This window comes from Silene latifolia, chromosome X, assembly GCF_048544455.1.
Source record: "Silene latifolia isolate original U9 population chromosome X, ASM4854445v1, whole genome shotgun sequence".
NCBI classification, from domain to species: domain Eukaryota; kingdom Viridiplantae; phylum Streptophyta; class Magnoliopsida; order Caryophyllales; family Caryophyllaceae; genus Silene; species Silene latifolia.
The window spans coordinates 12,549,074-12,621,162 of record NC_133537.1 but is presented as its reverse complement, the minus strand read 5'-3'; the positions used below and the strand labels follow the sequence as shown (position 1 = coordinate 12,621,162).

At 35.8% G+C, this 72,089-nt stretch overlaps 3 protein-coding genes and 2 non-coding genes across 5 annotated transcripts; 2 read left to right on the top strand and 3 right to left on the bottom strand.

Moving 5' to 3' along the window:
* Nucleotides 1–4,911: 4,911 nt before the first annotated feature.
* LOC141621223 (uncharacterized) lies at nt 4,912–8,615 on the bottom strand. The gene is made up of 3 exons (XM_074437878.1): nt 8,254–8,615; nt 5,250–6,173; nt 4,912–5,148 (listed from the first exon to the last, which is right to left on the bottom strand). The coding sequence occupies exons 2-3, from the start codon at nt 6,157–6,159 to the stop codon at nt 5,114–5,116; spliced, it is 945 nt and encodes a 314-aa protein (XP_074293979.1). The 5' UTR covers nt 6,160–6,173; nt 8,254–8,615; the 3' UTR covers nt 4,912–5,113.
* Nucleotides 8,616–32,630: 24,015 nt separating this feature from the next.
* On the top strand, nt 32,631–35,866 carry LOC141621222 (laccase-4-like). The gene is made up of 6 exons (XM_074437877.1): nt 32,631–32,870; nt 33,119–33,270; nt 33,519–33,763; nt 34,078–34,206; nt 34,297–35,223; nt 35,425–35,866. Exons 1-6 carry the CDS (start codon nt 32,772–32,774, stop codon nt 35,553–35,555), a joined length of 1,683 nt encoding a protein of 560 aa, XP_074293978.1. The 5' UTR covers nt 32,631–32,771; the 3' UTR covers nt 35,556–35,866.
* Nucleotides 35,867–42,081: 6,215 nt separating this feature from the next.
* LOC141622907 (transcription factor DIVARICATA-like) lies at nt 42,082–44,029 on the top strand. The gene is made up of 2 exons (XM_074438933.1): nt 42,082–42,836; nt 43,219–44,029. Exons 1-2 carry the CDS (start codon nt 42,388–42,390, stop codon nt 43,745–43,747), a joined length of 978 nt encoding a protein of 325 aa, XP_074295034.1. The 5' UTR covers nt 42,082–42,387; the 3' UTR covers nt 43,748–44,029.
* Nucleotides 44,030–45,872: 1,843 nt separating this feature from the next.
* TRNAP-UGG (transfer RNA proline (anticodon UGG)) lies at nt 45,873–45,944 on the bottom strand. Its single transcript has one exon. It is a non-coding gene; the product is annotated as a tRNA-Pro (tRNA).
* A 78-nt stretch (nt 45,945–46,022) lies between these two features.
* TRNAL-UAG (transfer RNA leucine (anticodon UAG)) lies at nt 46,023–46,102 on the bottom strand. The gene has a single exon. It is a non-coding gene; the product is annotated as a tRNA-Leu (tRNA).
* Nucleotides 46,103–72,089: the final 25,987 nt, after the last annotated feature.

Here is a 72,089-nt window from a genome sequence, read left to right as displayed (position 1 = left end):
TTCCTAGACCAAAAGATCGTTCAGTCATTGGAACTCGGTGGGTCTTCAGGAACAAATTAGATGATGCCAGAGTCATTGTCAAAAACAAAGCAAGATTGGTGGTCCAAGTGAAAGATCATAGATCCATATTAGACTCTCTAATAAAATAAATTTATCTCATAAATTGTTGTTAATGTGATCTATGTAACATGCATGCTAATATGAAAGCATAAAAACAAAGTATAAGGAAAAACAATTTCCTTACATTGAATATAAGGTAAAATGGGCACAAATTAGTTCTCCTTACTAATTTGTTCTTGAGCTAAAATAATGTGGATGATCCTCCTTGAAAAACCTTCAACTAGAAAGTCTCCTCCAAGTAGCACCCAAGAACTACCCAACAATATTAATAAGTATGAACTAGTAACTTATTAATATGTGCCCTTGATAATAATACTAGTAATATTACTAACTATTCTTAGTAATAATTGTATACTAGAGAAATGTTATAGAGAGATGGAAGAGGTTTTTGTTCACATGCAAAATGAATGAATTGTGTAAGAAAGATGGAGTGAACAAGTGAACAAATATATGGAGTGTAGAAATGGGAAAGGAAGTGGCGGGTGGAGTTGGCTCTAGTGGACAATTATTTGTTTTATAATTTTATCTTACATCACATGCAAAATGTAGTATAAGACATATATTATGGTAGTATACAAAATAAGGTAAAATGATTATATGAGTAATCATCCATTACACTTATTTTACACGGTCCACATGACCATATACGGGTCCATGTTGGTTTTTATATTTGTCGCACAAATCCGTGTAATTTTCATTTTAAACATCGTATCATGTTTAAATGCTTCCATAATAAATTCGTCCAATTCACTCCGTAAATATACGTGTACCACTACACATATTATTTACGTACTAATATTAATCACATTAATCAATTAGTACAATTTTAGTAAATTAACAGTTAATTAACTAAAACCCGTTTCCCAAAACTTATTATTTAATTATCGCATAATTAAATAATAACTGCCGCCCCTCGAGTTCGCAACTCGAAATCTCTCTAATAATAATCGACTAACCTCTTAGTCTATAAATCAAGGGACTAAATGAATTGTATCTTATACAATTAATTAGTTATCAATTGGGGTTCGTTCCTTTAGGTGTGACCGAAAGGGGTCAGTTGATCACCGCCGTCTCACGACAATAACGTCAAACTCTAGTCAGCCAACCGTTATCGATTTACGTTAATCAACTGACGAGGATCAAATAATTAAATATCTGATGATATTCTATTAATGAGATTTATTATGTTAACGCATTATTGTGGAGGACACTAACTCCAACAATCTCCCACTTGTCCGACACAAGGTGTGCGCTACCAATTCTCGTGTCCGTTTTAATCTCCCACTCAATGCAAGGTGTCTTTCAGGTCGCACTTGCACATGAACACATCGCGAGTGGTTTTCTCGATCGGGAGTGTGACTACCTGACCGGAAAAATCTCTCACAGATTACTTCCGAGCGTGGCCACGCATTTGTAATCATTAACTCCTCGAGTGGCCTTGAGATATAGTTACCCAACGTGGGTGGACAATTCTTGTATGCCCTATCTATCCTATTGCACAATACAGCTCACCATGACCTAGTAAATGCCCTTTTGGCCTCCTTTCACGGCACGACCTAGGACAAAAACCAAAGTCACTCGGAAACGCACTGCTCGGATAATAGTCTCGATCAAAAAGAATCGACTCATTAGAACATCTTAGAGATCCCCGCCATGACCAGGCGTCTATAAAAGAACTTAGGGACTCTCTAAATGGTCACTGTCCGGCAAAGTGTCACACACTCTGCCTATGTAATCGACCAGTCATCACATATGACCTTATGGTGTTGAACAACCATCAATCGACTCACAATCTAGTCACTCCGAGACGTCACCTCATTAAGTGACTAGGGACAAAATACAATGTTCATCTTATTCACTTGAATAGTGTTCAACATTGTCTCCACAACTTATTCAGATAAACAAGGTATTAAAATTTAGTCAGACTAAATAAAAATTCATAAAATAATTAATACGAAAACAATGAATGTGATTATCATATATATAATAAAAGATACACTATCCAATTATTGCATATCCATAATCTAAAGAAAATCTGGTACTCGTCTCAATCCCATAGAGACGACATGACCATCATGCTTGGCCTTTGATAAAGGCTTGGTTAAAGGATCAGCAATGTTGTCATCTGTCCCAACCTTACAAATGTCAATTTCATTCCTTTCCACATAATCTCTAATTACATGGTATTTCCTTTCAATGTGTCTAGATTTGTTACTAGACTTAGGCTCTTTGGCTTGAAAAATAGCTCCACTGTTATCACAATATAGAGTGATAGGATCTTTGGCGGAATGGACTACTCCTAGCCCCTCCATGAATTGCCTAATCCAAACACTTCCTTGGCGGCCTCGAGACGCTGCAAGGTACTCGGCCTCTTGTTGTAGAATCCGCAGTAACACTTTGCTTGAAGCTCTTCCAGCAAACAGCTCCTCCATTTAGCATAAACACGTAGCCGGATTGGGATTTCATGTCATCCCGATCGGTTTGGAAACTTGCGTCCGTGTAACCTCTTACACACAACTCAGTTTCTCCTCCAAACACTAAGAACGAATCCTTAGTTCTTCTCAAGTACTTAAGGATGTTCTTTACGGCTATCCAGTGACTCTCACCAAGCTTGGCTTGATACCGACTTGTCATGCTCAAGGCATACGCAACGTCGGGACGAGTGCAAATCATAGCATACATGGTAGACCCAACAGCGGAAGCATAAGGGACGGTCTTCATGTGTTCAATTTCCTTAGGGGTAGAGGGAGACTATGACTTGCTCAAAGTAATCCCTTGGCCCATAGGTAGAAATCCTCTCTTGGAGTCTTTCATATTGAACCGGTCAAGAACTTTGTCAATATAAGCTTCTTGACTCAATGCTAGTATCCTCTTGGACCTATCCCTATAGATCCGGATACCTAAGATTCGTTGTGCCTCTCCCAAGTCCTTCATTTGGAAGTGTTTCCCTAGCCACTCCTTAACGGAAGTGAGCGATGGAATGTCATTCCCAATGAGCAATATGTCATCCACATATAGGACAAGGAATACAACCTTACTCCCACTAAACTTCATGTATAAACACGGTTCTTCCACACTTCTAGTGAATCCGTATTGTTTAATGACATGATCAAAGCGATGATTCCAACTCCTAGATGCTTGCTTAAGACCATAAATGGACTTCTTGAGCTTACACACCTTCTTAGGGTTAGATGTATCCACAAAACCTTCGGGTTGTATCATGTACACCTCTTCTTATAGAATCCCATTCAAGAAGGCGGTTTTGACATCCATTTGCCATATCTCATAATCATGAAATGCGGCAACCGCTAAGATTATCCTAATGGACCTTAGCATAGCGACTGGAGCGAAGGTTTCGTCATAGTGTAAACCATGAACTTGAGTGAAACCTTTTGCCACCAATCTAGCTTTGTAAACATCCACATGTTTATCCACGCCGAGTTTAATTTTGTATATCCATTTACACTGAAGAGGTCGCACTCCCTCAGGTAAATCCACCAAGTCCCATACTTGGTTCTCGTACATGGAATCCATTTCGGACCGCATGGCTTCTAGCCAAAGCGAGGAGTCGGGACTAGACATGGCCGATTTGTAGGTAGTGGGTTCATTACTCTCAAGAAGTAACAAAACACCATCCTCTTCGATGTTACCAAGGTAGCAATCAGGTGGATTAGAAATCCTACTTGACTTTCTAGGAATAATTATCGTTTCAGAGGAAGAGGGAATGCTTTCCTCCACGTTCTCCTCTACCTCATTCTCGGTTTGTGGCTCTTGAACTTCTTCAAGTTTAAATTTTCTCCCACTCTGTCTCCTAGAAATAAATTCCTTTTCTAGGAAGACAGCATCACGAGCCACAAACACTTTGTTCTCGTTTTTATTGTAGAAGTAATATCCACGTGTTTCCCTTGGATATCCTACAAAAAGACATTTGTCAGACCTGGGTGCAAGCTTATTGTCAGACTTGATGTTAACGTACGCTTCGCAACCCCAAATACGCATGAATGACCAATGAGGGACTCTCCCTGTCCATATCTCATATGGAGTCTTATCGGCCGCTTTAGTCGGGCTTCGATTTAGTGAAAATACTGCAGACAAGAGTGCAAAACCCCAAAATGAACTAGGAAGCTCAGTTAGACTCATCATTGACCGAACCATATCAAGTAAAGTTCGGTTTCTCCTTTCGGCTACACCATTTAGTTGCGGTGTGCCAGGAGGAGTCCATTGTGATACTATACCACAATCTTTTAGGTGTGAATCAAATTCAATATTTAGATACTCACCACCACGGACAGACCGTAGAGTCTTTATCTTTTTATCCAATTGGTTCTCTACTTCTTTTTGAAACTCTTTGAACTTGTCAAAGGCTTCACTTTTGTTCTTTATTAAGTAGACATACCCATATCTACTTAAGTCATCAGTAAAAGTAATGAAGTAGTGAAAACCTCCTCTAGCGGTGATGGTTAATGGTCCACACACATCCGTGTGTATGAGAGCCAAAACCTCACTAGCTCGTGTCCCTTTTCCCGCAAAAGGTGCACGAGTCATCTTGCCTAAAAGGCAAGACTCGCATGTACCATAAGATTCGAAACCAAATGGTTTGAGCACTTTTGATGAAGCAAGTCTCTTAATGCGTCTTTCGTTTATGTGGCCTAAACGACAATGCCAAAGGTAGGATTCGTTTGGATCACCCTTTTTGAGCTTTTTAGTTTCCATATGATAAACGTCATTAACATCATTTAAAACATAAATGCCTCCAATTGAAATGGCCTTGCCATAAACCACATCATTTAAAGAAAAAGTACAACACTTGTCCTTAATCATAAAACAAAAGCCTTCCGCGTCTAACGCGGAAATGGAGATGATGTTCTTAGTTAAAGTTGGTACAAAATAACACTTATTTAAATACAACTCTAAACCACTAGCTAAAGTGAGCACATAGGTCCCTACGGCAACGGCGGCTACTCTAGCTCCATTGCCCATGCGGAGATCCACATCACCTTTTGCTAGTGCTTGCACGTCCCTTATACCCTGCAAATGGTTACAAAGGTGAGAGCCACATTCGGTATCAAGTACCCAAGTGGAAGTACAAGCATAATTAACGTCTATCACATAGAGAGAGGAAATCATACCAATAGGCGTCACACGCCCTTCCTTGAGATCCTCCAAGTATTTGGGACAACTCCTCCTATAATGCCCCTTCCCATTACAATGGAAACATTCGGCCTCGGAGAGCTTGACACTTTTTGCCTTGGGATTGCCATTCTCAACGGCCTTCCCCTTTCCCTTGTCAATTTTCTTTGACGATTTCTTGAATTGGGACTTTTCTTTTCCCTTTCCTTTCTTGACTCCAAGAGACATGTTCTTTAACTTCATGGTTAAAACATCTCCCTTTTCACTCCCACTAGCCTCCATATCCCTCTCCGCTTGGGTGAGGAGTGCATGAATTTCAGGGTAACTCTTATCCATGTCATTCATATTGTAGTTTACCCTAAAGTGGGCAAACTTGGTGGGGAGTGAGTGAAGGATTCGATCCACCACAAGAGTTTTAGGAATCTTACACCCTAGACGCTCTAGGATGTCAACATATTCGACCATTTTAAGGACATGGGGACCAACCTTTTGGCCCCTCTCAAGCTTAGCTTCAAAGAAGCGAGCCGCCGCATCGTATTGACGGACTTTAGGTGTTTGTGAAAACATAGTGATCATGCGAGTGAATATCTCGTAAGCATTTAAAGAAATGCATGAAAGCTTGAGCTTTGGCGATATTGACCATATCAACACATTCTTGATATCATTCAACATCCTCACATAGTCATCATAGGCGGTCCGCACCGCCGATGAAGCTCTTGCACCGGGCTCGATAGGAGGAGCATCGGTCAAGTAAGTGAGCACATTGTCGGACAACGCGGCACTTTTGATGTTGGATTCCCATTCAAGAAAGTTACTACCGTCATCTTTTAAAATACATTTGTCCATTACGGACCTTAGCCATGAATCTTTGCCTAGTGAAGTAGTCGATGGAGTTGATGAAGTTGCCATTGCGAATTAAAATGCTACAACAAAAAGGGAAAAATTAACATTCATTGTTTTAAAAATTACTTGTAAAAACATGTTTAGCAAGTTTTAGCATTTATATAATGACCTCCCACTAAATTATATAAATGATTCCAAGACCCAAATATTAAACAAAAATGAGCATCGCTTGGGCGAAACATCCCATAATTGCGTAAATTCGGTAAGTCACGTTGACTAATTCTACCTCTAGAACTCTTGGTCGACAAATTTCCTCAAATTCATCTACTAGCCCCGGAACACAAGACCGTCTTATATCCCGTTGAGTCCAACCAATTTTGGCGTGTGATAACCGCTTACCACCCTACTTACCCAAGGTAAAAAGAGAACACCCCGCTTGGGCGAGCGTGGCTCTAATGAACAAGAGATTCATAGGTGTTACTAATTGGTAAGGCTAATCTCAATTTTAGTTATGTGAGAGATCTTGTCAATTTAGTCATAAATTCCTTATAAGTGAATTAATTCGGTGAATGTAAATGACGTGAATTGACAACCGCAAAATAAAATAAAATAAAATGCATGTGAGTGGCGATTTTGGCATGCGCGAAAATAAAACAAGCAAACATGTAAGCATATGAATAAATCCTAGTATGGCCTCCTAGTTAATAAAAACTAGTCTATTACATTTCGGAAACCAACTCCTTGGTCCCTTGCCTCTTCATTCCATAAGTGGCTCTTCCTTGTGGGATTTGGAACACCTTCCAAAAATAGACTCCGTCTCGTTGTAATCCGTCTTTTGGAAACACCGGTAAAAAACTATTACAAATGAATTACATAGCTATTCCTATTATACATTAATTAATAAAATAAATAAAACTATTAATTAATTACAAACCGACGATACGAGATCGTATTTAATTACAAACAAATCGATATTCCCATTCATTTCGGGTAATAACGATTAAAAATTAACTAGGCCATACTAGGTACAAAAGATAAATACTTTAAATAAATGACAATCATTCATTCAAATTAAATAAATATGCTTAAAATGCTGTAAATATGATGCCAAAATCGCCCTACCTATCATTCATTGGTATCCATCTCGGTTTTTGTGGATTTAATCGATTTTTAACATGTAAAAATCAATAATTAACTCTTAAATCTCATTTAAGTCCAAACTAATTGTCCAAACTGTTTTGAACCTCAAAATTAGTCCTCACTAATTTTATGACAAATTATTAGTTTGATTTGGTGATAATTTGCTAATTTAATCGGTAAAATCATAATATTTAAGTAAAAATCCAAAATAATTGAAAAATTACCCAAAAAATTGAAACAAAAATTTTTAGTATTCTGGAACACTCCCAAGAACACCAAAAATTCAGAAAAATTGCCCAAAAATTCCGGATAAATTTTGTGAAGAAAAAGATCGATATTTATCGGTTTTTAACCACTAAAACCAATAAACATCAAAACAAAGTGAAAACACACATGCAAAATCACTTTTGACATTTAAATAATATTCTTAAATGTACATAAAATTATCATGGGCAGAATCAAAAATTTCGAAATTATGATTAATTAATTGGACTTTTATCGACTTTTTACTCAAAAAATCAATAAACATGCAAAAATTCGAACCAACCTTCAACCTTTTGCATACAATCAGTAGAAAACATGCATGAACTACCATAAAAAAGCCATGCACCGAATCAACATTTAGCTAATTTTAGTCAATTTTTCACTAAAATGCGACATTTTGACTCGGTTTTCTACCAAAAATCATTAAAATTAGCAAAATTACTTCACAAAGCACCAAAAAATTCCAAAAACCTTTTGAGATCAGTAGGTATGCATGTCCCAAAAATTTCGTGCCAAAACCTCTTCTAACACAATTTTTGAGTTTTTACTAATTATCTCATAATTCATAAAAAATGCTTAAAATCAACATGCAAATTACAAGCCTAAGCTCTGATACCACTTGAAAGATCATAGATCCATATTAGACTCTCTAATAAAATAAATTTATCTCATAAATTGTTGTTAATGTGATCTATGTAACATGCATGCTAATATGAAAGCATAAAAACAAAGTATAAGGAAAAACAATTTCCTTACATTGAATATAAGGTAAAATGGGCACAAATTAGTTCTCCTTACTAATTTGTTCTTGAGCTAAAATAATGTGGATGATCCTCCTTGAAAAACCTTCAACTAGAAAGTCTCCTCCAAGTAGCACCCAAGAACTACCCAACAATATTAATAAGTATGAACTAGTAACTTATTAATATGTGCCCTTGATAATAATACTAGTAATATTACTACCTATTCTTAGTAATAATTGTATACTAGAGAAATGTTGTAGAGAGATGGAAGAGGTTTTTGTTCACATGCAAAATGAATGAATTGTGTAAGAAAGATGGAGTGAACAAGTGAACAAATATATGGAGTGTAGAAATGGGAAAGGAAGTGGCGGGTGGAGTTGGCTCTAGTGGACAATTATTTGTTTTATAATTTTATCTTACATCACATGCAAAATGTAGTATAAGACATATATTATGGTAGTATACAAAATAAGGTAAAATGATTATGTGAGTAATCATCCATTACACTTATTTTACACGGTCCATATGACCATATACGGGTCCATGTTGGTTTTTATATTTGTCGCACAAATCCGTGTAATTTTCATTTTAAACATCGTATCATGTTTAAATGCTTCCATAATAAATTCGTCCAATTCACTCCGTAAATATACGTGTACCACTACACATATTATTTACGTACTAATATTAATCACATTAATCAATTAGTACAATTTTAGTAAATTAACAGTTAATTAACTAAAACCCGTTTCCCAAAACTTATTATTTAATTATCGCATAATTAAATAATAACTGTCGCTCCTCGAGTTCGCAACTCGAAATCTCTCTAATAATAATCGACTAACCTCTTAGTCTATAAATCAAGGGACTAAATGAATTGTATCTCATACAATTAATTAGTTATCAATTGGGGTTCGTTCCTTTAGGTGTGACCGAAAGGGGTCAGTTGATCACCGCCGTCTCACGACAATAACGTCAAACTCTAGTCAGCCAACCGTTATCGATTTACGTTAATCAACTGACGAGGATCAAATAATTAAATATCTGATGATATTCTATTAATGAGATTTATTATGTTAACGCATTATTGTGGAGGACACTAACTCCAACACCAAGGGTATAATCAACAAGAAGGAATAGATTATGACGAGACCTTCGCACCTGTTGCTCGTCTTGAAGCTATTAGACTTCTGATAGCATTCGCCACACACAAGGGAATGAAGCTCTTCCAGATGGACGTCAAGACGGCATTCTTGAATGGTTATTTACAAGAGGAAGTCTTCGTTGAACAACCCCCTGGTTTTAAGAATATCAAATTTGAGGATCACGTGTTCAAATTGGATAAAGCCCTATATGGATTAAAGCAAGCACCTAGGGCATGGTACGATCGATTATCTAAGTTTCTACTTGACAGTGGATTTAGTAGAGGATCCGTCGACAAAACCCTATTTCTAAAAACTGAGGGTTCTGACCTTTTGGTTGTTCAAATATACGTCGATGATATCATCTTTGGATCGACCAACCGAAGCCTATGCAAATACTTTTCTGAGTTGATGACTTCCGAGTTCGAAATGAGTATGATGGGAGAATTGAAATTCTTCCTAGGTCTGCAAATACAACAAACAGATGAAGGCATTAAGATCCATCAACAGAAATATATCAAAGAGTTGATTCGGAAATTTGGAATGGAAAATTCACACGCTATGCCTACTCCAATGGTCGAGAACAAGAAATTGACATTGGATGAAAACGGTAAATCAGTTGATGAAACTACTTATCGTGGGATGATTGGGTCACTGTTATATTTGACCGCAAGTAGACCCGATATTATGTTTAGCGTATGCGTTTGTGCGAGATATCAATCGTCTCCCAAAGAATCGCATATGACAGCCGTAAAATGAATTTTACGTTACTTGATTGGAACGGCCAACTTATACCTATGGTATCCAATGGAGTGCAATTTTGATCTAGTCGGTTATTCTGATGCCGACTACGCAGGATGTTCTCTAGACAGAAAAAGCACATCGGGTGTCGCCACGTTTGTCGGACCGTGTATCATCACGTGGGGTTCGAAGAAACAAAATTCGGTTGCTCTTTCAACTGCTGATGCCGAATATATTGCCGCAGGACTGGTATGTACTCAACTTTTATGGCTTAAGCAATAATTACGTGATTATGGTGTTGATGTAGGATGTATTCCTATTTTATGTGATAATACTAGTGCGATAATAATTTCTAAAAATCCCGCACAACATTCACGTACCAAACATATTGAAATTAGACACCAATTTATACGAGACCATGTTGAGAAGGGGAATATAAAACTTGAATTTTGTAGTACTGAAAAACAATGGGCAGACATTTTGACGAAATCATTAGCTAGAGAACGATTTGAGACTTTACGGTTGGAAATTGGTTTAATCAGTGGTACCTAAGCTTCTATATTTGTTCAATCTTTTTATGACTGATTAGTTAAGTTAAAATTGTATGACTGTGTCCGTATATTGCGTTGCATGAATAATTTCGTTGTAGGAATATTTTTATCATAAGATTATATTTGTTATTTAGAATTTAATTGTTATACAAAATTCCTTATTACAATAAATATAACACACCAATTCTTTTATTTTTCCAAATCACAAAGAATCTTTCCTTTTTGCAAATTCTTGTACACGGCTCAAACAATAAACTTCCTATACAAATACAAATTCCTTATTCTTATCCTTTGCCTATCAAATCTATCCCTTAAATTCCTACACCTACCATAATTCATACTCCTAATTATACACTTACCATATTTACTCTCCACTTGTTAACCCTAGCCTACACCTATATCTACCCCCTTGCGTGTTAACCGTCCACGCAACCGCACTTGCATACTTTTCTTTCTCTCATATTTTTACCATCGTCACAATTCATCTTCTTTACTCAAACCATCACCATCACCTCATTTTTCAACAATCACCATCATCATGAATCCATCTCATGCAAAAAATACCCGATCCTCAAACCGTCACCACCAAAACCGCCCCTTTCCTAACCAAACCTCACCTCTACCACCACATGATCCTCATTCCATTAATTGTCCTTCACCACAACCAATCCAAAATTCGCCCTTGTTTCGTAGTCGGGACGAATCGGTGTCCAAAGGCAAAAGACGTCGTCTTTTCAAGGGTAAAAATAAAGTAGTTGTTGATGATAGTGAAGCTGTGGAGGAACCCGACGTGATAGTTCGGAATGGTGTTGCTCGTACTTTGCTTAGGGATGCTTCAAAAGCCGCAACCAAGGAAGGGTTAAATCGTGTTCGGCTCACTCATGATGAAAGCATCCTAGTTAATCGAGTTTTGAGGTATTCCATTCATGGTGGTAGGTATTATCCGAAATCTTGGTTGGTTAATGTTCCCGCTCTTGCTTTCTTTGTTAATTTTCTTGATTTTCAAGGGTGGAGTCACATTAGTCAGTTTTCGGGTCCTGTTTACCCAGTTGAGGTGGTTCAATTCTTTGCTAGTGTCTCAATTAAGAAAGGAGTCTTGCATACGGTTGTTAATGGCGTGGATGTGACGGTCTCTGTTTCGGATTTTTGCTCTGCTTTTTCGGTTCCCGATGAAGGAATTGAATTAAATCCGAGTCTTGAATGGTCTAATGTTGTGAGTGAAAAGGAGTTGTTAGTGAAGAAGTATTTTGAGGAGATGACGGAGGGAGGTAATATCGTGGTTCGCCCTCTCTCGGCAAAAATCAAGTTCCTCTTGAACTTTTTGTGGAACACAGTGGTGCCGAGGAGAGGCGGTCGTGATAAGGTGTCGAGTTATGAAGCTATAATGGTTTATTCTTGGTTGGAAGGTCGGAAGGTGAATTTGGGTAGTGTTGTCTTGCACCGTATAATTTAGACAAGTCTTACGGTAACTAAGGAGAAGTTGATCACCACAATCGATTTGCCATATGGTATGTGGATATCTCGATTGTTGGAAATAAAACGAGTTGTGGGGCCTGACAGTTACGGTGTTAGTGCGCGGGACTGTATGTGTGACAAGTTGATCAAGCTAATGGGTCTTGTTGTTGATGGACCCGAGTTGCTTCTTGCTAAAGATGTTGAGAAAACCCCGGTGGATTCGGGTTTCGGAGCTATGGAGTCAAAATTGGAGGGGTTTATGAGTGGTTTAATGAAGAAATTCGAGGAGCATTCGACTAATTTGGCTATGGTGCTGTCACGGGTTGGACCCTCTCGGGCTTGGATGCTACTCGGGTGTACTCTTGTATAGAGGAAGTGGACAAAAGGTTAGCGGTTTTTGAGAGGGAGTTGAAGGCAATTCGTGGGGAAGTGTTCCCACACGGTGATCGTCTCACCTTCCTTACGAGTCAGGGTGGAGCTTTGGTGATGCACGGGAAAGCCATGGCGGGTGATCAAGCTCTTACGTTGGAGGCCACGAAAGCTCTTTCCTTGAAAGTGCTTAACTTTGAAAGGAGCATTGGTACTCTTTCGCAGCTGGTTCGGAGCTCGTTTGACCGTCTTGATGCCTTAGAGCATCGTACTAGGCCCGACTACGTGAACCCGTACCGTACGCGAAATCTTTGATCTCCCTGCCTTACCATCATTAGCCCTTACCTTAATTAGCTTTCTTTTTATTTCCTCTAAATGGTGTGTTAAACAAACTTCTTATTCGGCCCATTTTGGCAATGCACTTGTGGTCATGGCCCAAGTGTTTCATTAGACATGTGTTCATTCGGCCCATTTTGGCTTTAAACATGTTTAATTCTTAGTTTGTATGCTAATTATCTTTTGGATGCTTATAGTCTTTGCGTGTTATTACTATTTCCAATGACGTTTTATCTCTTTTCTCGTCTTATATTATTCTAGTCATTTTTGATTTGTTCTTAGCTTTTCGATGATGTCAAGAGGGGGAAAGAACGTCTATAGTAAGCATCTACCTAAGCTTGCTCCTTGTCAAGACCAATTGTCTCTTAAAGTCCTTAAGTTCCGGTTTTTGAAAAATTGTGTTGATCTTGCGTTAATCTTTATTATCAAGATAACGGTATTATATTGAGGGGGAACTTTTTACTTAGTCACAAATTTAGGAGACTTGCCATCATCAAAAAGAGGGAATTTGTTGAACCATATAGTTTATATGTTTATGTTTTGATGATGTCAAGGTGTTTTACATTCTATATACTTGTTGCATGTAATCGTTTGTTAAGTGTTTTAGAACTAACCTATTATGAGCAACAAAGAAGATTGTGACAATTGCGTGAAAGGTTCAAGCCTTCGTTCAAGATCGAACAATTCAAGATTTATTCAAGAACTATGTGAAGACGAAGTTCGTCTAAAGATTAATCAAGCTTGGATGATGACGTAGCCTATACTCGAAGATCTCCTTGAATATTAGAATAGTATAGGTTTTTATCTCGTAATGGTAATCAAGAATGAGTTTCTTGAATTAGTAAAGTTATAGCTTTACAGCTATAACATTACTAGTAAAAGAGCTCAATGTTATAGCTCTTCTACTATAACATTGAAATGCTGAGTTTTTATACACGACTTACAATTGTTTCGAAAATTGTTTTTTTAATTGTTTAAAGTTTGTTTTAAATGTTTTAATGAAAGTATTTATATAATAAAGCCCGGTTTAGTGAGTAGTCCGGTTTTATAGTAAACGTTAATTGGTAGTCATGATGGATCGACTTATGAGTTGGACCTTGCTACTAATTAGGGTTTCTGTATAGCCTCTCTTAAAACCTAAATTCTAATTATATGTTAAGACTAAGGTTTGCACGAGTCACGAGGCACATGAGCCGTGACATCTCGTGTTACCTAGGGTATATTAGGTATAGATTTTATTCTATAATAATATCTTTACATATCTTATATATCTTACTTAATATATTTATTTATGGTTAAAGATATTCTTGTTTTAGGAAATCTTATCATAATCTTAGAATTTATAGTAAAGATAATATTTGGAAAGATTATATTCTATCTCTTTAAATATTCTTTATTATCTTTTGAGGGCTTTTAGGAAAGAGATAATAAGAAGATATGATTTGTTTCTATATCTTATTATTTCGGCTATTAGGATTTGACAAAACCGTGTAGCCTACTCTTTCTCCTCCTATAAATACTTTGCTATTTACAACATCTAAGACAGAGACCTCAAGCATAAAATTTGATTTTAATTTTACAAAGCAAACCGTGTGTTTTAAACAGAAAAACCGATTTGCTATTTTGAAAGGTCGTGTGTCATAAAACTCGCATACTCGTTCTTTATTTATCGTTATAAGATAATAGTGCTTAGTTGAATTCTTAACTTGTTCATTAACGTGAACCTTTGTTAGAATCATTAGTGCTTTCTTATTAGCGTAAGTTAATCACTCGAGTATTTAACGGTACTCATTGAGTTACAGCTAGAGTTAGTTGTACGAGTTGGGTTAGTAAATTTGTAATCCGTAGAAAGGTACTAAATTTATTAATCGAGAATAGTGGACGTAGGTTTCGACTTGTGAAACTGAACCACTTCAAAACCTTGTGTCTCTTCGTTCTTTCGTTTGTTTCGTTTATTACGTTTACCTTCATTAGTTGATAACTTAAAGTTTAATCAATAAACTTTAAATAATCAATTACATTAGCATAATCGAAAAAGCTTTCGAAAAGTTTTAAATCCTCAATTCACCCCCCCCCCCCCCCCCCCTTTTGAGTATTTTGGATCAATAGACTCTTCAATTGGTATCAGAGCCTCGTGCTCTTGATTGCCTAACCGCAAGGAGGCTGATCTATCTTGTTTTTCATTTATCTTATCGTTTTATATTCCGCTGCCTATCACGTGATAAATGGATTCCAAATATCTCAAGTGTCCCGTCTTTGATGGGAAGAATTATGGATTGTGGAAAAACATGATGACTCACTATGTGAAAGGACACGATTGGGAGTGCTGGAGGATTATTCAAAACGGACCACACAAAATTCTTGTGGCATCCGAGGAAGGCACTACCTATGAAAAGAAAGAAGAGGACTATGTCGAGGCCGACTACAAGAAAGCCGAAAAGAACTCCAAAGCAATAAGTCTTCTGCAAAACGGAATGACTTCTACCGAGTTTGATCGGTTCTCTTCATGTTCCACGGCCAAGGAGATATGGGATGGGCTCGAATTAGCTTATGAAGGTACTTCCATTGTTAGGAAGCACCGAATTGATTTACTTATGCAAAAATATGAGCTATTCATCATGGAGCCTAATGAGTCCTTAGACAGTATGTCCGCAAGGTTTTCAAGTATAATAAATGAATTAAAAAATCTAGGTAGGAAATTCTGTACCGAGGACATTGCTAGAAAGGTTCTTAGGAGCCTTACTAAGAAGTGGCGTGCTAAGGTCACTGCAATGGAGGAATCACGAGATCTTGAAACCCTATCCTATCAAGAACTCATTGGTGCTCTCATGGCCCATGAAATTACTCTTAACAAAGATGACGCTGAACCAAGTCGCAATAAGAGTATGGCCTTAAAGAGCGAAGAAGTTGACTCTGAACTAGAGGATGAAACTGACTTGTTTGCACGACGCTATAAAAATAAGATATTTCGAAATAAACAAACAAAATCATCCTATAACAACAATAACAACAAGTCATTCAACAAAAAGGTTAATGACTCAAAGTCGTCTTTCGCAAATAGAGGTTGCTTCAAGTGTGGAGAATCTGGTCATATGATCAAGGATTGTCCAACATGGGAGAAGATAAAGGACAAGACGAAACGTGAGAAGACAAAGAGAGAATTCAAACAAGTTATGATGGTTTCGTGTTGGGGAGACCTTGACTCAGAAGATGACGAGGAATCTGACGACGACGAAGTAGCAAACCTTTGTCTCAGCAGTGTTAGTCTTGACCTAATCTCCGACAGTGACGATGAGAGCAAAAATTCTCATTCAAACTATTGTTTTCTTGGAGAATCAGACGAAGACGACGATGAAGAGGTAAGTTATCTTGAGCTTAAAAAAAGTGTTAGGAAATTGTCTAAAAGTGCTTTAATTGAATTCTTTGAACAATCTCTTGATAAGTGTCACGAACAGGATTTGGACCGCAGCTTCCTCTTCGCGATATCCTTCCAAGCCTGCACCAGGGCGCCAAATGCTCCCCGCTCAATCATGGCTCGCTCCTCCGCCAACAGCCTCTCGTAGCACTCCATCGCCGTCGTGTAGCCCGAGAACGATCTGATGTTCCCGGCCTCCTATTGTGATTTGAAACAAAAGCTATCTTTAGTTTGTATGAAATTGGAAAAGATACGAGCAAATGAAATGAAAGAAGGTGAGTGATGAGTAATGAATTCAAGATTACCAAGCTCTTCACCGTCCTATAGGACAGGTGACCCTCCGCAGCCCAAAGCAAGTGCCTGCTGTCCCAGGTCTCAGCCCACGCAGGTGCTCCCCTCAGCTGACAACCGCCTCGCCCAACGTTGGCCCGCCTCGCCCAACGTTGGCCCGCATCGGGGCCTCCTCCTCCTCCTCCACCTCGTCCTCAGCAACTGCCTCCTCGAGAGCACGAGAAGCGTCAACGGCTATGTCTATCTCCATGGGAGCTCTCCCAGAAGTAGAAGCCTCGTCACCTGCAACGTTAAAGTAATTTTAGGCCGCGTCAAGTGACGACGAACCTTGATTAGGGGATTTTCGAGTTTTGGAAACCCTGAAGTTGCTCTTTTTTCGCCATCTTTGGCCATATTCCCACAAACCCGATAACTCATGTGGTAATTTGGGTTAAGCCAAGCCTAAGTTGAAGCCTAGTCATGGGTTCGAGTCGAAATTTCGGCAGCATTTCGTTATAACGGCGATTATGCCCTAGAAAAGTGTCCTAGAAAAGCCGTCACAAACCAAAATTCCGAGATGGTAGGAAGTTTACCCATCATCCAAGGATTCCAAATACCAAGTTTCATCGCGAATGGGCAATCCTAAGGCCATTTTCGAAGCAATTTACGGTTTAGCTGTGAAACCGTCTCAATTTCACTCAAATGCCCAAAACTCAACGAAAATTCAAAACAAATACATGGTTATGATCCTTATACTACCAATTAACCATTTACAAGGTCAATTTCACAAGGCAAGATCATTTGGGGGAAAAGCTCCAAATTTTCGACATTTTAAGGTTGAAAACCCTAAATTTTGTCGATCCAATTCGTCCATTACAGAAGATTAATGCAAGAATGATATACATACCTCGATTAGTCATGGCAAATGCAAGCTTTTGGATCAAATTTTGGCGGAAATGGTTGGAATTTGAGAGAGAAATTGATGATTTATGTTTCGAAACAAATGAAGTGAACTCCCTGTTTCATCGCGTTTTTACGCAGGAAAGACACCTCCAGGAATAGACGCAGCAGGCGTTGCGCCTCTTCCAAGAGACGCGGCTCTTGCTGCGCCTCTTCCTCAGCTTCCCTTCATACGAATTTTCAAAAATTCGTTATGAGTTCGTTATTTGTGGGCCCATCTTTGGTGCGCCTCTTCCCCGATGCCATTTTATCTTTTTTGGTCCGTTTGACGATTATTCTTCGTTCAGACCCGCATTTCTAAGCCAACTGCAGACTATCATACATTATTTAATGCTTCCAAGACTTTGCTTGTCACAACGAGCAAGTATTCTTTGACAGGTGTTTCGACACGCCTTCATTATATTCCCTCGGCGAGAGTAAGCGGATAGACAATCCCTCTCGAGACATGGAGATAAGTTCCTGATAAGGTTTCCCCAACGAGAGTTCACGACATACAATCGTTCTTCTCAAGTTCTTCTGAAGTTTGTTTGAAGACGACCCTAGCAGATTATTCCCAGCAGTTCCCGCCTGTGTCCTGCTACTCACGATATTTCTTGTTTCCCCGCGGAGTGCGATAAAGGTGTCGTTCTCCAAAAGTTCCCAGACCGGCAGAGTTCTTACACTCGAGCCTTAGTTACCCCTTATTTTGAAATTATATTCGGGCCTCCTTCGCATTGATGCTTTCCTTTAGGGTCCCACACCCTAGCACAATCCTTACTTATCTTTTATGTCTTACCCTTAGCTCTTACGCTTACCCTTAGCTCCTACGCTTACCCTTAGCTCCCATGCATCTCCGGAAGCATCTCTCGAAGAAGTCTCAGGTATGATCTCTTCTTATGGCTGGCGAGCCTCCTTACATAGTATAATGGACTTTAAACGACCCTCCCCGATAGTCGACAGACTCTAAAATGTTCCCGACGACTGGTCCTTGGTTCAGACCCCTTAAGCCGCCTCGCGTCGCCATAGTCGTCAGGTTGTAATCTTCGATTGACCTGATGGCTATACTTTGACTTTCGCCTTGTCCAAGCCTCAGTCAAAGTAAGGGCTCTGTAGATACCTCATTTCTGCACCTCCCGCAAACCACCCGGTGATGATTGGGCCGCATGTTTGGTACGCGGAACGATTTGTGACAGTTCGTAAGTTTATCGTCAAGTGATTGCTCAAACACTGATGTCTACCTCTTAGTTGTCATCTACGCGCCGATACGGTCGTTTTGACAGTAATTAGAGTACATTTGGAGTCCGGACCTAAAACCGTCTTCATTTTCTGATAACCGCTAAAACCCGAGTCAGAATGTTCTGGAATGTTCCGGATATTTCTATTCCATATTTCACAATCTTTTTATCTTTGGTAAAAAAATTCCCGTAATATTCATACAAATATTAAGGAAAATAAGATTAATCCGTTATTCCATAAATTAAACACGGAAATCTTTCTTCCGCAGAGGAAAAACCACACAGGGAACAGACGCGGCGGGTCTTTGCGCCTCTTCCAAGAGACGCAGTGCTTCCTGCGCCTCTTCCCAGGTCCTTTTCTGCGTATTTTTCATATCTTTTCATATCTTTTCGAGATTCACTTCCAAAGTTTCTCCGAAAACCCTAATTCCTTCACGTGATTAGTATAAATAGGAGCCTTCGCTCCTCATATTTCTCACGCGAGTGTCCGCCCTTCTCTTCTCCCTTTGCATTCTAGACCACGTTCTTACTTTTTGGCATCTACGTGCTTGAACATTCGACCACGTAAGCTCGGATCCTTCTGAGTACCAGCCTCGTTTGCATGACCGACCAATTTGACCAACTCCACAATAATCAACTTAACTTATCTTAATCGTTTTCCTCTTACGAGGGCACTTTCGTTACATTCGAGTCGAGCATCACTAATCGTAAACTTAGTTCATCTCGTTTCGTCAAACATGTAAGTCTGAGGGTGTAAATCCTTCTTTATTTATTGTTATTTACTTTTTGTATCATTAATGTAAGATTTATGTCGAAAGTACTTCTAAAACCGATTTATAAAACCCTTTGTTTAAAACCCTTTTTACGGATTATCAGAAGACAGACGTCGAGAAAGGACGCAGCAACCGGTGCGCCTCTTCGAAGGGACGCAGCACCTGCTGCGCCTCTTCGTGAGGCTGCCGCAGTTCCTGCTTCCTTTCTTCTTCCTTCGTCTTTTGTTAATTCGTTTGTTTTTATTTTGTTTTTATTCGTTCTTCGATTCTTTAATATAAAGATTTGAACATAATAATTAACATATTGTTTATCATCATTAGTATTTAATTCATCATTAAATCCCGACTTTAAATCCCTTATAACCAATATTTGCGGGTTTTCGTCATTAAAATCAATCCGGGTTGTAGAGATTCGATTCATTCATATTGAGTTTCTGGAATTCGATCTTTGATATATTTCCATCTGTCTATTGTCATATTCATCATTAGTTCTTCATTAATTCGTTATATTTAACCTATTTAATTCACCCATGTCACTAATCAATCTTTCATTCATGTAATTAATTCATCCACATTCGTTTCATCCATGTTTTATCGCTTTTATGACTCATTCGCATGTAATTAATGTATTAAATCACTTTTATCCGAGTCGAATATCATAATCAATCATTAAATTCACCCACGAATACTAACGATTTGCAGTTCCGGCTTCACAGCCAGAACTCAGCCTTGGAACAGACGCAGCAACTGTTGCGCCTCTTCCAGAGGGCGCAGCTCTGCTGCGCCTCTTCCAGGTTGACTTCTGTCTCTGAACTTCCCTTCTGCCTTGACCTAGTTTAATTAGTTTACGTATGTAATTAACTATTATTCGTATTATCGCCTAATTCCTGTTCGTTAATTCGTTTATTCATTCTTTCTCAAATTGTCCGTTTTAAAGGTATTTTCGACATAAATCAATGAATCCGATGTAATCATTGTAATTTTCATTATTGTATTTATTGTATTTCTTTTATTGTACCATTTGTATGCCTTCACATGTAATTGAACGTAAATTCCTACTTCGACCTAATTGTATGCTAAATTAATTGTTCACCGATTTAGTCTATTTCTCACATGTTAGGATCAAAACAATGGATGTTGCATTGCATGCATATAAATCGACAATATATCGAGTATAGATAACTTCCCTAATCATTAGTAGAGGCCGCTATCGAGGCGGGCGGGATTAGGTGTTCGATCAAAAGAGCTTCCTAATACGTACCCTCACCCCTTACTCCAGATCTCTGTGAACATCCGTGTTCATTGGCATCCACGAGAGTCATTCTAGACATAGAATGCTACGGGTAACGAGTTCTTGGTGTTCATGTCACTACTTTGTGTCTTGACATGGCATGAGGTATTCGAACGGTTTCCAATTTTCCACAATAAATTGGTGGCGACTCCACAAATGCAAACGCTTGTTCTCTCTCCCAAGCGTCCCCGTGGGCCCGCGTCCACAGAAGGCGACATCAAGGTTTGGGGGAAAGAGGCGGAAATGATTTGCGATTCTATCAAAACACGATTATAAACCCCCGCTATAAAGACGTTACTCGATCGAGTAACTAACTTACTCGATCGAGTGACCCCTACTCGATCGAGTACTCAAGCTACTCGATCGAGTACCCTCGACTAGATGGAGTACCACTCGCTCAAAGCTTACCACTTCACCAGCCAACGCTCGTAAGGCTTCCCAAAGACTGAGACATATCACTAAGGCCGGTCAACGTCAGTCAACGGGTCCCTAAAAGGACGGGTATTACAAGGGGTTTGATGTCGAGTGATCAGGATGAATTCGTTAATCAATGATATTATAGACGGCTTTCTCTATTAACCTTTGGTAATTTTTATGGTTTCCATGCCTTATGTTTGGGCATACTGAACTACCATTAATATTAAGCAACATGCGAATTGGTTCCTTTGTCATACTCTCTGAAATACAACATATACTTCAGTCGTATAGTCATACTCTCTTCGTCACAATCATTTAGTTATATATGATGAAAAGAATACGTAAAAAGGTAAACAAATGATTGATAGGGAAGGAGTAGCTAGCTTTGGTCGATAGTATACATACCTCATGCCCAATAATAAATGCCAATTCCTCATCTGAGCAACGATCAATCAAGTCGGTATGCATAAATATAGTGTTGTAAGGTCCTGAAGAAGCTGAAAAAAATATTAGAATTGACCACAATTACTTTCCATACAAGACCTTCTAAGTCTTTATTAGCTTGTAAATCCATCTTTATCGTCTGATCAAATTCTTCACTTGTTAAACCTATGTACGAGCTTGACTGATGCCCAACTACATGTTGGAAGTAATGCAAAAGCTAGTAATGTTGTCTAAATACATTACATCATAGAGAAGCCTTCCATTTTCCTCGTAAGAGAATCTCTACACTTTTTCCACTACTTGCATGATTATAGCCACTAAGTCCATGTTTTTGGCCCCATGTTCATGGTGGTGGTTAGGCCACTAACTTTGTGGTTATGGTGCTAATTAACCACTATAAATATAGAAGTGTAGTCATTTGAGAAATACACATCTTCATATATCTTTACTACCTTCTCTATGATAATTTTGAGCATACCATATGAGTTCCAACTCCTAATAGTTGAGTACACAACTTTTAGGAGTGTTGTGTGACCTTGGGGGGACGACGTCTATATCGATTTGTACCGTAGTCGGGGCGATTTCATTTCTCATTCAGTGGCCTTCATACCACGACACAACAACATATATTCTTTCAATATATCTTCGCCTCTATGGTAACCTATATTTCCAACAATTAAGAAACGAAATCCTGTCACTATTATTGTTGTTGTGTTCTCGTCATTGAGAATCATTTGATTGGAGAAAATATTTATTTTCGTCTAGAAGATTCATCCCGAAGGGAGTGAGACAGCACGTCGGTATTTTGGCCATAACTCGGACTCTAGACCTTTGTTTGAGGTGTATAATATGACGTTGGAAAGTTAAGAAGAAGGGCTACAACTTTGTAGTTGAAGCCGTGAGAAGATTATGTCATTTAGCTTTCTTAAAATGGACAATAATGTCATGGTAGTGTGCTGGAAAGTTTATGAAGATTCATAAAAGAATGGTATTATCTATAATTTTATTGCTCAATTCATTCTTGTGATTAAGGTATGTTCCCGTGAATGTCCTTTACAAATATTTATGATGATAAATATGAAGGTTTGGTCAAATTATATATGCCTTAATCATTCATATGTTTAAGCTACTACTTTATTTGGTAAGACATGTCTATAATCTTGGTAAAATTACTTTTAATAATTGATTTCGAGATTATGTGAATGAAATTGTTCCAAGATTTTGAATGACAAGTAGCTAGAATGATTGAGTGACCAAGATATTGTTATGTGTATAATATGTTTATCAAGCAAAATATTTCACACATTTGGATTGATTATTTAGTTTTGATTATGAGATGAACTAAAAATGATATTTGAGTTATGAACCAAATGTGGGGGTTAAATATTTTGTTTTAAATTGATATAGTATCTTGGATATGTGTGACAAAAATTGGAAATGATTATTTGTCAAAGCTTCATAAAAGTAGATTATGGAGAACATAATTTGTCAATGATTATATGATATTTAAAAGTTGAGATGATGAATGAATGAATAATGTGTATATTTTGTTTGAACGATTATGTTTGTCACTAATTTGTGGCGTGACAACATGTAGGGGAAGACGTTCAACTTATTTGATAAATTTATTCATCAAGTTTAGAGTTGATATCTTATAATTTGTGAAGAGTATGTATATCTTTGATTGTGGGGGTGTAGAGAAAATGATAATCGCATGTTTTATACGTGACTAATTGAACCAAAATTAGAAGTATTAATTTGTTGGATAATGGCTATGTCAATAAATAATGGTTGCGTAATATTCAATTATTTATGCTACATTTTGCTTACACCACACTATATGAGATTATGATGATTGATTTTATGTTTGTAAAAAGTCAAATTCTTTTTGTAAAATATTGTGGATTTGCAAAGAGTAAATATAAGTGAAACAATCATCGAGATTCGTTGTTTTCTAATATAAGAATGATGATGTATATAGAGCTTTTAGTAAATTATATGATTTTGGGTGCAAAATCACGAACACTACGTGTATGCTTTATTCTATGTCATTTTATTAGAAAGAGAAAATAATAAAGAAGATTATTTATTCTTTTAAACGACATGAGAGTGGAGCTCTATATATAATTAGAACAATGATGCTAATGAGTTATAAGAGAACATGTTTTGACTATTGTGAGAAGTCTAATATGTATAATTATAGTTGCTTCAATGTAGCTTATGCAGCTAAAAACATTTTGTTTGTGTATTCATTACCAAAGTTATCATTCACATTTGGTGAAGTGCCTAAGGTGCAATATTTAGAATTGCACTATGTTGGATATCTAGAAAGATATTGGATCGACCAAAAGGTAATGACGATCGACAAGGTGAGATCTATGGTGAGTATTATACATTTCCACCTTTAATGGTGATCTTGTTTTAAGTCTATTGAGAAGACTATTATAACCTTGTCTATTGTGTAAGCATATTATATTGCTCTTAATCTTGCAGGGTAAGATGCAAGGTGATTGTGAAGCTATTATTAGCTACTATTTAATTGTGGGGGCATGGGATTTCGCCTAATGTTTATCTTTAGCATAATGCTAACATCAACTTAATAATGCTAAAATAATGTGTATAATGACTTGCGGATTTACACATTTTATGCAGATTTGAGATTTGAGAAAGTTGATTGAGAATAATACGCTCACAAATTATTATCTTTGTGAAATTTGAGTGAAGCATATTTAAGCTAATGGACTAAGAAAGAAAAAAGTCCTAGAATTGTCGAGGGGAATGGGGCAAAAGCCTATTAGTTGAGGAATTTATGGTGGATACCGGAACTTGCTATGCAAGGGTGGTCTAACAAAGCCATAGATAACTCATACTTGTGTACACATCCCATTCCTATGACATGTACACTATTTTGGAAGGTTGAGAATATAGCTCTTAATGGTTTTATAGCCCAAAATTGTGTGGTCCTTGTGAGACGGACTTGATGAGATCACCATAATGATGGAGGTTGAGATATTTCTCTTAATGAATCTATATCCCTTTATTTGGGTGGTCCTATTGAGAAGGACTTGATGGATTCACCGCAATGTTGAAAGGTTGAGCCTTAGAGCTTTTAATGATTCTATATCCCTTTATTTGGGTGGTCTTATTGAGAAGGACATGATGGATTCTCCGCTATATTGAGAGGTTGAGTCTTAGAGCTCTTAATGATTCTATAGCTCATGCGTGAGTGGTTTATATGGAGATAGACTTGTTGGAATCACCTAAGTGAGTGTGAAGGATTGACCTCCTTCTATGAGAGGCTAGGCTATCTCTCTAGAGCACTCGTGAGAATCCCAAGGTTCATTTGGCCATAAATTTGTTGAATTATATCGCGGAACGCGTCTGGAACTTAAGGTGAGATATGTGTTTGGAATTTACCCCTGAGTCTAGGAGTTCAAGATTCGTTCACTCGCTAGGTGATGAAAGAATTGTTCCATTTCACTATGTGTTAGTTCAAATCAAAAGATACTAATGCTTAAGTATCAATCCTTATTAATATGCTCAGAATTTTGTCTATCATTTGCATTAGTGGGGGATTGTTGGAAGTAATGCAAAGGCTAGTAATGTTGTCTAAATACATTACATCATAGAAAAGCCTTCCATTTTCCTCACAAGAGAATCTCTACACTTTCTCCACTACTTGCATGATTATAGCCACTAACTCCATGTTTTTGGCCCATGTTCATGGTGGTGGTTAGGCCACTAACTTTGTGGTTATGGTGCTAATTAACCACTATAAATAGAGAAGTGTAGTCATTTAAGAAATACACATCTTCATATATCTTTACTCCATTCTCTATGATAATTTTCAGCATACCATATGAGTTCCAACTCCTAATAGTTGAGTATACAACTTTTAGGAGTGTTGTGTGACCTTGTGGGACGACGTCTATATCGATTTGTACCGTAGTTGGGGCGATTTCGTTTCTCATTCAGTGGCCTTCATACCACGACACAACAACATATATTCTCTCAATATATCTTCGCCCCTATAGTGACCTATATTTCCAACACTACATGGTTTAGAGTATCCTTTAAATCGTTTAACGTTTTCTTCCGGGTTCTTTGTGCCATGGTCCAGACGGGGTGCGATTTATTCCCGGGCTCATACGCCACAATCTTAAAACCCCTCTGTAGCCCTAGCACCTCATGCATCCCCTGCCCTAATTTACATGCAATTGACAACCACACGTAATGTCTTTTGGTGCATTGGTGGCAACAGGTTACAATCTCCTCTCAGAACCTCAACAAAAACATCCAGCAAAGCTACGGGTTTATAAGTAGGAGAAATTTGAGGTTCCCGAAAAACCAAGTGTCGACGATCAGAGAACGGGGCACGTTCTATCTGAAGGTGCATTGAGCAGATAGCAAGCATGGGCGCATGGCTACACATGATGTCTTGGGAATCTTATACATACATGATGATAACCGCAAGAAGAAAGTGTGCCAGTGAAATTATTTCCGGCCACATGCCTACTACAGCAGTTGTAGAGCTCACGGTGGTGGACGTAGGAGTAACCATTGTGGCCGAGGTAGTGATGATGTGGTTAACTTGTTTACGAATACTTAGAGATGATGTCGTCGTTAATATTCGGATTAGACGGTTCTTCAAAGCACAAGGTTCATTGTTAATAGAATATGTAAATATTCTAGTGTATATAATTAGTCAAAGATATTATTTTGTAATGATCTTATGATCCTGTAATTTAGGAAGGTAGGTTAAGTCTCCTTGTATTTATACTAACTTTATGATTGAATGCAAACGAAGGGGATTACATCTTTTATGGTATCAGTGAAACCCTTCCAAAAACCCTACCCTTCATTTCTCTCAATCTAAATTCGGCCCTTGTCTTGCCGCCATCTTTTTCTCCTCTTCTTTTTCAATGGCACCTTCCTCAACTGATAAGACACCGTTCCATCCTGCCTTTGGCGTCAACTCTATCAAAAACCATATCGCCTTAGTTCTTGAACTGGAAAAAGTCCAGTACGACGTTTGGGCCGAACTGTTTCTCAACGCCACCAAGGCGTTTGAAGTCCATCATTACCTTGTGGACCCAGCCAAAGATGAACCACCCATGGTTGTTGACAAGGCTCTCTGGGGTCACCTTGATGCGATTGTCAAGCAATGGCTTTATGCCACCATTTCTGATGATCTTCTCCAGATGGTCGTCGAGAGTGGTTCCACCGCGAAGCAAACATGGGAACGCATCCACGCCCTCTTCAATGACAACAAACATTCCCGCATCGTGCTCCTGGAACAACAATTCTCGGCCACCCATATGGATGATTTTCCCAACGTCTCCTCCTATTGTCAGGCGTTGAAACGTCTCGCCGATCAACTCAAAAATATCGGCGCGCCAATCACTGATGACCGTCTTGTTCTGCATATGGTCACCAATTTGTCAGTGGGATATGATAGCATCGCGACCCTTATTCAACACAGGGACCCTCTACCCTCGTTCTTCCAAGCCCGTTCCATGCTCGCCCTCGAAGAGACGAGGAAGGCCAAGGCCACGAGTTCCTCCCTTGCCACTGCACTTGTCACCGCAGTCGAAGGTGATGCAGCAGATCAGTCCGCTACTGCACGCAACAATCCACCTAATTTCCGTCAGAATTCTGGCAAAGGCCGTGGCAATTATCAGGATTACAACAATCGGGGCCGCTCCAACCGTGGCCGTGGAGGTCGCAATTCCTCCTCTAACACTCCGGGATCTAATCAATCCACGACTTCCACGGGATCTACCCCTGCCGGCAGCTGGGTTTGGGTTCCTGTTTCTGCCCAACCCTCGCCATGGACTGTCGCACCCACTTGGCAGCCACCTCCATGTCCCTACCCGACATAAGGGTGGGCCTCTTCCTCGACCCCTGGAGCAGGTGTACTTGGTCCAAGACCGCATCAGGCGTATGTGGTTCAGGCCCCGTCATATCCCCCTCCTAGTCAGCCACCACCACCAACGGCATACTATCCGACGGAACTTGCAGCTGTTGTCCAGTCTGTCTCTCTTCAAGAACCAGATGACCCATGGTACATGGACACGGGTGCGTCCGCTCATATGACTTCTGACTCAGGTACCCTCGTCTCTTATTTTAATTCGAGCACCCCGCACCATATAATCGTTGGTAATGGTCATCATGTTCCAATTCTGGGTTACGGTCATACTATATTATCCCGACCCCTACCCCCTCTGAAATTAAATAACGTCCTCCATGCTCCTGGTCTTGTTAAAAACCTTGTGTCTGTCCGCAAATTTATTACTGATAATAATGTGTCTGTGGAATTTGACCCGTTTGGTTTTACTGTGAAGGACCTACTGACGGGGACCCCTCTTACGAGATGCAGTAGCAGCGGTGATCTAAACCCCGTCTCCACCAACAAAACCGCAGCACCTCGTTCCTTCCTAGCTCTCTCGGCTGTCACTCCGAGCACCTGGCACTCACGTCTCGGTCATCCGGGGCCTGAGATTTTTAATTTAATCCGTTCTCATTCTACTATTGCTTGTAATAATGTGTCTCGCACAAAACTTTGTCATGCCTGTGAACTCGGAAAACATACTCGTCTCCCTTTTATTTCATATAATTCTACTACATATTTGCCTTTTGATATTGTCCACAGCGATCTATGGACCTCCCCCGTCCTCAGTAATTTAGGACACCGCTACTACCTTTTATTTCTCGATGACTACACCAATTTTCTTTGGACCTTTCCACTTAAAAATAAAACGCAAGTCTTTTCTCTTTTCTCTCAATTTCACACCTTTATACATACTCAATTTAATCTGAAAGTAAAAAATTTTCAATGTGATAACGGTCGCGAATTCCATAACTCCTCCTATCACACATTTTTCACCACTCACGGTATCCAATTCCGTTTCTCATGTCCCCACACGTCTAGTCAAAATGGCAAAGCTGAACGAAAAATTCGCACAATAAATAATATCATACGCACACTCCTTGCTCACTCTAACGCTCCTCCTAATCTCTGGCCATACGCCCTTGCTATGGCTACCTATCTACATAATATCACTTCTAGCAAGGCTAATCGTCTCATCTCTCCTACTCAGCGTCTTTATCTCAAATCTCCATCTTATTCTCACCTTCGTGTCTTCGGTTGTCTTTGTTACCCTCACATTCCCTCCTCATCCATCAACAAACTTGAACCACGCTCCCTCCCATGCGTCTTTCTCGGCTACCCTTCAGCTCACCGCGGCTATCTGTGTCTCGACTTAGCTTCCCGTAAAGTCCTTATAAACCGACATGTTACGTTCCACAAGACCATTTTTCCGTTTCAAGATAAAATTAACCGATCCCCCACCTCCTACCAGTTTTTAGATCCTGACCCCTCACCCTATCTCCAGCACCATATCCAACACACGACTTCCCCTCTGCTTGTCTACTCCCGTCGCCCTAAACTTAGTACCACTGCCACAAACACTACCACCGCCACTGCCCAACCCGCCACTTCCCAGCCAGCCCCTGACTCCCCTCCAACCGCAGACCAACCAACACCACCTTCTCCCACGTCCCATGGCCTACCCAACCATATCACCCTCCCCTCCGCTTCCGCCCCCTCCTCCCCACCCATGCAGACCCGTAGCAAACACGGGATCTTTAAACCCCAAACAATCACTAACCTTTGCTCCACCACCGACCTCTCCCCTCTTCCCCGTGACCCTATCAGTGCCCTTCGTGACCCAAATTGGAAACAGGCCATGACCGATGAATATAATGCTCTTATTAAAAATGATACGTGGGTCTTGGATCCTAAGCCGTCTGATGCGAACGTTACTCGTTGTATGTGGCTTTTCAAACATAAATTTAAATCTAACGGCGATTTAGAACGGTACAAAGCCCGTCTTGTTGTTAATAGCAGGTCTCAACAGGTTGGCATTGATTGTGAAGAAAATTTCAGTCTTGTCGTCAAACCCGCCACTATTCGGACCGTGTTTAGTATTGTCGTATCTCGCAATTGGTATATTCACCAACTTGACGTGAAAAATTCTTTCCTCCATGGGCACTTAGCCGAGACAGTCTACATGTACCAGCCCCCGGGTTTCCGTGATGCTAACCACCCCGACCACGTCTGTTTGTTGAAAAAGTCTCTATATGGTCTAAAGCAGGCGCCCCGCGCTTGGTACCAGCGATTTGCAACATTTGTCAGTTCTATTGGGTTCGTTCATAGCCGGGTTGATCACTCTTTATTCGTGCTATACAGCTCACAACACACGGCTTTTATATTGTTATATGTGGACGATATAGTCTTGGTCACTTCTTCCGACTCCTTACAGCAATCGATTATTACTAGTCTTCGGTCGGAATTTTCTATGACAGATTTGGGTCCTCTCAGCTACTTTCTGGGTATATCTGTTGCTCGCCTCAAAAGTGGGTTATTTCTTTCTAAATCAAAGTATGCTGAAGAAATATTGGCTCGAGCTCACATGACAAATTGTAAGCCATCTCAGACACCGGTTGACACTAAGGGCAAACTCAGTGCTGATTCGGGTCCCCTTGTCACCGATTCGACCCTTTACCGCAGCCTTGCCGGAGCACTCCAATATCTCACTTTTACTCGACCTGACATTGCCTATGCGGTCCAACAAGTTTGTTTATATATGCATGCTCCCCGAGAACCCCATTTCGCGGCCCTGAAACGCATCCTACGCTACATCCGTGGCACCACTGCCCACGGCTTGTCCATTCGGCCGTCATCAACGGGGTCCCTCATTGCCTACTCCAACGCAGATTGGGGAGGCTGCCCCAACACCCGGCGTTCCACCTCTGGTTACTGTGTTTACTTGGGTGACAACATTGTCTCATGGTCCTCCAAACGGCAACCCACCTTGTCGCGTTCTAGTGCTGAAGCTGAATACCGTGGCGTTGCCAACGCTGTTGCCGAGACATGTTGGCTGCGGAATCTTTTGCTTGAACTTCATTGTCCCATATCTAAGGCTACACTAGTTTATTGTGACAACGTGAGTGCGGTCTACCTTTTGGGTAACCCCATCAATCATCAACGAACAAAGCACATTGAAATGGACATTCACTTCGTTCGTGAAAAGGTAGCTCTTGGTCAGGTACACGTTCTTCACGTTCCATCTCGCTACCAGTATGCTGACATCTTCACTAAAGGCCTTCCAAAGCCTCTCTTTGATGACTTCCGTTCCCGTCTCAACATCCGCTCTCCTCCCGTTTCGACTGCGGGGGTGTAATAGAATATGTAAATATTCTAGTGTATATAATTAGTCAAAGATATTATTTTGTAATGATCTTATGATCCTGTAATTTAGGAAGGTAGGTTAAGTCTCCTTGTATTTATACTAACTTTATGATTGAATGCAAACGAAGGGGATTACATCTTTTAATTGTCAATGTTGGTAGGGTTATTCAATACAACTGCTCGAGAATAATTCTTGTAATTCTGGTTGATCTGGAGTAGCTTTGAATTGATGTAGCTGACGACCATTGTTATTTCTTGTTGATAGTTCCTGTAATATTGTGATGGTGTATAATGAATGCCATATTAAGCTTATTAACGCGTACCTAGAAAAACCGATTACCAAATATCTAATTCCTAACGCTAACAGCACTAGTATTTTCCTACTCTCCATATATTATTATAACTTCAATCACATTTAGTTAATCTTGTCACCCTTGTGTTAGACTTTCCAAAACAAACTCATTTTCTAAGTGGCTTTCAAGTTTCATCTAAGTATAAAGTTAATGATTTATTAGAAAATCCGATTGAATTTAAGAGACATATAGGCGGTTTCCGTTATGTATCTCAAAAATACATGTAATAAACTTTTGTTATAACTAATATAGGGTTCACATAATCTTCTGTTCTCACCACCGAAGATGTCTTAGTCTAGTAGTTAAGACGGAGGTATTGTGGACAATAGGTCCCAGATTCGATTCCCTCTCCTCTCTATTGTAATGCGACTAAGTAGGAACATTCAGTTTTTTACAATGATTAGTATGCACCCACCCCGTCTCAATCATTTGTTTACTATTGATGAAAATACGTCTCACAAAGAATATAAAAGGTAAACAAATGACCAAGAAAAAGACAGCATATATTACATTGATTAGTTACTTAATAAACAGCTTTTAAATCATCGGTTTGAACTTATATTATAAAATGTTTGATTTACAGAAGTGGAAATAATCTATGGTATTGTTTGGTTGAATATTGGTAGCCAAGGTTCCGTTGTACTTTAGGTAATGCTTTCACATTGTTAGGCCACCACATTCACATTTTGGAAAATAGCTGCTAAAATTGAAGTAGCTGAAAAGAAGTAAAACTGGCTAACTATATTTAGCTTTATAAACTGTTTTTATTTGATACTCCCTTTATAATAATATTAATAAGGGTTTTTAATAATAATAATAATAATAATAATAATAATAATAATAATAATAATAATAATAATAATAATAATAATAATAATAATAATAATAATAATAATAATAATAATAATAATAATAATAATAATAATAATAATAAGTGTCAGAAAATATAATTCCATAAAAAGACGGAATCGAGAATTAGAAAAAATTCTTTACTTAATCCTCCTTATTTTTAATGAAATTTAACAATTTTCAAAATGTTGACGGCTATGTAGCTTGGACTCGTTTAGAACTATCTGACACGGGTGCATGTCCAAGTGTCGAACTCGGTCATTTTTATAAAAAATATACATATTTTGGCTTAAAATGAGGTGTCGAAAGTCCAACAAGGGTACTTGGGAAAATCAGAAGAATCAGAGTAACATAGGTTTGACAGGCGACTAGCCGACGACTCATGCTCAAGCCCTCTCTAAGTCTCTATCAACCATTTTATTTTTATATGTAAGTGTATGTATCCCAGTAACTACTTTGGTGTAGTCTACAAGAAAAGCAATGATCTGTACGCAAAATGTAGCAAGTTCATTTCAAGTATCCTTTTCACATACCCAACACAGTAACATTACAATGACATCTTATCAATAGTGTATATGCATGTAGGAAATATACCTTGTTAGCATAATCCTATATAAGCTAATGTTCTTTCGTACTATACTTCAAGCATCTTTTCCATAATCATTTTAATTGAAGTAAAAGAAGAGCAACTTACAGAGATGGCTATTCCGATTGTCGATAGAGCGTTGATTGTTGTAGTTCTTTGCCTATTTTCTGCAATGCTGATTGAATGCCGCGTTCGCCACTACAAGTTCAATGTAAGTGCATTATTTATGTCACACTAAAAAAAAAACACATGCTGTTACGACTGGCACAAAAAACGGTTACAAATTTGAATTTTTGTGATATATGATCAATTACACACACTGTGGAGAGGATAAATACCCGCGGTCACATTTTCTGACCGTCGTGGAATCCATAACAGATTCCGAATCTTATTTGAGTTTTTGTGATATATGATCAATTACACACACACCTCTTATTCTGAAAAATACGCTTGTTACAGGTGGTGCTGAAGAACACGACCAGACTTTGCGCAACAAAACCGATAGTGACAGTCAATGGACAGTTTCCAGGTCCTACTATTGTGGCCAGGGAAGATGATACTATACTTGTTAAGGTGGTCAACCACGTCAAGTACAATGTCAGCATTCATTGGTCAGTACCTTCACTCCCATCCTTCACCTCTTGTTCAAATTCGTGACCTTAACTCGCAGAATGTCAGCGAGTTGAAAAATCACATGATATATAGTTTTTCTAACATGTACCCTAAGGGTACTTAAAAAGGAAAGTCTAAATAGTTTACGAGACTGTTACTGAAAACTAAAAAGTTTACGAGACTATACTAGATACGCAGTAATTTTTGTTGTCGGATATCCTAACTCGTTAAAATCATATTGGGCCAGGCATGGAGTGAGACAGATAAGGACAGGATGGTCCGATGGGCCAGCATACATAACACAATGCCCAATACAGCCAGGACAAACATACTTGTACAATTTCACTCTAACAGGCCAAAGAGGAACACTTCTGTGGCATGCTCATATCCTCTGGCTCAGAGCCACAGTCCATGGTGCCATTGTCATTTTACCCAAGCTCGGCGTTCCTTATCCTTTCCCCAAACCCCACAAGGAAGCGGTCGTCGTCTTAGGTAAAGATTCAAACTTTTATGAGGGTTCATGGTTTGTTGTCTGGGCCTTGTCCGACACTGACACGACATTTCAACAATTCATTTAAGACCAAAAAATTGAAAAGTTGGGACAAAATAGCCGTATCTAACACTCGACACGTGTCAGAGAGTCGGGGTAACACAGGTTGACATTAGAGAGTTTTGGACCTCTCTTTTACACTTTTCAAATCCTACCTACTGTAAATTTCTTCTTGTTGCATTTAAGTGACAAAACTATCATATTATTGGCAATTTACATTGGATTAATATATGGTTTCTGATGTAATGGATGATAGGTGAATGGTGGAAATCAGATGTTGAAGCTGTGATCAACCAAGCTTTGAAATCCGGCTTAGCGTCTAACGTCTCTGATGCTCATACAATTAACGGATATCCAGGGCCGGTTCAGGGTTGTAATTCACAAAGTAAATCTACAGCATTCTTACTATTCATACCATCCATCATTAATGAACCCTTTTTTAAGCATAAAATTCCGTTTTTATCTTTCGATGCAGAGTTGTTCAACTTACCCGTAGAACCAGGGAAGAAATACATGCTTCGCATCATCAATGCTGCACTCAACGAAGAACTCTTCTTCAAAATAGCAGGCCATCATCTCACAGTTGTAGAAGTCGACGCAACATACGTAAAACCCTTCAAAACCGATGCCATTGTCATAGCCCCTGGACAAACAACAAATGTCATCCTCGAAGCAAATAATAAATCTACAGGAAAATATTTAGTAGTTGTTTCACCCTTCATGGATGCACCTATATCAGTGGATAACGCCACCGGATTAGCCACCGTCCGTTACTTGACCAACTCACCCTCCGTCCTAACAACAACCCTGACCGCCCCACCTCCCATCAATGCTACTCAAGTAGCTGATACCTTCAGTAGTTCTCTTAGAGGCCTTAACTCTAAGGAGTACCCTGTTAGGGTCCCACAAAGTGTTGATCATTCTCTACTTTTCGCAGTCGGGTTAGGAGTAAACCCTTGCTCAACTTGCGTAAATGGGTCTAGAGTTGTGGCTGATATCAACAATGTCACCTTTGTTATGCCTACAGTATCTCTATTACAAGCTCATTATTTCAACACTAGCGGGGTTTTCACAGCGGATTTTCCAGCTAATCCTCCAGTTCCGTTTAATTATACGGGCAATCAAGTTAGTAATTTTCAGACTACAAAAGGGACTAGAGTGTACAAACTTCCTTACAATGCTACGGTACAATTGGTGTTGCAAGATACCGCCATGTTAACCCCGGAAAATCATCCGTTCCATTTGCATGGATTTAATTTCTTTGTTGTTGGGAAAGGTTCGGGTAACTACAATCCTAAGAAAGATTCAAAGAAATTCAATCTTGTCGATCCTGTTGAGAGGAACACGGTTGGTGTACCTTCTGGTGGATGGACGTCTATCAGGTTCAGAGCGGATAATCCAGGTAAATTTAAAACATAAAATTTCCACTGATGTCTAAAAAATGCCAATAAATAAAAAAAATAATGTTCCGAAACACAAAATATAATTTTCAGAGCCAACCAGAAAAATAAAAATATCCAAACAGACGCTATCAGGTGAATAGAACGTCTTAACTTTCCCTTTATAATAAAGGCATGGACATTTTATTGGTTATTGTGTGCAGGAGTATGGTTCTTACATTGTCATTTGGAAATACACACAACATGGGGATTGAAGATGGCATTCTTGGTGGAAAATGGAGTAGGGCCAAATGAAACTCTACTACCACCTCCTAAAGACTTTCCCAAATGTTGAATCAATTGAATTAATTTCGTTGTATTTACGACTTTGATTCACAATTTTTTGGCGTTCCGAGCATTTGTAAAATGAACTGTAGTATGTGCCAATTTTCCTTGCAACATATTCAAATATTTCCAGAGCATTTGTAAAATGAACTACTCCGATCCATTTAATTAGACATTATCGAGTGTCATTCTTAGTCATTTGTAAAATGAACTACTCCAATACAACATGAAAAATTGAAAATGTAAGAAGTCCTAGAGTAGTCCCGAAATGATACATTCCGTATTTTTGATCTATACTCTATCCAAATCTGTTCTGTAAAACTAGTGAAATTCTACGAAAACTCGATACCCAACCCAAAATACTTTCATTCGGAGTAAGTACTCCATCTAATCTGATTCTTTACGAGGAATTTTTAATAAAAAATATTTTAATCAAACGTAAAGAATCAAATAAATTAATACCTTTAAGACCATTAAAACAGAACTGCTTAAGTGCTAATTAGATACTCTAATTACTCGGGTAAGATGGACCGTTGACCCCACAGTTGAATTAATTGGCCAGATTAGTGTTCGCCGTACAATCAACAACTACCCGGCCCCTTTAATATGTTGATCTAATTAATTAAGGAAAGCTGAGTCTTAAGCTATGTTGCTTTATTCACGCTTACGTAATAAAATAACAAAAATTCCTCTTTTAGACGGGTACTATTGTTTTAAATTTGAGACGGGTTAAATATCTCCCCACATGGATATATACGACAAAACTTTTTAACCTTTTTCAAAGCATTCTGCTTTTGTCCCATCCATTCCACATGAATATATTCTACTTTTGTCCGTCTTAAGCAAACATTTATGATAAAATAATAAGAGTATGGACGTCAACTAATAAGCCACCCAAAACAGTTTAATTAAGACAACAATTTCACTCAAAAGAAACAGTAATAGGACAACTTAACAAGCCTGCTTTTTCATTAACTAAAGCTTTCCAACATAATTAATTGTAATTCGTCCAACACAAATTCTCATTATATAGACGGATAGTGTCCTTCTCACAAATGAAAGTGAGTACTGATAGTGCGTCGATAATGAGACGACTGTTCGTCCAATAATCTAATTGAATGGGACCGTGTCAAGTGGCAAATGACTTTGACGTGTCGAATTTTAAGGGTCTCTTTACCAAAATGGGAGATGCTAAAAAGAAATTTATTCATATGCTTAGCCATAAATGGAAAACGGGTACAAATAATGGGCCAGGTGGGTTGTTTAGTTTGCTTGCCATTGGTTTTTAGCCTTTCAACAACCAGACATAAAGTGTAGTAACCATGTGATGTGAGTAGTGGAAATTGAGAGAAAACATCAGTGCAGTAGTTCATGGCTTTCTACTCGCCTGCAGAAACATTCTACATCTGCATGAACCACTTCATCTCACCCTATTTTGTTTAATTTTACTCACAATAATTTTACATCTGCAAAAAGTATTTCTTTAATTTTACTCACTATAAAAAGTTAGTGAATTATTATCAATAGGACGGATTATGGATCGGATATCTGATCCAAAGTGCTAGTTCGGATCGGATATTCATATTAGAAATCCTGAAATTAGATATACTATCGAAACCAAATGTTTCGGATATCCAATGTTCGGATATCCAAAATAATCGGATCGGATGCGGATATCAATACTTTTGAATTTATTTTAAAATTAAGTTTGAAACACGATTATATTCATAGTCTTACATGATGATTTTCTTTAGTATTCTTACTCCGATATTCTCAACATAAAATTAAGTATCAGTTAGATATTTCTCTAATATTTTAAACATTAATTAAGTTGTGGTACCAAATAAAATTTTATTTACCCGAAATTATACTAGATAACTATAGTTTCGGATCAGATAAGATATCCAAATATTTAATTCTAATATCCATATCAAAACCAAAACCAAATATTTCGGATCAGATATCCAAACCAAATTTAACTTTCGGATCGGATATCCAAAAATTCGGATCGGTTTGGATAATCGGATTTTTTGCTCAGCCCTTCTTCTTCTTCTTCTTCTTCTTATTATTATTATTATTATTATTATTATTATTATTATTATAAAACTGTTCTTACACAATACGGTGGTTATATAATACATACGATCCGTTTTGTCCTTATTAATGTCATGTTCTTTTCGGTTAAAAAGAGCCGAGCTGAACTGAATGGAGCTTAATTGAACTGAAATGAGCTGAAATTAAGCCAAAAAAAAAAAAAAAAAAAAAAGATCTTACATTGTGGTAATATTGAGATCCGTTTTAAAGATAAAACGGAAATTTTGTCCAAAGCCCGACTTACTCATATACTCCCTCATATCCTATCCATTGGTAACATCTACAATTGAGTGGTCTTTGGGGCAAAACATTGACCTGATTTTTCTTCATGTAAGCACGAATTTTTTTTACGAAAAAAAATTTTTGAAAGACTTTTTTGTAACAAATCCAAATATGCTAATTTCAATGTTCAAAATATAATACTTTTTATTATATTTACGGTTAACTTTTTCGAAAGTTAACCTCCAAAAAGTAGATGTTATCAATGGATTGGATAGGAGGGAGTATGATACTAATAACAAGAAGTCTTGCTATAAACGGATGTATCCGTTTATAACAAGAGACGGGTCAAATACCTTTAAAGTAGTGACATTTTTAGGTTCCACTGCGCAAGTTGTTGTTTATCTTATGCCTAATGTGGTATGTTACTTAGCCCGTCTTTAGTTATAGACGGATAGTTACCGCGTATAATGAGATTTTGTGTACTAATAATTGTCATCTAGGTGGTCCAAGTCACCAAGATAGTGAGGCATGACTCTGAATGCGGCCACCTAGGATTGCTATGAATGATTGGCTCCATCTGTTAATAAATCCAGCCACTGTCTTATCCAGTAAACACCTGCCACGTGTCCTTCCTTTTGTGGCACTCCAGTGTCTACAAAAACCTCAGAGTACATGTTTGGATTCTCTCCATTACCTTCTCTCCATTTCCTCTCTAATACAATTATATTTTAATATATTTTCTCTCACCATCCATTAAACCTTTATTTTTGTGAAACGATTACAAGCGTTGGATCATCACAATATTTGATCCGGACCGTTGATAAGAAATGGATGTCCATTTCTTTTGAGGAAATGGAGAGAATCCGGACCGCATTTGTACCATGGCTTTGCCTTACCAAATTCTCGTTTAAGATGGAGTAGTTTAAAATGGATTAAGTATTATATCATCTTATCTTTATTAATTCAGAAGACAATACTCAATCCAGGACGTGCCACGTCATTAATTCAGTTTTTTTTTTTTTGGGAAATACATGTTACGGGGGGGACCCATTAGTGTGCAATGTATTTATTTCTTCAGAATTCCGGCTATACAAACATGCGACAAATTCCGTCTTAGAACAAATACTATGAAATAATACTATAAAATAATTTTATACATTTCGAATAAATGAAATTAATGGCATATAAGCAGAATGAATTACAAATGGGAATAAATGAAAATAATTAAAAATAAATGAATTACATAATTTTAAAAAAAATATATATACTGATATATAATTACGAGAAGGAATTACATTTAGTTACGGGATTGAATTACATATAATGCGAATAAATTACATGCATAATTTTTAAAAACTAGATAGTACGATATATTTTTTTAAAAAAAAAATCATTTGTTATTTTCTCTTAAACCATTGAATATGAACACGTATTTGTAACAAGTTTAAACATTAATTATGTAGATCGCTCATCTAGACCAACTAGATAAGTACAATAGAAATGCAAAAAAAAAAATACATCCAAAAACATTAATACCGGCCCAAATACATACCCGTGCATTTTTGCACGGGTTAAAACTAGTTTGTTTATATAAGATAATATATTGATTTTCTCTATATATTTTTATATGGTTTTTCTAATGTGTGTTCTAAGGGCACACATTAATAATCCATATAGGATAAGTAACAATATATTCTCATTAAATATGGTAAAATTGAGAATATATTTGAATATCTCATGTGAATATGTTGTTAATATTACCATGTATGGATTATTAATGAGTGTCATAAGGGCACACGTAGTAGTAGTATATATATTGACCTGTCTTAAGTTTAAGTCGAATAATGACGACTTAAGGGAGATTTACTGTTGCCTCTGACCATACCCAAGCTCCTTAATATGTTGGTCCTACAATAATGGAGTTGGTGCAATAGCTATTTTATTCCTTGATCATCCGGCAATTATTCTGACAGTAGACCGTCACTAATATTTTAATTAATGGAGTACAATGGATATTCGCTAAGATTATCGCTGCAAGTCCTCATATTATATATTCCAAGTCATTCTGAATTTCTGAGTATAAATGCTTGAAAAATGGCGAAATGAAACATGTCTGGGCACACCCAAAGAAAGAAAAAAGGGCTCAATTAATAAGTCTAAGGGAAGTTTTATCGTAAAATCAATTGCAACTCAAATGCAAAATAAATGCAACGAACAAGAAGGTTTAAACAATTGGAAATCATAATACGAGAAATTCTTAGCTTAGAGACCGACGAGTTAAAAATGGAATAGAAGACGATTTGGGATGGTCTCTTGTACGATACCATCTTGTGTAAATTCACAACAACAACAATATCAAAGCCGTAATCCCAAATTGATATTTCTGATAAATTCACAAACTATAAATTTACTGAAGCGCGGTGAGTATATAATTTTTTAAATATTTATTTATAAGTTTTGAGAAGAGTAAAAAGCTCTTAAACATCATTGTAAGAACTTTATCAAGCAAACAATGATTTTGTAGACTATTTTACAATATTGCATAAAACTTGTCTATGCAATTGTCTCCTCCTCAAAGTTGTCGCAGTCTTGAATCTTGATACTACCACTAAGAAGTCGACAACAACTCTATAAAGGAAGAGAATCTAAGGTTGCTATGATTCAATTGGTAATTGAGAGGGAGAGCCTCAAAAGCTGAGATATTAAAAGAAGCATGTCTTTTTCAGTTGAAAATGTCATACAATTAAACACAAATTCTCGTTACATTATCCATTTTAAATTTAAAACGAATTAAATACATAATAAATTATATAACGAGTTGCCTAAAAAAAGTGTCTTTATTATTACCTCTATAATATTTAATCGGGTTTAAGATTTACGACAAATACTCCATCTTAAACAAGAATTACGGAGAATTAAAAGGTAATAAAATAAAATAAAACTGGTGTTTAGGCAGGTGAAGTAGCCATCATCCATTATTAGTTGTCATCATATGCTTGGTTTACTAAATTCTATACCTAGGACGATATGATTAGAAGGTTAAACCACTAAAGTCTCCATTTATTTTTCGCAAATTCTCTGTGTGACCGTTGTACGTGCGACTAAGAGAAAGTGATCACTTTGTTATAATTATTGACCTCTTTTGATTATATAATGACGATTTTGTATAACTAAAAAATGATTATTTTTTTTAAAGTGCTCACTATTGACCAAAAAGTGATCACTTTATATAAAAAAACATACTCCCTCCTATTTATAATAATTATCCCCTTTTAAAAGGGCACGCAAATTAAGGGAAGAGTTATTTTATTGTAAAGTATTGTGGTGTTGTAAGGTAATTGGAGAGAGGAAATGTATTATTGTGGGGTAAGATGATTAAAATAAGTATTGTTGTGGGATAACGTGATTAAAATATGTATAAAGCTTTACTAAATAAGAAAAGGGGGAGAGTTATATGAATAGATGAAAAAGAAAAGGGAGAGAGTTATTTGGAATAGGAGGGAGTAAAAAAGACCGTGTACAAGAGAATTACTGTTTTTTTTTTACTTCTTGTTTAATTAATGTCCTTTTAATAAAATATCACAAATTCAAATACATACCAAATCACCTCACTTATTGCCTAGATTTGTCTTTATCAACTTGTCTTAAACTTAAAAAGAATAGTGTCGTCCACCGTTTTAAGCAAGACTTATTGATAAACTATAACTTATCTTTTTCAGAAATATATTCCACATTCTATCCATATAAGAGTCAGAAAAATAGAAACGATTTTTTTCAATAAATTTTGCTATTTTTTCACACCTCAAGAACGATTATATTATATACGATTTTTTTTTATGTGCGACAAAAGAATAAAGATGCAAATATTGTGATATTTTTAATTTTAAGCTTCCTAGTTCCTATGCCTATGCCTAGTCAATAGTTTACATTTACATAATTTTACTAGGGAAAGATAAAGAAAACATAAAGTATTGATTAAGACAGATAAAGTATTACTTCCTCGACGCACCTATTTTCACTCCATTTGCTTTTGGGAAGTCAAAGTTCGAGAATAAAAACATTTGTACTTATTTTCACGACAAAGAATTTCAAGAAAAAAAAGTAACATATAGAGGTTGAAAAATACGATCAAAGTGCTGTCTTGGAAACCACAATAAAGCAAATGGGGTGAAAATAGGTGTGTCGAGGGAGTAGAATATTTCACATGTATGAGAGGTTTTTGGTAGATTTCTAGAGGTGAGTATTTTCTCAGATTCTTAAAGAGGGAAGTAGGCCAATGCAAGAGATAAAAGGAGTTGTACTCCTTAGTATTTTGATTCCTTTTAAAATGATCCTCCCCTTCCTCTCTTTCACACTCACTTTAAGGCATTGTGAAATCTCCACCTCTTAAATTTCACCGATCGCCATCAAATTTTTCATTATCAAAAATAAATTACTCAGGAAACATGTCAACTTGTTAGCTAAGGTTGCGCGCATCTAAACCTCTCGTAGTTAAGTTCTTATCGTTTTGTTGTTGCAACTCTTTGATGATGTGGGAGATGGTGGAGGTGTTATCACCATACTTGTCAAGTGCAAGTTGGTTGATTGATGAGAGTAAAGAAGTTGCAAAATGGACACCAATTGAGAACAAAATCTTTGAGAATGCTTTGGCAGTGTATGATACGGACACCCCAGAACGTTGGCAAAAGATAGCGGCTATGCTCCCGGGGAAAACTGTAGGTGATGTGATCAAACAATACATGGAATTGGAAGATGATATTACTAGTATCGAAGCTGGTTTAGTCCCAATTCCTTGTTATTATAATACCGCTTCTGCTTCTGCTTCTGCTTTCTCCTTAGACTGGGTCCACCACTATGGCTATGATGATGGCTACATAGACTCTTATAGCCGTGGTGGTAAAAGGGGGGCCGTAGCTCGGCGGCCCACCTATCCGGAGAGAAAGAAAGGTATTCCATGGACTGAAGAAGAGCACAAGTAAGTCTATCACTTTGAACTTAATTAGTTGTATAGTAAAATAGCCGTTTTTATTTGAAGCATTGTTCAGCATCACATGGAGTTTCTTTTTTAAACTACTGACTTATTTATACCTTTTACTCATAAGTTGAAGTGCTAGAAATATTTAATAGAAAAAGAAAAAAAAAATCTTGTTTAAGACGTAAGTACCCATTTAAGCTTAAGACGAGTCAAATATACTCGTGTGGGATGAATAGGACAAAAGAAGAATGCATTAGGAAAAGTAAAAGATTTGTCCTATATGCCCATATGGGATGATATTGACCCGTTTTAATATCCGTACTAAACAAGACTAGCTGAAGTTGACACGGGTTTTATTAAAATAATGGGTTTTTTTTTTCAGGTTGTTTCTGCTGGGGTTGCAAAAATATGGAAAAGGTGACTGGAGAAACATATCAAGGAACTTTGTGCTAACAAAGTCACCCACCCAGGTAGCAAGTCATGCACAGAAATACTTCATAAGGCAAATATCAAAGCAGCAAATATCAGGTGGGAAAGATAATAGAAGGGCTAGTATACATGACATCACAACCGTTGATGTTGTCAATGAGGCTCTTTCTGCAGACAACAGTAGCATCAACCAGATGTCAAATTCATCAGAGCACTCAACAATTACTGTGCAAACACCACATCAATCTACTTTGCATTCAATTACTCAATCACATTTCCAATGGGATCAAACCAACAATTTCGCCACCATCCCTTTTGAATCAGTTGGGAGTAATTTGGTCGTGTCACCGTATGGTAATGGCTCGTATGGTTTAACAATGCAGGGGCAGAATAGCCAGAGAAGTGATTTGCTAGAGAACTATCTTGGGGCTCAAACAATGAGTTTTGAGTACCTGGATGACATAATGTTTAGGTTATCTTGATAAGGATGTCGTCTTAAACTCGTAATCTTAATAGTTTGTAGTGTTTGAATCTTTGTTTTTGTAAAATATCGTGTTTGTAGCGCTTAGTTATGTACTCTATGTCACTGTTAACGTAGTCCATGATAATCGAAGTAAATTAGATTATGTTTTGGACCATCATGTTTTGGTTCCGATTGTTCTTGTGTGTTATAATTTCCGTATGTTCATGTAACTTCATGTAACTTCACCCTTATGTTAAGGCAGCTGGTGAAATTAGTGAATATTTATGGGTTTTGAGTGACTTTTCTCAGCTTGCAACTTTAAAACTCATCTTAAAACCTTACACCGCCTTAATTGTGAGGTAAGTGGGAATTGGATGTACACAGCCTTACCCTGCCTTTAAGACCTCGAAAAAACAATGCTCCGCATAAGTCGGGTAGCCTACATGATAGTGGGGTGAGTCCAAAGGCACTACTTTGGTACTATGCCTAGTACACCACCATCTTGCATTCCTATTCGAAGTCATTTCAATGGCAGCAGTCGCACTAGAAATATCTAGAAATGGATAATTCACGGCATAAATTAGCCATTTCGACGTAAACCAGTGTCATTGCTGAGTCTACATTCCACTTATCTAAAGAGGAATATGCTTCATAGGACATCCTTCTTGTGAAAGATAGCTATGGGAAGGGATTACTTTTGCTAATAAAAACTACAGTACAAATTTACAATTAACCTCCCTCAAGTAGAAAACATGGAACAAATTTAAGATTCACTAAGATTAGCATTCCAGATTATATTCCTTTAAACCTTTGGATCAACCTCGATCGTGTATGGTATTTTCAAGAACTATTGTATTAGCTGAGGCCAATAGCGCTTTTTTTCTAGATAACGAGAATCATTAACATGGTCTTAAGTTGGTTCAAAGAAGCAAAAGTTATCAGTAGCTTTTCATAAGATGGAAAGGTTCCCCTGCCCTTTTTCTAATCAGCAAATAACTAATCTTTGCCGGATACTTTCTGTTGAAGAATCTATACCTGTATTACATCACACATGTAATCGAGTTTTCTTTACTTCCGAAATGAAAGGCAAATACCAGTACAAGCGGAATAAGGCATCAAACCTTAGGACTTATCCTTTGGTTTTGGCACAAAGACCAAGGAAAGAGGAGATGACCAATAACTAAATGACAGGTAGAACAAATTGAATGAGAATGATCAAATTACTCATCAAGTTCATTATTAAAATAGAAAGAACAACAAATGACTGAGACACCCCAAAATGGAAAAGGACAACAAATGACCGGGACAGAGGGAGTACTCAGTAACAAACGCCCTACATTATTGGTGTAGGACTGTAGTAGTAATAGTTTTTCACTCAGAATAGCTGAGCAAAAGTGCCTTTAGCATGGTAATTATTTTTTTTTTTTAAAATATTGTTGTCACTTAACAGGTCGTACCGGTCCTCTAAAATCCAAAGTGGTTGGTTTTAGTAAACTGTGGCCTTACCAAGGATTTTTTTTTTTTTTTTTTTTTTTTTTTTTTTTTTTAAAGATGAGCAAAAGCTAGTGTAAGGAAGGAGGGTTATATACCGTAAGAATTGATGTGTGGCGTAGTCGAGTCTTAATGTACCTTGTACATCGATCTACCATTAGACAAGACTTCAATGTTTACTAATTAATGACGCATGACCAACACAGCTGTGGAGGTTAGATCACATTGTGTGTGCCCCAAATAATCTGATACTTGACAATTTGATCTGAGTGATTTCCAACATTAATTGCTGAAGTTGGACAGTATCATAAGTTCATAACTATATGATGACCTTAATGTGCAATGTGAAAGGGTTTACCCACCAGCATAACTAACAGAAGTACAATAAGCTCTACGCCTCCACACCTGCTCTAACTTCAAATGCAGCCGCGACACAAATTCTACGCCTCCACACCTGCTCTAAGGCCTCTAACACATACAGTGCAAGTCTGCAAGAGTGAATAGCAACACAAAAGAACAATACAGACAGATAACCATGAGTAACATAGAATCATAGATTGCCATATTACCTTAACTAACATAGGCGAAAAAATAAGATGCAAGGTTAAGAGTTTAAAAAATCAATAAAGTTTCCACTTTCCATTAGGTAAAAAGGGGCGTTCCGAGAATCGAACTCGGGACCTCTCGCACCCAAAGCGAGAATCATACCACTAGACCAAACGCCCTTTTTGCAATATGTTAATCGTAACTGCTCTAATTATCTATACTACTACTTACTGTTTACAAAAAATAGGCTAAAAAGTTGACGGCTGTGGGATTTGAACCCACGCCCTTTCGGACCAGAGCCTAAATCTGGCGCCTTAGACCACTCGGCCAAACCGTCTTCGATGCTAACTTCTCTCATTTAAATAATTTGTATTGAGTTAATCTCACGGCTCAAGATTTCGCAGCATTCAAGCAGTGATTCTACAATGATTGACAATGCAGCTAACAACATAAATCTACCTAATTATTGTTCTCCCTACAATTCAGTTTCTGCATTTCTTGACCGATTTCATTCTTCAAATCCTTCCGTAGTTCTGTAAATTTGATGCTTCGAATCCTTCTGTAAATTTCATGTACAAATCTGGTTTTATATCTTGTGTCTGTCGAATCTTTAGATAGATAGAGATAATCTGACGCGAGATACATTAGCTGTCTACACTTACTAAGTTACTAGTCATTGAATCTACTTAACATTGTTTTCCTTTCCATTTATGTATATTGCATTTTTGGTAATTAACTCTAGGGTGACAGCTAAAATTGACTATATTAGTCTAATGAAATAAATCGAGGGCTGAATTCATACCGCGGAGGACATCTCCAGTTCTGTATGTAGTATAAATACAAAGTAAGCATATCTTAATTTCAAGTTTTCAACTGATTAGTTTTCTCTCTAGATTCTAAAAATTCAAATGTCGAGTGTCGCTAACAAAACACATATTTCTTCAAAACAAACACGTCATAGATACATATCTCCGATGGAGACGACTGTTAAGGGAATTGGTGGTCATAGAATGCCTTGTTCAAAGAAATCTAAGCATGGATTCTCACCAATGCGATTTCTGAACCGTCTTTCCAAAAGCATTAAAAGTGCCTATGGATTAGTTTCCTGTAGCGGAAAAAATCAATCCAAGGAACCATCTCCAGGGCAAGTGAAATCACCGATCCACTAAAAATACATTTGGTTATTGGAATATGCCTTGAATCTGATCTCGCTTTCTATTTTATGTTACGTATAATGTTCTGATTGTAATGTGATTGTATGGTATACAAATTTAGGTCCATTGTAGTTCTTTACCATATAGCACATAAATATTTGAAATGATTTAGTTTCAATGTATTAGTAGAAGGGAAGTGCTAGGGCGACAAAATACATAAGGAAATTACAATAATACCCCGGGTGTCGCTCAATTTGAGTAATATCCGGTGTCGCCATCTCATTTTCCTTAGTAGAAAGTTAGCAAGTACTCCGTAAATGTAAGATTATCCCTTTTGAAAATTTGTGCTTGTTTATTCATTTTCGCTCACGGTCTTTAATATGTTACTCAAACTTCTTAGATCAAGTGCTAGACTTGGTTATTTTTGAGAAAATCTGCATATTTTGGCTTAAAATGAGGTTTCCATCTGTCATGCCAATGTTCGAATGTCCAGTGTTAGGGTGAACATAGCATTAAAAGAGCTATTAAAAGAGTCGAAGTAACATAGCGTGTTAGACTGGCAAATAAACTAGTTTAAATGTTATTACAACCGCATTTTGAGGTGGTATCGGCTGCATCTATGGTACAACAACCGAGTTCAGGGTAGTTTCCGAGTAAAGTCTTGTAATGTGATTTAATACCATTAATCTACATAGTACATATTTGATATTCCACCGTATTTCATTGTCTTTCATTTTTAATAAATACCTCGGTTAATTTACGTTGTTTGTACCTATAACCTATTGTACTGTATGGCCGTCATTCAACATAACAAAAAAATCATGAGGTCATACAACATTATAAAGAATATAGTATAAGACCGTTATACTTGTTATCAGGACTAATATAATTTTCCAACATTGCCTTTACACGCCTTTACACGTTAAAAAAAGTTGATAATTAAATACAAAAAAAAACCATGTAAAAAACAAGGTAAATAAAGTACTTAAGTAGTGTCACTAATCAACTTAAAATGATTAAAATGAGTGTTTAACAACATACCACACAACTATAGTAACAACAAGAGGTACTTGACTAGTACCCCAACTTAATTAACAACAGAAATAAAGCAAATTACGACTACATGAAATTAAACAAATTGTCAGCTTATTAATAAACAACATTAATTTGATGCAACAAATTAAATTAAATCTAGTAGTAACAAGAATTACTACTTGACTGAGAAAAATGAGGAGACAAAATCATCTCAAATAAATCCATATCTTTCTTCTTAGTTGTAGTAGTAGTAGGAACATACCCTTGATCAATCTCCTCCACTACCATGTCAGCCCTCGGATCAAGTTGATCGTTGTAGGGCTCATAATTCAATATGAAGCGGTCTGTCTCTCCTCCTCGATGATCAACATTACTTGATCTCCCCTCTAATAGTTCAGCTAGGTAGTTGTCAGAGTATAAGCATGTAGCATCATTATGACTACTAGGGTTCATATTATAAGCACTTTGCTCATAATCATAATGATGGACGTGATTATTATGATCAAATGACAATGAGTTCATCCACATTGAGTCGACGATTTCACAATCAAAATTATTAGGGTTTTGAATGTAATTATTATTGTTGTTGTTGTGGTTTTGGTTTTGGTTTTCTCTAAAGAGTTGTTGCATGAAAATAACCTCATCATGGCAAGGGTTATCAAAATAATATTGGTCATTATAATTAGAAGGTTCTAGAAGAAAATGATCAAATTGGCTAGGTGGGTCCCTAGAGAAGTTGGTGGATATCGAAATAGGCGACAATGGGGAATCGTCGTTGGTGGTTGTTGTGGTGGTGGTCGTGGTGGCGGAACTAGGGTTTTGAAGGGTATTAGGGCATGGATACCTCATTTTGATGTATTCTTGGAGAATTGAAGATTGGATTTCACCTTCACCTTGATTATTGATGATATCAGCCTTGTTCTTGGTTTTTCTCCTAGAATTTTGCCTTCTTCTAGTTGCATTCCAATGGTTTTTGATTGAGTTTTCGGTTCTTCCTGGAATTCGCCTTGCGATTTCTGCCCATTTGTTTCCGAATTCTTGGTGAGCTGATACTAACATCCTCTCTTCTTCCTCGTCCCATGCATCTTTCTGCAAATGATCATTGCATGAACTATTACAAGTGCAAGTAATCAAATATGCTAGCTAAAGTGATTAATATTATCTTCTCTTGATTTGTTGTATAACCCTAATTTTTTTTCTTTTAAATCTAATTTACGTACCCTTTCAGCCAAAAAATGTTATTTTCTCGTTTTATGTTTTTAATTTGTATAGTATGAAATTATGAATATATCCAGAATCTAAGCAAAAATTATTTTCAATCAAATAGGACATATGTACGAATGTACGATAATGTGATACTTTAGATAACCAAAAACTTTTCGCAATTTAATTAATTTTAAATATTACTCGTCCTTAAATAGATACTTTTACAACTACAAGAAGAAAAATTATGAAAAATTACCCTTATATGAGGACGAAGATGATTATGCCACCTTTCTCGACATTGCTTTCCTGCCCGACCTACTAAGTGACTTCTTGCGATCATAGCCCATTTTCGTTCTCCATATTTTGATACCAATGTCTTCAACAACCTTCATAATATATATATACAACATGAAAAATAATCCAATAAACACGATTTTCGACCAACTAGATATATACTCTCTCCTATTCAGCCTAATATTCCCTTCACTAATATATGTGAGGAGTATTATAATGAAAGAGGAACTATCGTCTGAATAAGAGGGAGTAGATTTTAATTCATGGGTTCCATCATATTTACACGTAGAATTTCAAGTAGCATTTCAATCAAAAACATACTCTTTAATAAACGAGATACATCATATTGTATCTAATTATGTTCGGTCGCAAATTGTAATTACAAGAATGAAGTACGTACGTATGTAGATAAATTGATATAAAAAAATTACATAAATTTGGCACGGATGGCCGTCGATCGCAAATTATAGTCACAAATTTAGTATGAGTACGTAGGTTTTGTGACGGCTGTCGATCAGTCACAAATTCTAGTTACAATGGAAATAATGTATGCCGTTCATCTAATATTACCACAAGAACTAAATTTGTGACTAGAATTTGTAACCGATGGACGTCCCGACCGACAGCCGTCACAAACCTACGTACTTTTACCAAATTTAATCATGAAAGAGGGATCTCATTTCTCAAATTATGTAGACTTCATTCCTCTCAATCATTTGTTTACCTTTATTTTTTTTATAATATATTTTAATCAAAAGTAAACAAATGATTGAGACGGAAATTGTAAATATTTTAATAAAAAAATAATTAAACGAGAGGGTAAAAGATAATTAAACCTATCTTCTTCTTCGGTCCATTGTCCTTTGATCATATCATCCTTGAAACCTTTTGCTTTCCTTCCCTTCGATCCCTTAATATTCGATGACATAGAATTAATCTCTTCATTTCTCGGTGCATTAACAATACCTTCATGACAAATCTCACTATTTCGAGACTCATGAACAAAATTGTTCTCTTGCATGGTATTACGTAGAGTGTAATTACTCGACGTAGACAAATCACCGTAGTCTTCCATGTTGGTTAACGCGGTGGTGCTGGTGGTGGTGACGATGTTTGTTTTCGGATTATTATTCCCATGGGCAACCTCTAAAAACTTATTAATGGCTGAAAATGGAGGAGTTGATCTAAATAATAATAATGGAGACTTTGATTTTGCTAAGAAATTATAATTTGCTTGTTCTATGCCATACCCTACTCCTCCTTCCATCAAAACCTCAACAATTTTAACTTTTTTTAAGTAATTTTTATGAGAAATGAAGTAGAAATGTTAAAAGCTAGTAAAAATGCAAGATTTATGGTAGTTAAATGAGGGTTTGACTAATTATTTGGGTTAAGGACATTAAGCTTGTAATTAGCCTTTTATTCATTTATTAATTAATTAAGCTTGTTGATCATTACCGTTGATTGTGTGTAAAAATTTATCCAACGGTTAATAATTTGAATTGGTTTTGTCCTAACTTTTCGCCTTCCTTGTAATAAGATAGGAGTAAAAGTGAAAATTGATGGTGAGGTAATTAATGGATTGATTTTAATTGCTAATTAATTTTGATGAGAATTTAATTACGTCTTTACTAGCTAGAAAACAAATTTAAGTCAATGTAGATCAAGTAGATGAGAGAAGACCTTCACGTAAAAAAAATGAAAATTATTATTTTCTATAGTAGATACAAAATGTTGTTGATTAAATTATTTTTTTTATCAATAGACCGTCATATTTTTTTTACCAAACCAATTCGATATCCGATCCGAATCTGATCCGAATTTTTGGATATCCAATCCGAAAGTTAAGTTTGGTTTGGATATCTCATCAAAAATCTTTGGTTTTGGTTTGGATATGGATATTAGAATTAAAACATTTGGATATCCGATCCGATCCGAAACTATAGTTTTCTAGTATAATTTCGAGAAAATAAAATTTTATTTGATACAGCAACTTAAATAATGTTTAAAATATTAGAGAAATATGTAAGTGGTACTTAAATTTTATGTCGAGAACATTGGAGTAAGAATACTAAAGAAAATCATGGATCATGTAAGATTATGAATATAATCGTGTTTCTAACTTAATTTTTAAGTAAATTCAAAAGTATGGATATCGATGGATACCCGCATTCGATCCGATTATTTTGGATACCCGAACATTGGATATCCGAAACATTTAGTTTGGATATTGGATATCTAATTTCAGGATTTCTAATATGAATATCTGATCTGAACTAGCAGTTTGGATCGGATACCCGATCCGTACTCTGCCTTACTGCACAACATATAATGTACAAGTTTGTTATAGATTTTTGTAAAAAAAAAAAAAAACAAGTTTGTGATAGATTTAAGTAACAACTCGTGCTAAATAATTGACATATTTTTTTTTGGTGAAAATAATAATTTACATATTGTAAACATAGGAATTGTTTTAGTCGGTTATAAAACTAAAAAGAAAGAGGTATTATACGGATGTTCAATTTCTCTTTCCTAGCAGAAATTAGACTTCCTCCAAAAAAGACTAAATTGCTTGCCTTTTTTTTAGGGATATTCTACATGGTACCCTTTAACTTTTTGACTTTCTACGTGGTATCCCTACACTTTTTAAAACATACATGGTACCCCTAATTGTTGTCATTATCACTAAGTGCGCCTCTAAACTTTATTTTCCGTCAATTAAACTCAATTTTAGGCATTAAGTGTTGACTTGGACGTGTAACCAAGTTTGTTATTTATTATCCCATGACATATGGACTCTATTAGGCTCAATATTCATCTCGATCCTAATATTTATTGATATATATGGGCTAAAAAATTTTTGACGAAAATTTATCGATCTCACGCCAAATTATCACGTCCAAAGATGGATATTTGAGCCTAATAGAGTCCTTATGTCATGGGATGATAAATGACAAGCTTGGTTACGCGTCCAAGTAATCACGTAACGCTTAAAACTGAGTTTAATTGACGGAAAATAAAGTTTAGGGGTACACTTAATCATAATCTCAACAATTAGGGGTACCATGTATGTTTTAAAAAGTGTAGGGGTACCATGTAGAAAGTCATAAAATTGAGGGGTACCATGTAGAATATCCCTTTTTTTAAGATGGGCGATGTGCGACGAGAGTGGAGCGATCATGGAAAATGGTCGGTGTATCTCATGGGTAGGCGCCAGTCGTTGGTTTGGGAAAGCGACTGGTTGCCGGTGGGTGGTTAGTGGTGCTCGGATAGGGAAATGGAGGTGGTGACAGTGGGGTGGTTGGCTTTATTAATTATTAATTTTATTAATATGTAGTATGACGGATTAGGGATTAGAGAAAGTTAAAAAATTGAGAGGGATAATAAGGTAATTTGTGTATGTGAAAGAGTAAAATGCCTATGTGAAAGAATAATACTGTTTTTTTAGGGAACACTAAATTCCTCACTTACCTCACTAGGTGAATGGGAGGTATCTACACTAAAAAAACACAAAATCTCATTATAGACGGCACATATCCGTCTATAACTAAAGACGGGTCAAATACAATACCACATTCCTAATAGGACAAACAACAAGTGAGGTGGTAGGGGCCAAAAATGTCACCACTTTCAAACTATTTGACCCGTCTTTAGCTATAGACGGATATATCCGTCTATAGCAAGACTAGCTGCTAAAAAAAAGGTATTGAACTAAGTCAAGCTTCTATGCACTAGTAAAGTTATAGCTAGTCACCTGGATTTTAAAACAGCGCGTCTTGCTTCAAATGCCTGTTTCTCGTCTGAAATAAGACGGGTAATATGTTGTCATTTTATAATAAAATGTTGTTATTTTTTGATAACATGTTACCATTATTTTTCACAATCATTTTTAGGGTAAAAAGTGACTCCTCAAGTGATAACATTTTGTGGATTAAATGGTTACATTCTCTTAAAAAATGACAACATTTTATCGGACTTGTTTTAAACGACAGCCCGTCTAAAATAAGAATTTGTGATTTTAAAATCATGCATGTAATACTCCTACCGTATGTTATTTCACAAGTATCCCATATCCCACATGATCAACAGAATCTAGGTTTTATGGAATGGGGGTGTTTCATAAAATTCATGGCATAAAAAACGCCAAAAATATAATGACTCGAATCAGGACCGTTCTTGACATTTCGAGGGTCCCCTGCGATATTGAATAGATACGCCCTATTTGGCGATTACTTTGTAGTATATAAAATAAAATACAGATGGTTGCTATAAATAAACAAACTGGATGCAATGACCGGGTTGTAACCTATCGAGTCAATATGAACTTGGATAATTCCAAACAAAAAATTATCTTTAATGTGTTATCTTTAACGTTAATACATGTCATTTATGTGATTTTTTAACATGCAAAATTTAAAATTAAATTATGTAGTTGCTGGGATTTGAACTTGGGTTGCTTAAAAGGTGGGAGGCTATTTCTACCATTGGGCCACTGAGGTTTATTGCAATGTAAGAGCACAAATAAATATATATATATCTGTTCCTTTTCAAAATTAACAGGGGTGAGGGTTCACCCCCATCACCCCCTATAAATCCGCCCATGAATTGATCAACCATGCAACCTTATTCACAATGGTGAGCCATTTAATTTGGCTTTCTTTGAGGGATAGAAAGTATTGAGTCAAGGAGACCCTCTCTCTCCTCTATTATTCACAATAGCAATGGAGTTATACGTATCTTATTAGAATTTTGCAGTTTACAACTGAAATTTTGTATTTTAAGTTTCACTCTTTATTATGTGGTAGATTGAGATTTCACCATCTTATGTTTGCTGATTATTTGTTGATCTTTTCAAGAGGTGATAGGCAAACTGTTATGGTACTGTTGAGAACTTTTGCCACATTTTCAGCAGCTTCATTTTGGACTCCATATGAATAAGCAGAAATCTAATATGTATTTTAATGGAGTTCAAATGACTGTCAAGGATCAAATCATTAGTAGCTCTGCCTGTGTTGAGGGATGGATCCCCTTTAAATATCTGGGTGTGTCATTGCTATTGGAAAGTTGGGGAAAAAGGAATGTAAGGTGCTTGTTGAGAAAATTATTAAGAGAATTAGATCATTTGGTGCTAGGACGATCTCATATGCTGGTACGTTGGTAATGGTGAGGTCTATGTTAACATCATTGTTTACCTATTGGGCAAATATATTTTCTTAATTCTTAAAGGAGTCTTGAAGAAAATAGTCATTATATGTAGGAATTACCTTTGGTATGAGACTAGCTCTTTTGTGTATATCAGCCGTCTTGCTTTAGACGGCTGTTTCTCGTCTGAAATAAGACGGGCAACATGTTGTCATTTTACAATAAAATGTTATTTTCTGATAACATGTTACCATTATTTTCACAATCATTTTCAGGGTAAAAAGTGACACCTCTAGTGATAACATTTTGTGGATTAAATGGTTATATTATCTTAAAAAATGGCAACATTTTGTCGATTTTATTTCAGACGGGAAAACAGCCCGTCTGAAATAAGAATTTGTGTATATGAGAACACCCCTAAAGTTATTAACAAGTTTGCACTCCAAAATATGAAAGTGCCCTTGGTATAAGGTATAGTTTGACCTGAAACACTACTATTATGGGAAAGTTAATATGGTGGATATATAACAAGCCTGATAGTTTATGGGTTAAATGGATACATCAGCTTTACTTGAAAGGAGATTCATGGGAAAATCATCTTCCTAAAACCAATACCAATGGAATTAGAGTCTATATGTAAGCTCTGGTTATGAATACCTTGGGCATAAAGAACAGAAGGTGGGATAGGCAAGACTAGTTTGAAATAGCTGGTGTTTGCCTAAACACATGTTCTTATGCCGGCTTATTTTCAGGAATGCCCTGAATGCGAAGGAAAAATTATTCAGGCTTGGAGTGAGTGAAGATGATGTTTGTTGTGTGTACAATGCAAATAAGGAGAATGTTAGTCACATGTTCGAGCATTGTAAGTATACTAAAATTGTATTAATGATAGGAGTCTGCTCGAGCTGCACATGCATCTCTGAATCATCTGAAAGTGGTATCATATGGATATAGAGGCAGAAGGAATTGGACACTGTTTAAGAAGAGTATGTTTGTCTGCTATTATGGCAGTTTACTATGTTGTGTGGCAGCAACGAAATACAGCTAGACTAGAAGGAGTTTTGCAGAGACCAAAGGTAATGATTGCATAGGTTTATTCAATGCTGAGATGCATGTTGAACAACCAGGTGCCTAGTGCAATTGGTGCTCGGGATCGGAATTGGATCAACTCAATTACCTTAATGCCATAACTTGTAATTGTAGTTGCTAATGTCTTGTTTATTTAAACTTTGTAGTGTGTTATAGTTGTTATTTTGAGTTTAATGAGATTATTTACATTCCACCCAAAAAAAAACGTGCAACCTTATTGATTTTTCGACGATAATCATGAAAAAATATGATATGATTGCTCTCTTGCTCCCCTCAATAAATTTGATTGATCATTTATAATGTATAGATCAATATTTCTCATCCTTTTAATTTTAATGATTGGTATGCTTTTATACATCTTAAAATGATTAAGATATAAATTTTAAAATCAATAATTTTATCAACATCAATAATACTAAAAGTGTGTAGTCATTCAAGTTGTCTATCACCAAATATATATCACATAATGCCTTAAATGGTTTGATAGAATACATGGTATCTACAAGTCAACATAAATGATTAGTTTTGATGATTCGGGCTCTCACAAAAATTCATTTAATAAAATAACAATTTATAATTCATTTTAAATCTCATTAATATAAAAATATCCTTTGTAATTCTCATTTTAAAAAAAAAAAAAAAAGAAAACACTTTAAACCTTATTCTTTTAAAATAGTACGGAGTATGTATTAACTATTCCCTCTGTCCCGGTCATTTGTTGTCCTTTTTCATATTGGAGTGTCTGAGTCAATTGTTGTCCTTTCTATTTTAAGAATGAACTTGATAAGCAATGTGATAATTCACACTCACTTTGTTCCACTTGTCATTTAGTAATTGGCCCCTTCTTATTTCCTTGGTCTTTGTGCCAAAACCAAAGGACAACAATTGACCGGGACAGAGGGAGTATTAAACTAATCAAACTTTGCAAAATCCCAACAAAACAAAAATGAACCTATAGAGCCAAACTAAAGTAAATCAAAATTTCAGTTAAAAAAACAAAGAGTTTCCATATTAGATCATCTTTTTTTTAATGGATAGTGATAGGGCGTTACCAGGTGACGCCCAAATTGGGTGTCACCCTCTCACATGCATTTTTAATTGAAGGAGTCCCCACTCACCCCATGTGAGAGGGTGACGCCCAAATTGAGTGTCACTCGGTGACGCCCTTTCATTTTCCTTTTTCAATTCTCCATGCTTGACCCAAACCAAATTTTTCTCCCCATTGACTAGAGCCAGTAAACAAACTCAAATGAGTATTCCCAGAGTTGTAGTGACTAATTACAACTATTAAAATTAGACTTCATCAACATCAAACAGGTAACATAAACACAACGCGTAAAAAAGATGCGTATATTAGGAAACTAGTTTGGATGCTCGTGCGTTGCAACGGGATAATTAACTTAGTAAACAAAAATTGGTTATAAGGTCTTAATATTTACATCTTATGTCTTATCATTTATTTAGATAGATCAAAAGTCAAAACATCTTATTTAAGAGACGCAAAAGATGTTAGGTTGATAACTAAGTTCCAAGGATGCCTCATATTTATAATCATAAGACCACTACATCTTATGTTAATCTTTCAATGTGGGACAATTATATTATTTTTATATAATCTTACATTATTTTTCAATGTGGGACATATAACATACTAAGAAATACACAATTTTATATATATACAAATTATATGAAATTTATACGCTAATGATATCATTTTTACCACGAATCAAATTATGTTATTTTCATAATTTTCTTAACGATATTTTTTTTGCCAAATGAAATGTAAAACTTTTTATATAAAAATTAGAAACATCACTTGAATATAATATAGGAAATATATATTATAATAATTAAAAGATTCTCTAATTTATTTTTTACATCAAAAAATATTATTTATAATACTTTCCTAAATTAATTTTTAAGATCACCCCACCTTATGATAATCTTCTGATGTGGGACAATTCAATTATTTATATGTAGTATATTTACCACACCTGCATTATTTTTCAATGTGGGACAAATAACACACGAAAAAGTACACCATCTTTTTTGCACTTATTTCGATATCCAACCCGATTTAATAATAATGAGAAAATACTATACTATCTATTTATATTCGTACGTTCTTTTCCATTTTTTGCCACAATTAAAATATGTACAAATGATATGAATTAAATTACATTTTTTGTAATACCCCGTATTTTAATGATAAGTTATGAGAATAGTTTATGTAATTTAATAATTAATTTCTAATAATGAATTACAAATAAGACGATAATTAAATAATAAAATAAGTAAAATAAGTCGGGAATTGGGCTTAGCTAATAATTGAGTATTGGACCATGTGACATTAAGTAATTGGACTGAAATTTAGTATAATAAGGTTAGAGTATAATCGGGATTTTCATCGGAAAATAATTATAATATAATATGGAAAGGTAGTAATTATATTATTACTAATAATAATTTATGACAATGATAAATTAGTAAAGATAAAATAAGGGAATCCTACCTATGATATATGTAATAATAATAATATAATTGTGATAATAATGATATAATGATAATTATAATAATAGTAATTCCTATATTAATTGGAATAGGTAAATTAAGATAGTTTCCTAATCGACCTCGCTTGCTCTTTAATCCTACACTATAAATACACAATAATCAATCTGGGAAATAATTTATAAAATAAGAAGGAAGAAATCTAAAGGAAAGAAGAAAGGAATTAAGGAAGAGAAAAGCAAAAGGAATAATTTTTATTCTCGCCTCAAGGTAATATTTCAGACGATCTTATGTATACACTTTAACCTATCAATACTATATATTAAATCCAGAAATCAAGGGACTTCAATGTAATTAAAGAAATTTATACAAATTAAATATATTATATAGTTTTAAATCGATAGCACCGTGTGATGGACCTGATAAAGGGGCCTCAATGTAAATATTATATAGTTTTGGTTAAAAGTATAATATAAAGATTCTTTGATGAAGAATATTTATGGAAACTACATTAAATTAAAGTAATTAAATTTAGAAAACACAATAATATAGTGATTTTCCTTAAAATTAACATGCCTCACTTATGGAATTAAATAGCATCATCATAGATTTATAAATTAAGTTAAATGTAGTAAAAGTAATAGTAGCAGCAACGAGATTAATAAAAAAATTAACGGTGTTAATGTGGGAGTAGTGACAATTATAATAATGACAGTGAGAGTAGTGAATGTAACAACGAATGTAGTGAAAGTAACAGTGCATGAGAAAAAGTATGAACACTTAAATAACCAATCGACTCAAAGAAATATTTTATTTATTTAAATATAGGCCGGATAAAATTAACGGGAATAATTATTTTAAAAAAAGGTGAGGAATTAGTAAAAGAAACAATAGTAACCACGGGAGTAGTGAACATAATGATATTAACAAAGAATGTCGTGAAATTAATAATATTAATAGCGGGGTAGTGAACATGTCTCATAATTTGAAAATAAATTTTACATTTCACCATAATTACAAGATATGTCATAGAAAAATATATTACTAATAGTAAACGTGTGAGTTAGACAACCCAACATAGTTTATTTCATTGAAAATAAAATTTAACGGTAAGTAGAGGTAGCCCGGGTGAAGCCGGGCACCAAACCTAGTTATAACTCAATAATTAGACCACCATAGGACTCGAGATTTGGACCTAAGGAAAGTTTGGACTGCCGAGATTATGACCTGACCTTATTTGACCGACGTTGACCTTGTTAGGGTGGTATTTGGGGCCGTTAAAAGTGGCTGGTCAGGGGGTTACGGGTTTTGGTTGCGGGGATTGGGATGCATAATTGAACCCTTATTTGGACCCGTCGTGTTCTGGGCCAGGGTTGGTTGTGATGGGGGAAGGTGGGCGGCCAGTTTGGTGGTGTTGGAAGGGTGGTTGGTGGTGGTTGGTGCTGGTGGTTGTCGGGTTTTCGCGAAACAGGGGAGAGCAGGGGTAGTTGTCGTGGGGTTTAGGGCGTGGGTTTGTGAGTTGCTAGCTACGGTTTAGTTGGTGTTTAGGGGTGAGTTGGTTGCGCTGGATTGCAAGCTGGTGGTGGCTAGGTCGGGTAGTGACGGTGGTAGCCTGTAGTGTTGAAGGAAGACGGGTATATGTGTGGTAAGGGCAAGGTCGCGTTTGAGGAAGCTGTATAGGGCGTGGGGTTGCGGGTTGGTGGTGGTGCTTTGGCTGGTGGTTGTTGGTTGTCGTGGTGTGTTGGGTTGCGGGTTAGGAGGTGGTAGGTTTGGGTGGAGCCGATGGTGGCTAGGGGAGTCGTGAAGGACGGGTTTTGGTGGGGTGATGAACACGGTTTCGACGGGTTATATGGGGTTGTGTTTGTGGGGTTTTCACGGGTAGTGTATGCTTAGGATGTTTCACGTGATTGTCGGGTTGGGGGTATTTCTTTATGGGTTGTTATATTTATTTATTGAAATGGGTTTTTATGTAATAATACCTTAAACGCAAAATAATTAATATGGTTAAATTGTAATCGAATAAATAAATATAATGAATTGAATAATGAATAAATAATTAAATTATAATATTTTGTTTAGGTGACGGAATTGGTGGAACGGATTTATTGAAGAATAATATTTCTAAATGATTGCTTTAATTGCTTGGATTGCATAATTGGAGTGCTTGCTTATCAGGTAGGGATAAATCCTACTCAACTATTACTCGATAATATTTGGTTTATTGGATGGTTGATATTAAGTGAATTGATCATATGAGAATTGTGTTGGTTGATATCATTGAAATTGTTGGAAGAGAGAATTATATTATATATGTTGGTTGGATTAGTTATGATGGAGTTACTGTTATTGCATCGGTTATTCAGTTTAATACTGGCAGACATCCCTTCGTGGTGATGTAGATTATTATTGAGGTTATATTGGCAGACGTCGTGTAAGAGCCTTCGGGTGACGTATTTCGATTTATTCGCGGACGATATTTTATCGTATTTACTCGAGGCGGCCCCAGTTGGTCTGCAGGGCCATCCGTGGATATTACTCAACTATATGTTGAGGCAGACATTACCTTTTGGTAATGTAGTGTGTGTTTACTCACCTTCGGGTTGAGGCTGCCCCGGCCAGGGATTGGCGGGATGATTAGTGTAATGAGTAAGTAAAAGAAAGGAGCACGTTGTCAAGGGGTTGTGCAATGAAACAGGAAATTGGATTATTTATCGTATGTTTTTTTGTTGTTAGTATTTAGTCCTACTCAACCTCGCGGTTGACTGTGTATTCGTGAACACCTGCGGTGAACCATAATGGAGAGCAGATTTTGCAAGTATTAAAGATTAGTTGACTTGGGAGCATGGGGATGAGAGTCAAACTTGGAACCTTAGATGAAGTCCAGATCACATAGAATAATTATATCACTTTATTTATTTCCGCTGCGAGTTGTATTGTATTTCATATTAAGTTAGTTGGTTAAATTGTAATAAATATGTATTCACTAAAGTTTTAATTTAAAGTACTTTGGTATTGTTGTACTTTTTATTCACTACCTTGGGAAACCGAGATGGTAACATACCTATTTATTTGGGAATGTCTAGCTAAAGGCTCCTGAATAAATGGGGGTGTTACATTTTTTTTCCTAACATGACTTTTAAGATGTAATTGAGGGAGCAATAAAATGTATAAACAAATGCAAAATATTTTCTTTTTCTGGTGCGATTTTTATTAATGGTTAAAAATTATGATGTGTTATAGTTACTGAAATGTAATGAGGCATAATATTACCTATATTTGAAAGTTAAAAAGATTTAATTCTACTATTTATCAAAGTAAAAAAGCTCATTATTGATTTGTTTGTGGATTCAAGATCTTTTTATGCATCACTTGATTGTATTATAATTCTTAAATTTTCTATTTTAGTACAGAGATTATCATTATATGACACATTAATAACCAATTTATGTATATTTAGCACCCATTTTATTTTTTTATTATGATTTTATCTTAAATAAAATTATTATACTATCGATTGTCTTAAAATAAACATTATAATATCACTAATATAGTAATATATAATCGCTTTTATAAATATTTACGTGATTAATATTTGTATGGTATTGTTGTAACTAAGGTTTGTCATTAATACAAACTCCTATAAGAACTCTCTAAGATAATTTTTAAGCGATTCAAAAGATTTTGGGTTGATATCCCTAAGTTTCAAATATGACTCATATTTATAATCATATGATATCTCACCTCATGATAATCTTCTAATGTGGGACAATTCAACTATTTATATGTAGTATATTTACCACATCTACATTATTTTTCAATGTGGGACAAACAAATATGTTCAAATAATATGATACTATATTCTAATGTTAGCATTTATTTACCACGAATCTAATTATATAATTTTTCAAAAAAAAAAAAAAATTATGTTACTTTTTTGCTAAATGAGATGTATAAGTTTTTATACAAAAATTATAAACATCACTTTGACATAATATAAAACATATATATTATATCGTGGAGATAATGATATAAACTCTTAAGAGCTCTCCAAGACAATGCTTAAGAGACTTATAAGGTTTTGGGTTGGTATTTAGGTTCTAAGGATGCCTTCGATTTATAATCATATGATTTTTATAATGTAAACTTTACGTTGTAATTTGTGTTTTGGCAAGTGTGTAAATGAAAATGTTGTATTTGGTCTTGAATGGGGGGAGTACTATTTATTAATATTCGTACATTTTTTTTTATAATATTTTTTTAGCAAATGAGATGTATAAATTTTTATATAAAGATTATAAACATCACTTGAATATAATACATAATATAGAAATAATATGTATATATCATACTGTGAAGATAATGATATAAACTCTTAAGAGCTCTCCAAAACAATACTTAAGAGACTCAAAAGGTTTTTGGTTGGTATATAGGTTCCAATGATGACTCCTATTTATAATCATAGGATCACTCACCTTATGTTAATCTTTCGATGTGGGACAATTTTATAATTTATACTTATTATAATCACCACACTAACATTGTTTTTCGATGTGGGACATATAACATATTAAAAGAAGTACACCATCTTTAATTCTCGTATGTGCAAATCATATGAAATCTATACTCTAATGAAAGCATTTTTTACCAGGAATCTAATTATATTATCTTCATAATTTTTATAACAATATTTTTTTGCCAAATGAAATGTCAAAGTTTTTATATAAAAATTAGAAACTTCTCATGAATATAAAATAGGAAATATAGATATTATAATAATTAAAAGATTCTCCACTTTATTTTTTATGTGGAAAATATTATTTATGAAACTTTCCTAAATTAATTTTTGATGATGTGGACGCTCTAGAATCGCTCGAAAAAACTCTTTTATATATATATATATATATATATATATATATAGAAATAGGATCATATGAGTTAGGTCATTGTTGGTGAGTTACCCCTCTAAACCTGGACCATTGATCTCATCTAAGATGGATGGCTGAGATTAAATCTTACTCAACCTATAAATACCCACTTTTCTCTCAATCTCCTTCATTATTAGAAAAATCACTCTCTCTCTCTCTCTCCTTATTCTCTCCATAAAAACCAGAACAAGCAAAAAAAAAAGAACGACGCATCATCGTACAAATTTGTCAAATTCAATCTTCATCAAAATATTTCGAATTCGTAAAAGTTTTAGGCCACAAACTCATTCATCATACTCGTTCAAATTCGTCATCAATTAAGGAGATTTCGTCGTATTTTTCGCTTCATCTTTGTATTTCTCATCAATTTCACTATAGGTAAGTACTAATTTTGTTTTTCTAGATCTAATTTGTGCGTTTTCATTATCGTTCTTATCTAATATCCGTTTCATTTTCGTTGATTCGTTGTATATCCGTTTGTACTTATGTCTTTGTTGTTATATTGCTTGTTCTCTCATTTTTTTTTCAATAATTTATGAGTTTTGAGTTTGATATGAGAATTCTAAATGATTTTGTGCATTATCATGTTGTTTGTAAGGTGTTTGAGTAGGTTTTTTGTATTCAATTGTGTTTCTGTATCTTTGATAATTTCTAGGGTTTTGTGGTCAATATGTGAATAACAATTATTGTATTACTTAATCCGAGTTATTGTATTAATCAAACTCAGTTATTGTTTTTGTGGTTACTTCTTGTTTGCTATGTTAGCATATATGCTGTTAATAATAGTTATTGTATAGCTTTAACCGAGTTATTGTATTATTGAAACTTAGTTATTGTATTGTTTGAATTTAGTTATTTCAAATTGAAATTGTTGTAAGATGTTTGTTATCTTAGAATATGTTCTGTTAATAATAGTTATTGTATTGCTTTAACTGAGTTATTGTATTATTCAAACGTAGTTATTGTATTGTTTTAATCTAGTTGTTTCAAATTACAGTTGTTGTAAGATGGTGTGATCTTATATAATCTGTTTAAGTTGGTTATAATAATATTACATCTCAGTTATTATATTGTTTTAACTTAGTTATTTCAATTTGGAGTTATTATTGTGGTCTTATATAGTATGCTTATAGTCGTTTATAATAATATGCTTTATTTCTCGAAAATATGCAGTTATTTTATAGTGGTTTTACGATTATTTCAATACTTATAGGTGATTATTGTATATCAGTTGCATAGTTATTTATAACTTACCCCCTTTTTGTTTTTATTTCTTTCAGTGAGCTTTTCCTGTCTGCTGGTTCAACTTTCATCAATGGGCAAAACATGGTTCTCGTCGGGAAGAAATACTGGTGGAAGAAATGTGAAAACAATGGCAAGACACGGTTCTCATTGAAAGAAATACTTTTAGACGTTGGATTGGAGATAAATATATGTAATATTGTGATGCTATTATTGTTAGATGTATTATTTGAAATAATTAGATGTACTTATGATGATGCTTAGATATAATTTGTTGGAGATGTTTAAGTGTAATGTGTTAGAAACAAAAATAGTTATATAATGAAAGTAAGTGTTTTTTTAAACCTTGTTATATATTATTATTTCATTTTTCAGATTTTGTCATTGTATTAACCAATCTCAATTATTGATTGAATGGAAATGGCTAGTTATTCAATTAAACAAGATGAAAACAAACGCAAGATAGAAATTTGAATATATTTGAGTTTCATCTCGATACAATAACACGATTTACTCATTACAATAACTGAGTTTCTACATTACAATAACTGCAAGTAGCAGAGTTTTACATTACAACAACTGAGTTTCTACATTACAATAATCGAGTTTCTATATTACAATAATCGAGTTTCTATATTACAATAATTGAGTTTCTACATTACAATAACTGAGTTATTCAATTAAACAAGATGAAAACTAACAAAAAATAACCAAGTATATACATCAATTTTTCCATTGAACGTCAATTATCCACGTCTATCGTGATTCAACCTGCAAATCACCAAAAAGTAGAATATAACTTAATACCCAAGAAATAGTTGGATTGTAGAATAACCTAACTATAATTAACGAGTAAATAACTGAATCACATATAGAATAACTGACTTTATTCATTACAATAACCGAGTTTCAACATTACAATAAATACAAATAACATAATTTCTACATTACAATAATTGAGTTTCTACATTACAATAACTGAGTTTGTACATTAGAATAACTGAGTTTCTGCAATTGAATAACTGTTAAATAACCACGTTTCTTCATTACAATAACTGGATTTCTACATTCAACTAGACATTTTAACAAACAATTGGTGTGCTAATCTTGATAACCAACAATTTTTCAGGATTACGATAATCAATCATCAATCAAATGCTAATGATGCGATAAACAAGCATATTAACGGAGTAGCAACTGAAGTAACTCGAAAATTAACATATATTGACTTATATAATTTACGCTTATCTTCGTTTATCGATTTGTGTTTTCGACTTGAATTACTCCAGTTTTTGTGATGATTTGATTGAATAATGTTATTAAATTTAAGAAAGAAGAAGAAGAGAGAAAGAATGGAGAAAATAGGGTAGAAAAAAAGAAGAAGATGAAGAATACTGGGTAACGTCAAATTTAGGTAGATTAGGATAATTTTTTTGGTCTAATCTCAGCCCTTGATCTTGTTATATCCAATGGTATATAAATGCGGGGGTAACTCACGAAAAGTGGCAAACTCACCGGATCTTGCCTCTATATATATATATATATATATATATATATATATATATATATATATATATATATATATATATATATATATATATATATATATATATATATATATATATATAGATGTCACATGGTGTCTTAATAAAACACATAGTGTTAACAATTCAACATCAATGATTAGTATTGAAAATTCTGTAGATTAAGATGCGTAAAAAAAAAAAATTAGTTAAATTATAAAAACCAATATTTTTAACTCATTTAAAATCCCATTTATTATAAAAAAAAAGTCCTTCATAATCGAGAATACACTCAATAAGGCTCGAAACTGTAATTCAAAAGAACAACTAACTAGTTTTGGAGCCCGTGAAAATCACGGGATCGTTAATAATTTATTGTTTTAATCAGCTTAAAGATTATGACTATGAATGTTTATCTTCCAACAAATATCTAGGCGTTATTTTAAGTTCTCTTTATTGATTGAATGAATTAGAGTGTTTAGACCGACAAAATAAAATCTCAAAGGTGTTTAAGGTAGACAAGTAGAGATATTGTGATAACACAAGAGATGATAATCGTAGACAAAAATATGACAATGTGTATAGGTAGTATAAATGAGGAGGGAAGCCAAAAATTCATCATTTAAGAAAAAAGTGATATGCTAAATTAGTAGAATGTATTAATTGTTAGTAGGTATAAAGATGAGAGGAAACTAAAAAGTTTATTACATTTACATTCTTTTGTCACATTAAAATTTGTCATTTTAGGTACCATTTAATTAAATTGTATAGATTTATTTATATATGAGTGAATGAAATCAATGTCATGTAACTATAAATTGATAATCCACGTCACATTAAAATTTTCATGTTACATTTAATTAAATTTGTCATTTTAAGTACCCCTTTAATTAGATTGTTTAGATTATAGATGGGATTTTAGGGCCGCCGCATGAAACTTCATAGTGAAAAGAGTTGTATATTCAACTAATAAAAAGTTGCTTAAGGTAATATTTTTAAATTATGTGAGTATGTATCATCCTCCTGCAATTTGAAAACACAAAAATAATAAAAAATAAGATAAGATTCTAATTAATTCAATATACAATAAAAAAAAAGTAAAAAAAATATTCTAGTTATCTATGTAAACTTTACATACCAATTTTTGGAATAAAATGGAAATATTGATTGTTATATAATAGTGAGGAGAAAGCAAAAAGATCATCATTAAATAAAAGTAATAAAGTTAAATAAATAGGGTAAATTGATGACTAAAGTTATGAGAGGGAGATAAAAAGTTTGAATCAATTTTTTTTAATTTATTTTGTATGTTTGAAACTTTATATTTTTTAATTTTTTTTACTAATAAGCATGTGACACATGATCATAAAAAATGAATTTTTTTATGACGCATGGCTTACTGAGATGACTTAGTAAAATATTTAGTCTTGCCTTTTTATAATATTGTACTTTACATACCAATTTTTTGAATAACATGGAAATTATGATTATTGTTATATAATGGTGAGGGGAAAGCAAAAAAAATCATCATTAAGAAGATAATAAAGTTAAATAAATAGGGTAAATTGATAACCAAAGTTATGGGAGGGAAATAAAAGGTTTGCATCAATTTTTTTTTTTTTTTTTTTTTTTTTTGGTGTTTGCAACTTATATTTTTTAATTTTTTTAAAAATTTATGAATGAGGTGAAATATAAGGTTTTGTTTGTCATGTTGAACTCAAAGCTGGTAAGAATAAAAACTATACATATATGAAAATTAAAGGGTTAAATAAATAAAAAAAATAGAAAAATAAAACAATAGGCGAAAGTAGTAACTTACAACATAAGAATAAAGCGTTCACATCAAAGAAGATCGTGACATTGAATCTTATAAAACACAACAAAATAAAGAGGTTAGACTTAATTTACTAATAGAAATGTTAAAAAAAACATAAAAAAAAAATCAATACCAAGATATATACAAAAGATATGTAATTTCACTTAAAGAGATGAAGTATATATATATAAAAAAAAATGCTATAACATTCATTAAGATTAAGAATTCAAGAGTAAGATGAAAGGTTGAAATTAGGTTACGAACTTACAATGAATGAGAGAAGAGGAAAAACAAAAGTGGAGTAAATGCATAATAAAACATCTTAAATGTGTTATTATTATTATTATTAGAACTTAATTAGACGTGAAATATTATAGCATATTAGGAGGTTTGTGAGAGTTGTCACATGACAATTAAATACTACTAATGTTAGTCTTTTTATGGTATTTTATAGATGATTTAGCTAGTCATTTAACTATATTTTATAGATAGAAATATATTTCAACGCGGATATCGGCAATCCAAAGGCATTTTGGCAAAAAAATTGGGGAAGATGATATTTTGAAAATTGTATATGTAGTTGATTCATATGTGGGTGGAGTAAAAGAACAGGGATTACTAATCTGATTTTTGTTTTTTTGTTTTTTTTTTAAAGAAGGAAAAAAGAGTGGATTAAAAAATAATTTATTGCTAGGTGGCTTTTAGTCGCTGTCTACGTGACATTTATATTCCTAGGTGGCTTTTAGTCGATGTCTACGTAACATTTAATAGGTGTTTCAAGTAGCCTTTTAATAAAATTTTATACATTAGAGTGACACGCGGATTAAGATGTGACATTGAAAATGCATACGTGGCTTTTCCTTATCCTACGTGGCATTGTCTGGGTGGCCTTTTTGAGGATATCCTTTTAATAAGATTTTATAGATGGGTCAATAAATCAAATTCAAGTATGACACTCTTTAAACCCTGCCAATTAATACTCGAAGTAGCTAGTAAAGAGTTGTTCAAACTTACCACATATGTCTAGTTCAAGTCATGAGAATGCAAACTGATTTTTTTAGAACTTCATCATGAAACGGTCATACCGACTCAAATCCAGATAAACCGGATAATAGACACTAGGACTAGAGTAGGCAATGGGCCGTGCTGGGCCGGCCCGTCGTGCCTGACCCAAAAATTGGCCTGGCCCAGGCACGGGTAGTGGGCTTGATGGGCTGTGTCGTGCCAGGCCCACTGATCCAAACCCGCGCCGCGGCCCGCTCAAGGCACGGCCATTTTCGTGCTCGGGCCGTGCCTGGCCCATGGGCTTTTCGTGCCTTGTTCGTGGGTAGGCCCATGGGCTTAGTATTTTTTTTAAAAAAAATTGTTTTATAATTGATATCCAGATTCTCATATCCGAATTCCGATCCGGTTTTTTAATTCAAATTAGAGCTTCTCGTTGATGGACACTTTTATAAGTGGTTTTTTTGTGCACAATGCTAAGTCAGGAAGTTTAATTCGGAAAAAGGCCATTTATTTACTAGTCCGACTAATACGGAATGAGTAATAATTATGAGTAAAATACAACACAATTAAAAGAACAAGCTAATCAAATAAAAGAAGATAACTATGTTATGTATAATTAATCGCAATCCTTGAAAAACATTGCGAAATTTGATTAAACATCAGATCTATAATACTTTCAACATCAATCACTAGATCTACAATACAATATTAATAACTTAAAATGAACATGTAAAATTTAGTATGTTCATATCATAAAAATTAGTATGTAAAAATCACTAGATTTATTTTCAATATAATTAGTATGTTCGTATAAAAAAAAAATTGAACATGTAAAATTACAGCAAGTCTTGTTTATATGATTGTAAATTAAAACGATTGTAAATTAAAACGATTAGTTGAGACATGAAATCGATAAAAAACTCTTATATTTGTGAGAGTCAGACAGCGGAAGCCATGAATGATTATAGATCTGGTGCTTACTGATGCGCAGACGGCGGAGGCCGATGGTGGTATACAACAAGGTGAGAGTCACTGTTTGAGGAGTTTGGAGGAGGTATGTGACTGGTGATGGTTGGAGATGGTTATTTTTGGTGGTCAGAAATTAAAAGAGAGAAAAAGAATAGAATGGCGGCAGTGAGATTTGAGAAACTGAGAATGAAATTGTTAGGGTTTTTTTAATGGAAAGATGGGACGGAGTCATAGGAGTATATTGTATATATAAGGGACCCCTATAATGACAAAACAAACAGTCAACAGCCAAAAAGTCCAACCTAACAGCCCAACAGCCATAAAAATAAACGGTTAGTTTCCACTTTCCAACAGCCATAAATAAAATTATAAACAGCTAAAAAAATCCATCGTGCTTTGTCGGGCCGTGCCGTGCCAGGCTCGCCGTGCATGGTACGGGCCGTGCCACCTCCTGCCTGGGCCGTGTCGTGCCTGGGCACGGAAATTTGGGTAAACTCGCGCTGCGGCCCATGTCCAGCCCACTCGTGCCTGGGCCGTGCTTCCTCGAAAACCACCCCGTGTCGTGCCGGACCGGGCTTGAAGTCGTGCCTGGCCGTGCCGCCCACCGGCCCGCGGCCCATTGTGCCAACTCTAACTAGGACTGGTCAAACGGGAGCGCCATAAGACTTGGCTAAGTGGACTTGGAACCGGCCCGAGATAAGAAGCAAGTCAGATGAGGCCTGGTGGGAGTTGTCCCATAACCGGTACGAGGTAGGTTTGAAGGGCGGGTCAGGGTCGCGGGATGGCTAAGCCTAGTGGGAGTGGACTCGTAACCGGCTCGGAGTAGGAGATAAGTCGGGTCGGTCCGAATACGGACCTGACGGACGGGGTTTACCCACATGTTTAACCAGCTTTATTAGACACCGAAAAACACAAACATAAAACCATGTTCTTTTAAAATAAAAATGTTGATGATATGAGTTCCTCAGCTCTCCTGCTGCTCCTACTGGTTGCTCCTCGTCTTCAACCTTCCATCATGTTTCTGGATCATTCCAGAAACTTCCATCCACATCAGCAATAGTTTGTTACATTGACAGCCTGTAAATAGTTTGTTACAAAATCAGTTACATATATTTTCTTACACTTTGTTGTATATATAAGCATACCAATGTACATCATTCTAAGTTAAGATTTACTCAATAAAATTCACATTAATTTACTCTGTGTGTTCTTCAATTTCACCTGAGTAATTGTTTACATTTCAATAGAATTCACAAATATTGAATTCAATATGGTATCATCGTCAAACATCGATCCTGATTAGATGATCAATTTCATCAATTTTGCTGTAATTGCATCCACATTCTGCAGATTTTCTTCCTTAATCATGTTTTCGCATGATTGATTCGCGATTTTCTTCGCTATTTTTCTCCATTTTATCGTTCTCCTACGATCAAAATACCTAAATTTGTTGTTTCTTATCTTCAACATCACTAAAAATCTGCAGTTCTCAAAAACTAGATCACTTTTTACTTTGATCATCGTCTTCCGCTGATTTTTTTCTTTTACAAGCTTCATTCAAGCTCTTAACAATGGCGACTCCTACGGTTTCTTCCGTTTACAAGGATCCTCTGCATCTCACTGCTAGAGATCAATCCTTGTTACAGCTGCTTCCTCAAGTTTTTTCCGGAAAATCGTTCCTGCACTGGTCTCGCAACTTGCGTATTGCTTTGATTTCCAAGAATAAACTCGGTTTCATCAATGGAACTTGTCCTAAACCACCTGAAAATGATGCACGCTATCAGGACTGGATAAGGACAGACTATACTGTCATGCGTTGGATTCAGTTTTCTCTCGCTGAAGACATTTCCAAAAGCTTCTCTTATGTGACATCTAGCAAGCAGTTATGGGAAGAGTTGAATGAGCGGTTAAATCAATCTAACGCTCCATTCCTCTATCAGCTGCGTCAAGATGTTAGCCAAATCAAGCAAGGTGATCTGACTGTTGCCGAGTATTATGCTCAACTTCGTTCAGGATGGGAGGATATCAGGTCTCTGGATCCGTTACCTGAATGTGATTGTGGCGCCATTGCAGCCTGAACCTGTAATCTCCTCAAGAAAATTGTTGCCAGGGAGAATAAACATCATATTCTTGACTTTCTCATGGGTTTACACAAGAAATATGATGTTATTCGTAGTTAGATACTTGCTCTAGATCCTATTCCTAACATCAATCAAGTATATGCTAAGATTCATCAATCTGAAGTTCAAATGAGCATTACTTCTGCTGCTGATCCAGTTGTCAATACTGACAGCATTGCACTTGCTGCTAATGCTGGTCCTAAGAACGTGTGGAGGCGTGACAACAAAAAGGTTAAATATGAGAATTTTCCTGATCAGACAGAGAAGAATGAGAAGCCTGCATATTATTGTACTCG

Coding starts and splice junctions, on each gene's coding strand:
- LOC141621223 (XM_074437878.1), bottom strand. CDS start 6,159: ATGGCAACTTCATCAACTCCATCGACTACTTCACTAGGCAAAGATTCA. Junction 5,149..5,249: donor AGGGCGTGTGACGCCTATTG/GTATGATTTCCT, acceptor AACCATTTGCAG/GGTATAAGGGACGTGCAAGC.
- LOC141621222 (XM_074437877.1), top strand. CDS start 32,772: ATGGCTATTCCGATTGTCGATAGAGCGTTGATTGTTGTAGTTCTTTGC. Junction 33,271..33,518: donor TACAATGTCAGCATTCATTG/GTCAGTACCTTC, acceptor ATATTGGGCCAG/GCATGGAGTGAGACAGATAA. Junction 35,224..35,424: donor GTTCAGAGCGGATAATCCAG/GTAAATTTAAAA, acceptor TATTGTGTGCAG/GAGTATGGTTCTTACATTGT.
- LOC141622907 (XM_074438933.1), top strand. CDS start 42,388: ATGATGTGGGAGATGGTGGAGGTGTTATCACCATACTTGTCAAGTGCA. Junction 42,837..43,218: donor TGGACTGAAGAAGAGCACAA/GTAAGTCTATCA, acceptor TTTTTTTTTCAG/GTTGTTTCTGCTGGGGTTGC.